The sequence below is a fragment of the Mesoplodon mirus genome, assembly GCF_964341445.2.
Source record: "Mesoplodon mirus genome assembly, chromosome: 4".
NCBI lineage: Eukaryota > Metazoa > Chordata > Mammalia > Artiodactyla > Ziphiidae > Mesoplodon > Mesoplodon mirus.
Window position 1 is genome coordinate 12686997 of NC_138979.1, and position 72089 is coordinate 12759085.

The 72089-nt window shown below is 42.8% G+C and overlaps 1 protein-coding gene across 1 annotated transcript; it reads right to left on the reverse strand.

Annotated features, from left to right (window-relative positions):
* Positions 1-19343: 19343 nt before the first annotated feature.
* On the reverse strand, positions 19344-41431 carry MSRB2 (methionine sulfoxide reductase B2). The gene is made up of 5 exons (XM_082619266.1): positions 41281-41431; positions 32340-32440; positions 26799-26875; positions 21220-21367; positions 19344-20099 (listed from the first exon to the last, which is right to left on the reverse strand). The coding sequence occupies exons 1-5, from the start codon at positions 41396-41398 to the stop codon at positions 19995-19997; spliced, it is 549 nt and encodes a 182-aa protein (XP_082475392.1). The 5' UTR covers positions 41399-41431; the 3' UTR covers positions 19344-19994.
* Positions 41432-72089: the final 30658 nt, after the last annotated feature.

Sequence of the window (72089 nt, forward strand, 5' to 3'; positions counted from 1 at the left end):
GGTAAGATCAATAGCAGGGCTGCCCTTGGAAAAGAGGTGTTTCTGCTGGAACCCTCGAAGCCATCTCTGGCTTCCAGCTTTAGTGCCTATAAAAATAATCTGTTTAAACTTCATATTCCTAGGCCCCTGAGATTCTGATTCAGTAGGTCTGGGTAGTCTCAGATATGCATAAGATCTGAGGCTACCCAGACCTACTAAATATGTGTGTGCATGTGTGTGTGTGTGTGTGTGTGTGTGTGTATGTGTATATATATATCTTTACAGTCACTCCAGGTATGCAGTGAGATCACCAAAATCATTTTCGTTTCCTCTGGGATGGAGTTAAACTACAGTTCCCACCCTCTCCCACAGCTGTGTGGGACTGGGTAATTGAGTCGTGACCAATAGAATGTCAGCAAAATGACGTAGATCACTTCTAGCACTGGTACTTAAAACCACTCTTTTTTTTTTTTTTTTTGGCTGTGCCACTTGGCTTGTGGGATCTTAGTTCCCTGACCAGGGATTGAACCCAGACCCACGGCAGTGAAAGAGTGGAGTCCTAACCACTGGACCGCCAAGGAATTCCCCTAAAACCACTCTTGAATCCTCTATGTTGGCTTTCCCCCATCTTGTTATCTGCCAGCTGGATACAGAGGGTCTGGCCGAGGACTCTGTGGCCCTGGATGACAGCAGAGACATTAGGTGGAAGGAAGCACAGCCGCTGGGTGGGAAGACCATCATTTACAACATGCTAACACACACTGAACTATGAAATGAGCAATATGTACATCTTCATGCTGTTAAGCCACTGAGTTTGGGGCACTGTTTATTACAGCTTCTAGCTTTACTTGCCCTAATATACCAGGTTGCTTCTACCACATTTGGAGAAACACTATCCTAAACAAAACTATGGAGAAGCAAATCATTCAGCCTTCTGGTGACAATTCATTAGCTTATAAGAATGACTCAAATGGTAAAGACTCCCAGGTATAGTCCAGGTGAATGCAAGACTTGGGATAAGTGCCTCTCTACTTACATTCTATAAATGTTGTTGCCTCATAATATGTACTTGGAAGTCATGATGATTATGTTTCCTGAATATTTGCTTCTTCTTTCTCTCTCATCCTTGATCCTGTCACCACTGGAGGAGAAAGATGAGTCTCAGGAAAAAGGGAAGAAAGAGCATTCACGTCTGTAGACAGTCTGTTACGGGGCACACACTGTACTTAATACTTTCCATGCATCATCTCGTTTATGCTCACACACATGCCTTCAAATTTGACATCCATATTCTCATTTTACATTGAAGACGCTAAAACTTTGTTGGAATTGTTGCTCTAAGCATTTAGAAACTTACAGGTGAGCTTATGGCTCTGCTCTGTTAAGGAATCTCGCTGGGTGACCAAAGTACCCCTGAGCTGTGCACCTCAGCGGGAAGAGAAAAGCGTGTGAACTCAAGGTTAGTGGCATCCGTGGACTTGGAGCAGCGATTTGGGGAAATCAACAGATCAGCTGACCCGGTTCTGGGAGGAGCTATTCTAAATGGACCTAAGATGAGTCTGTTTGGATTTGATAACTTCCTTGAACTCCGATCCTGGAAAAGGGACATGTTTTGTATAAAGAGCCTTAGGAAGGCATTATTTCTGGCTCTTGAAAATCCATTTCTAGAGATCAATTCTAAGGAAATAATTTGAAATAGGATGTACAGAAAAAGCTCTGCCATGATACTGCCTTTAGATAGAAAAAGAGGAAATTACCTAAATATTGTTCAGGTTGATATGTCCTTTAATGATGCACCATTAAGTGAAATACATGGTCATTAAAATAATTACATGAGGGTTTGTAAGAACTTTGAAAATGCTTACAGGATAATGTTAAGTGAAAGATATTAAAATATAGATTTGAATAAATCTGGCTATCTATCATGAAAACTAAAAACATCAAAAACTAGTCATGGAGAAAAGATTGGAAAGAAATATGCCAAAGTAGTAACAGTGTTTGCTTTGGGAGAAAGAATTTAGAGGTGATTTTTTTCCCACTTATCTGATGTTTTTCAAATGTTCTTTTATGCTCATGAATATGTTTTATAATGGAAATTCATAAAGTAAGAAAATTTCAAGTGCAAGTAATCTGTTTTTAGGGAAATCGTTCAGAATTTACATTTCAAACTTTTCTTCTTAAAAGTGTGAAACGTAGCACACAGACGGAAAAATGTGTAAAATACACAACTCAAGGATTTAGCACGACAAGCACCCATGTGATCACCACCAAGGTGAAGAAATAGAGCATGGCCAGTCCCCCAGAAGCCCCTCTCATGTCCCCTCCCAATCACCAACCCCTTCCTGACCCCCAGGAGTTTAATAATGAATATTAAACTTCTGTGGTAACTACTTCCTTTTCTTTAGAATTTTGTCTCCTAAGTCTGAATCCTTAAATGCTATGATTTCAGCTGCTTTTTTTTTTAAAAACAAGTTTCTTTTTTAAAAAATTTAATTAATTATTTTTGGCTGTGTTGGGTCTTAGTTTCTGTGCCAGGGCTTTCTCTAGTTGCGGCGAGCGGGGGCCACTCTTCATCGCGGTGCGCGGACCTCTCACTGTCGCGGCCTCTCTTGTTGTGGAGCACAGGCTCCAGACGCGCAGGCTCAGTAGTTGTGGCTCACGGGCCCAGTTGCTCCGCGGCATGTGGGATCCTCCCAGACCAGGGCTCGAACCCGTGTCCCCTGCATTGGCAGGCAGATTCTCAACCACTGCGCCACCAGGGAAGCCTTCAGCTGCTTTTTGAACATTATGTAAATGGAATCAGAGAACATTCCTTTGCACCTGCTGTCTTGTTTTCAATGCTATGAGTGTGCGCATCATCCACTGTGCTGCGTTCGTTGCTCCGTAGTATTGCATTGTATGAATACACTGCTCTTTATAGCATTCTCCTATAGACGGTTCCAGTTTGGACTGTTAGGAATAACGCTGCTATGAGCACTTTTGTACATGTCTCTTAGTGCACATGTGCGGACATTTCTTTGAGTATAAACCTAGAAATGGAACTTCTGGATCATGGGGTATGCGTATCTTTAACTTCAGGCGGTAACTCCAAACTATTTTTCACAGTGGTTCTAACAGTTTATACTCCCAGGAGCAGGAAGCACGTGCTTTAACTCTTTTTGAAGTGGGAGTGTATGGTCCATAAAAGGAGATTCCAGGGAATTTGTTTTCAGTCCCTTCCTTCCCAGGGACAGAATGGGGAAAGCCTCTGTATCAGATTTGGAATCTCCAAGGCCCACCATGGATGCCTCCTTTGCTATACACTCGGCAGACCAGAATCTAAGCTGACCTCGAAGTAAACCTACCAATACAATGAAAAAAATCTTCAACTCATAGAGCTGAAAGGCACTCAGAAATAACACTGGGGTGAAAGGAGTTAGATACTGAGGTGTAAAGTTCAGGATCTAAATGGATCACACAAATGAAATCTTTTTCAGTAGTTCTCAATCTGGGGCCTTTAGGAAGCCATAGAGGTGATAAATGGGGCTTCACTAAGTATTTTAAATATTAAATAAAAACTTAGAGAAACCAACCATTTACTGAGGATTGGACTGGGCAGGCTTTCTAAACCTTCCTGGCTTTGCTTTCACCTGGAATCCACTGAAATCATAGTGAGAGCTCTGGCTACTTCATGCTCATTACAAGCTTTGGTTGGAAGTCATATGTTTCTCTGATGAATAAAAATAGAGAAAAACGAATTCACGCATAATCTCTTAAACCCTGGGGCCATGAGGTCTGTGGTGATGAAGAGGTTGGGAAGCGTGGAAGTGTTGATCAGGCAGAACATGGGTGCCCTTGGCAACCCCTGAACACGCCACAACTGCTGGCTCCAGTAACTCCTTGGCCATCTTTACTTCCTGGAGCAGGCTCACATGGAGGTTCGCACGCGTGACGACAATTTTTATCTATACTTGCAGGGCATAGGGTCTTAGCATTTGGCTGGCATGTTCCATCAGAGTACAAGAAAAATCACGGAGATAGCACGCACCACCTCTCTCAGAAATACATCTTGGGAGGGAGAATGGATGTCGCCAGATGATGAGTGGGAAGACTCTGTATTCATTCTCTGTGGCTGTCATTCAAATCACCACAAACTTGGTGGCTCAAAACTATACAAATTTACTGTCTTACAATCTGTAGGTTGAAAGTCTGACACAGGTCTCACTGGACTAAATCAAGGTGTCAGCAGGGCTGCATTCCTTCTGGAGGCTCTACGGGGGAATCCGTTTCCTTACCTTTTCTGGCTTCTGGAGGGCCCCCACATTCCTTGGCTTGTTGCCCTCCTTCCTCCATCTTCAAAGCCAGTGACATGGCAGCTCTCTGGCCATTTTTTCTGTTGTCACACCTCCTTCTGCCTCCTTTTTCCATGTTTAAGAACCCTGTGGTTACGTGGGGCCCTTCAGTATCATCTCTTTAAAAAAATTTTTTTTTTGGAGTATAGTTGCTTTACAATGTTGTGTTAGTTTCTGCTGTACAGCAAAATGAATCAGCTATACGTATACATATATCCCCTCTTTTTTGGATTTCCTTCCCATTTAGGTCACCACAGAGCACTGAGTAGAGGTCCCTGTGCTATACAGTATGTTCTCATTAGTTATCTATTTTATACATAGTATCAATAGTATATATGTGTCAATCCCAATCTCCCAATTCATCCCACCACCACCGCTTTCCCCCTTGGTATCTATACGTTTGTTCTCTACATCTGTGTCTCTATTTCTGCTTTGCAAATAAGATCATTTATACCACTTTTCTAGATTCCACATATACGATATTTGTTTTTCTCTTTCTGATTTACTTCACTCTGTATGACAGTCTCTAGGTCCATCCACATCTCTGCAGATGACCCAATTTCATTCCTTTTTATGGCTGGGTAATATTCCATTGTATATATGTACCACATCTTCTTTTCCATTCCTCTGTTGATGGACATTTAGGTTGCTTCCATGTCCTGGCTATTGTAGATAGAGCTGCAATGAACATTGGGGTACATGTGTCCTTTTGAATTATGGTTTTCTCTGGGTATATGCCCAGTAGTGGGATTGCTGGGTCGTATGCTAGTTCTATTTTTAGATTTTTGAGGAAACTCCATACTGTTCTCCATAGTGGCTGTATCAATTTACATTCCCACCAGCAGTGTAAGAGGCTTCCCTTTTCTCCACACCCTCTCCAGCATTTGTTGTTTCATCTCTCTGTCTTAAGGTCAGCTGATTATCAGCCCTAATTCCATCTGCTACCTTAGCCGCCCTCCACTGTGGAACAGGGGGTGCCCTTCGCAGGGACTAGGGTGTGGGTGTTCTCAAAGGACTGCTGTTCTGCCTACTGCAGACCCTTCCTCACACATGCTTGACTGCCATGCCCTGGGACTCCAAGGGGGAGGAGGCCCTGGGTGGAGGTGGGAAAGTATAGGAGGCTGATTGGGAAAGTGTAAAAACAGCTGCCTCTCTGCTTCCCCCAGGTGAGGCAGAGGTGCAGGAAGGTGAGCAAGACCCGGAAATGACGTGACTGTGCATTGCGATCCTGGAAGGGACATCCCTGGGTTTACTGAAATGTCTATCAACTCCCCCGGTGTTTTCAGGCCACTCCCTGACTTGTTGCTGAGACACTGATGTGCTGGGGAGTCGTATGGTTGAGCCCTCTTCACCTGCATCTCCAGAGACATTTTGTCTGGATTGTTTCCGGGCAGTGGAGGGACCAGAAATACTAGAAATTAACGGGGTCATAACAGCTCCTGTGAAACTGCTAAGTGCCAGACATCAGGCATCAGCCCTTTATAGGCTCTGTCTTAATCTTTGCAAAAGTAGACATCATCTATTATTAACACCCATTTAGAGATGACAAAAAGAGGGTTGTAGGCCGTGTCCTTGGCCATCACGCCCCCGCAGGCAGGACCACGCGGGGCGGGAGGAAGAGCTGGACACATCCGGGTCTTTTCTGGAGAATGCTTGTCACTCTGAAGGAAGCTTTGGGCTTGCGCTTTCTGAGCTTTTGCTAAGCATCGTGGACCGCACTTGGCTGTCTGTACGTTCTCCCTGGCAGCTTGGCAAATGGAAGTGAGAAGTCGTTACATTTTTTTAAACTTTATTTTTATTTATTTATTTTTGGCTGCATTGGGTCTTCATTGCTGCATGCGGGCTCTCTCTAGTTGTGGTGAGCGGGGTTTACTATTCGTTGTGGTGCACGGGCTTCTCACTGCGGTGGCTTCTCTTGTTGCGGTGCACGGGCTCTAGAGGGCAGGCACAGTAGTTGTGGAGCACAGACCCAGTTGCCTCGTGGCATGTGGGATCTTCCCGGACCAGGGCTCGAACCCATGTCCCCAGCATTGGCAGGCGGACTCTCAACCACTGCGCCACCAGGGAAGCCCTCGTTACATTTCTAATTGAGCGGATTAAACATGCCAGTTCCCAGCAGCGGATGCCAGACTGGCCCTAGGTGCCACCTGGCCCATTGAGGCCACAGCGCGGCTGAGAGGGGCGGGGGTCGGGGGTGGCCAAGGGATTTAGGTCTCCTTTGTCCCCAAACTGCCTTGTTTGGGTGGGGCTGCATCTGTTCTGGGGGATGGCTGTCCTGTAATGAGGCTTGCGGTGTTGCTGTTTCTGTTCCCTGGCCTCGTTGGCATGGGACCAGCCTTTCCAGGATGGGTGTGAGCCTGGTGCCCTCTTTATGGAGGAGGCAGGTCAGAATCCTGGAGCCTGGCTTTCCAGACCTTCATTCTGACGCAGCTTTATTTACCACTGTAGTTCTCACTGATCTCTCCTGCTGGAACCCCCATACGTCCAAGGTAAGGTGCCTAACTGCCGCCCACCCCGGCATCTAAGTCTGTGCTGTTCCACGGTTCAAATTATTTCCTGTGTGTTACTGTTACGGCTCAAGGAATTTTCTAGAATGCAAATACTATTCTCACTCTCTGGCATCTCTTCATTCACCCCAGTGCTGAAACAGAAGAGGCAGATAAATAATTGCTCATTTGTTTGTTTATTTTAGGGTGAATTCTAGCAGAAACTAAGAAATTAAATGCATTTCTGACATGTGTGGGCTTCTGGTAGAAATAATAGATCAGCAACTCTGAGCAACACGCATAAATATATAAAATGCTTTTTCTGCCTTACTGAAAAATGATTTTCCATCACCTACATTTATCCACTAAAACAAAGAGTCATGTCAGAAAATTCTTTTAGCTGTTGTGTCAGTAACTCTTTTATAGTTTGGAAATGTGGTATGCTTTCTCATTCCTGAAAATGAGAACAATTCAGGCACTTCTGTTTTCTTTCTGCCAGTGAGCTCATAGGACACCCTAAAACTTAGAGCAATGATACTAAGTCCTTCCTGGGGCTCAAAGTTTCCATTCTGTCCTCAGATTATTTTTGGTGAGAAGTGGAGTGCAAATGAAGAAAAGGAAGGTGGACGTTTTAGGAAGTATAGGGAGAGAGAGACAGGCTTACTGTTAAAGAAGCATCACCGGGAGATATTTTTTAAATAGTATACCTGTTATGATTGTCTTCTTTTCAAACCCATTTGATTCCTGACCCCATCCCCAACTTCCTTTTTCACTGGTGTCCACGGGGTGCCTGGTAATAGGGCTGTCGCTCCGGACCCCCAGCCAACAGCCCTGAATGCAGGGGACTCCTCCACTCAGATCTTTGCAGCCTCTGCCCACCGAACCTGGTGATGCGAGTCACAGGCAGGCCTGACACCAGTGAGTCAGTCCACCTGAGGCCAGAACAGAAGACTCCTCTGACATCGAAGCCTTGGCAATAACCGCCATTAGTATTCCCATCTTCTCGCTTGTTTTCCCTAGTAGTGAGTTTAGAGCTGTGAGTGGGCTCTGTTTTCCGGAGCACCCCAGGCTTTAAAGCTCGAAACAGCCCCTGGAAGTTCTGCTGGGAGAGGATAGCCTTCACCTCAGCGTATTTAACTGTTCTGGCAGCTCCGTCATGCTGTTTACTCATAATGCAATCCTGACCCCCCTCCCCCTTTCCCTGGTGTCACTGTCAACACCTCTCTCCCCATCCCGTACTTGTGCAGAGGGTTTTCCGAGTCTGTGAGCTGGATGTTACATGGCGCGATGGTGCATTTCATTTGTCAGTGGAGCCCACTGTTCTTGCCGCTTATGATTTTTTTTTTTTTTTTGCCTCCCCACGAGGCAGGCGGGATCTTAGTTCCCCGACCAGGGATCGAACCTGTGTCCCCTTCAGTGGAAGCACAGAGTCCTAACCACTGGACCGCCAGGGAATTCCCATGATTTTTTAACAGCTTTTCTGAGGAATAATGAACATATCATACAAGCCCATTTAAAGTGTACAATTCAATGGCTGTTCGTATATTTAATACATTCACTCTATACTATATCCATCGCCACAATCAGTTTTTAACATTTTCATTATCTTCCAAAGCAACTCAACACCCCTTAACTGTCACACCTCTCCCAGCTCTAGGCAACCACTAATCTGCTTTCTGTCTCTAGAGATCTGCCTATTCTGGATATTCCGTACAATTGGAATCATGCAGTATGTGGTCTGTGTGACTGGTTTCCTCCTTTAGCTTAATGTTTGCGAGGTTCATCCATATTGTAGATGTATCAGTACTTTACTCCTTTTTTTAAAATTCAGAAGTACGTTATATAATTTATTTTTAACTTTTAAAAATTGAATTGTACTTGACTTACAATATTACATTAGTTTCATCTCTACAACGTAATGATTTGCTATTTTCATAGATTATACTCCATATAAAATTATTATAAAATATTATTATTCCTTTTTTTTCAAATACTCCATTATACAAATATATCACATCAGTTGATGGACATTTGGATTGTTTTCACATTTTGGCTATTACGCATGATACTGCTGTGAACATTTGTGTACACGTTTTTGTGTGGACGTATGTTTCTGTTTCTCTTGGGTGTACACCTAGGAGCAGAATAAAGTAACTTTAAACTTTTGAGGAACTGCCAGACTGTTTTCCAAAGCGCCTGCACCATTTTCCGTTCCCAGCAGCAGTGTGTGAGGGTTTCAGTTTCTCCACACCCTCGCCCACGCTTGTTATTATTTGTCTTTTTGATTACAGCCGCCCTAGTGGGGCCACCCTAGTGGGTGTGGAGCGCTGTCTCATGGGTTTGATTTGCATTTTCCTGCTGGCTAATGGTGTTCAGCACTTCTCATGTGCTTGTTGGACATTCCTATATCTTCTTTGGAGAAACTATTTAGATAGTTTGTCAATTTAAAAAATTGGGTTAATTGTCTTTTTATAACCAAGCTCTAATAGTTCTTTATATATTCTAGACACAAGTCCCTTATCAGATATATAATTTGCAAAATTTTTCTCCTGTGCATTTTCACTTTCTTGATGGTGTCCTTGGAAACACAAAAGTTTTAAATTTTGATGACGTCCAGTTTATCTATTCTTTCTTTTGTAGCTTGTGCTTCTGGTGTCATATCTAAGAAGTCATTCCCTAAGGTTATGAGTTAAAAAAAAAATCCTCATCTATCATCCAATATATTTTTTCTCTTTTCTGTACCGGTGTCATCCTCTAATTTCACGAGCAGATAACGTCTGTCCTTATGAAAGTGAGTAATAAAATGCTGGCTGGCACAGGCCTGAGTACTGAGTGTGGTGGGCACAGCTAATTTCCTATCAAGTTTGCTTTTTTCCATGGTAGTGAACTTGTCACTGTGTACATGGCTGCCCAGTGAGACCTCATTTCCCAGCAGTTACATGTGTCTCTGTGACCAAGTTCTCTCCAAAGACAGGGCCAGTCCCAACTGCACAGAGGACCACAAGGCCCTTGGGAATGGCTGGGCCCCGGGATGGAAGAGCCTGGGTCCCTGGATGACCACATGAAGAGAGCTGCCCGCTGGCCCAGAACACTCACTCCAGGCTATTATATGAGGTAGAAATAAGTATTTTGATCTTTAAGTCATTGAATTGCGGGGTCGGGGGGAGTCTTCTTGTTACAGCAACTTAGACCTACCTAAGACATGAAGTAAGTTGCATGTTACTCCATTCAAGTTTTCCTTAATTGTGAATTAATTGGCACCCGTAGGGTATAGTCAGTATGCAGGTACACATCTGCATAACCACCTCTAATTCCCGGGCATAGTTCTTTATGGTAATGTGGCTGAGAGTCCAGGTGGTGGCATCACCATCCTGGGGTTCAAACCCCAGTCTCGGCTTATACCACTCATGACCTTGGGCAAGTTACTTAATCCTCCTCGTCAATCTGAGGTCACTTTTCTCAACTTTAAAATGTAGTTAGTAGTAGTACCTGGTACCTGTTTCATGGGGGCATTTCTGAGGATGAAATGAGTTCACACATATCTAGTGCTTAGAGAGAGGCTGGCACAGGGAAAGTCATTGCCTGCTCCTAGCTTTTATTATTTTACACCGTGTTCATGAGGATATTATTTATTCCATAAAAATTGATGAACTCCTGTGTGCCTTGCACTCTGCTGGGTTCTGGGGCTAAAATTTTCTCGAGAAAATCCAGGCAAATTTCTTTCCTCAAAGCTTTGACCGTTTAATAAAGAATTCAGATTTAAAATAATTATATAATGGAATTGGAGCTATACTTTGTTACAAAGTGTGTGGGATCTCAGAAGGACCCACTAGCCCCTGGCTGTGCGTTAAAAAGGTTTAAGGGTGGGTACCAAGAAGGAGGGAGAGTATTTTTTTTTTTCCGGCTGCATTGGGTCTTCGTTGCATGCAGGCTTTCTCTAGTTTCGGCCAGCGGGGGCTGCTCTTTGTGGCGGTGCACTGGCTTCTCACTGCAGTGGCTTAGTTGCTCCGCAGCATGTGGGATCCTCCTGGACCAGGGCTCGAACCTGTGTCCCCTGCATTGGCAGACGAATTCTTAACCACTGCGCCACCAGCGAAGTGGAAGGGGGGAAGTATTTTAAGAAGCTGGTTGAAATTCAGAGGCACCATTTCCCCAGCAGTTCCTGGCTACAGAATGCCTAGTCACGGCCAATGCCAACGGGAGGATGCTGTGGACCTCGATAAACGGTCTTCTAGGTCTCAAGCAGAACAGAAGCAGGAAGGATGTATTTGTCTAGGTGATTCTTAATGCAAAGCCAACCCCTATCACAGCATAAGAAGAAAAAAAATCACTGTCAAATCCCCTTTAAAACAGATGCTTAAAATGTTAGTTGAAAATATATGAAAAGTGATCAGCTTAACCTGGTAATTGTTTATACTTATAAACCATTCTCCCATCCCCTAGCCCTCCAATATACTTGGGGATTTATTTCTCACTGTGCATCCAGTTAATGGTCTTTCTAAGGCAAGATTTCTCTAATTATTCTATTCCCTATTAAAAAGGCAGAGAATCTTCACATTGTTGAATATGTCACCACAGCGGCATTACTTGTTTGTTTAAAGTCTGTGGGTAGTTAAGTAAGAAAATACAGAATATACAGTTCTGCTGCTATGATTACTTCTGATTTTTAAAGGGGAAGGAGGACGGTGGCCATGAGGTATTAGGAAGCAGCTTCCCAAAGAGGAATCCCAACGGGCAGTGAATGGTTCTAAAGCAGTCATTTGGCTCCCTCTAGTGGACCTTTCCAGAATTACTCATTCCCCCACGTATAACCCGGTTACACACAACAGTCACACTCGTTTGGACAATGGAAAGATGCAGTGCAACAGTCTACCAGCCGAAACTCTCAGCTATATGCCAAGGGTGGGAGAACTGGCTAATGTCCTTAGGTCAATCTAGCAAGAGGAAGAGCTTAATGGAAGAGAGAAAATTGATTCAACTCTATTCCATGCAAAAGAGGGCGTTTTAGCAATATTCGTATGTCAGTTTTCTAGTTACCAATCCCACCCACATCCTACCGCCTTAGTCTACAGCAAAAAGCCCATTCAGATTCAGTACATCTCAGGGTCTTGCCACCCTCAACCCCCTCCCCCCAAAAAAAGTGTTCAAGGGATTTGTAAAGGTGAGAGACGCCCTCTATTGGCTCAGATAAGTCCTACATGTGAGATTTTTTTTTTTTTTTCATTTGGAAAAATCAGAATCTGCTTCTACACAGAGCTGTTTCTGAGCCTTTTAGAGTTCCAGGGGAACCCCCCCACCTCCATATTAGTTGTACCTTTATAAATTGGTTGATAAAAGATATTTAATGATAAAAATCAATGAAGTTCATGCACAATTTGCATTCTGTTCATCGTGTGTGTGTGCATGTGTGGTTTCTGAACTTCAGCCGGTCAGTGGAATATAGATCACAGGGGTCCAGAGAGCCTGACCCCTGGAGGACAAAAGCAGGTCAGGTAAGACACCGCTCACTACCTGGGTATTTCCTTCCACCTGTGGGTCCCCTGAACTCCCTCCTCAGCCCCCAGGACTGAATGAAAAAGAAACCCTTGAAGAAGTGCACAAGGAAATTTGTACGTGGAGTTTCCTGCAGCATTGGTTGTAATGGTAAAATGTTGGGAACAACCTAAATTTTAAAAATAGAGGAATAAATAACGTGCTATATTCATACAACACAGTACGACACAGCTGCTTAATCAGTGCTACAAATATCAACATGGGGAGATTTAAAAACTGGAGTGTGGAAGTTATAGGTTTCAGATCAATATGCACAGTAATTACCATTTGTGTAAGTAATACAGACACATACATTAGACACACCCGTACATACACATATACATACATACATATATCCTAAAAGAAGATATATCAATTCATACAAGTAATATAAGTATGTACACTAGACACACACATACACATATATATATGTACATACCTACATACATACGTATATCCTGGAAGAGATATATCAATTCATGTAAGTAATATAAACACATACACTAGACACACACGTACACACATATACATATGTACGTACATACATACATATATCCTGGAAGAAGTTATATCAATTCATGTTATTGAATAACAAGGGGATGCCAACTCTATCTGAAACGTTTCATTCACACACAGACACAGACACAGACACACACACACAGAGACACACACACTATTCCCAAATGCTCACAGTAACCCATGACGCTGTGAATGGAACGGGGGGTGTGCTGGCTGATTACTCTACACTCTATGCATTAGAATTTTGTCAACCCCTGCCCCCTACAAGTGTGCTGTCATTTTGATAAAAAGTATGTATTTTCATGGGAGAAGAATGATCTCAGAATATTAGGGTGGGTATCTCTGGGTGTTGGGATTACAGTAATTGAGATGTTCTCTTTTTTGCATATCTGTATTTCCTAAATTTTCCAAATTGAATATTTATTACTTTGATAATAAGGAAATAAAGGTGGTTTACGAATAAATTCTTGTTGAACCTAGGATCAAAGTGAGAAGGGAGTTTTGAGCCCCGAGTGAGGTGTTTTCACCCCTGCCCTCCGTTTTTATTTAATAGGAAGAGGTTGGCTTGACTCATACTTCCGCAGGGCGTCCAAATACATTGTCATCCAAACTAGGACATTCTTAGGAGAGAGAGACAACTGACAGATCAGGACGGCCCGGCACATGGGACATAAGGTCATCCTGATGATCACTGTTGGAAGTACTTTGTGCAGCCGTGACCCGGATGGCCAGCCACCCAGCGTTCACTGTCATCCGAGGGAGTACTTACTGGGCTCCTACAGTGAACCAGGCATCATGCAGGTCCCGGAAAAACAGCAGTGACCTTGACAGCCTTGGTGCCCCCTCTGAGCCATCACCTCCACGGAGAGGACCTGCCCTGCCTTTGGGGACATCTCCAGGGCCTGCTGCTCTGAGGCAGGGTGATGTCAGACTGGGGCTTTTCATGCTATACCTGAGACTTGCTGTCTAAACCTGCGTTTGATGCCTCCCTGGAGAGCAGGGTGCGGAGAGACTGAGGCTGAGTGGAATCTGGGAAACCACACGGGGACAGCCCATCGTCAAGAGGGGAAGAATGTTAAACAAGTAATTACATAATCTGTGAATGGCAAGTGTAATACGTGATTTCAGAGAGTCTGGGGTGTATGAACGGGAGGCTCCGACCTGACCCAGGTGCTTACAGGTTTTCCCAAGGAAGTGACAGGGAGCTGAGACCTAAGAGAGAGAGACAGGAGTGAGGCTGGTGAGAGGGAAGAGGCCCTTCTCACGGCACGTCTGTGCATCCAAACGGGAAGTTCGTGTGCTTGGTTTCTTTCTTTATTTTCCTATAGTATTAGAAAAAGTCCCATCCTGCTTTTGAACGCTGCATTTCCTTGTGAGCATTTGACTCAGCCATAAAAGGCAACAAGGGTAAACTGTCAGCACAGGGTATTATACCTGATGTCTTGTAATAACCCTGTAATGGAATACAACCTGCAAAAGTACTGAATCACTATGCTGTACAGCTGAAACTAACACAATATTGTAAGTCAAATATATATCAATAGAAAATAAAAGAAAAGGCTTTCTGGCGGTTTTGAGTAAAGCAGTCTGCAGACTCTGGTTTCCTGGGACTGGCCCGGGAGTTCGAAGGCAGCCAGGGAGCGGGGGAGAAGCCCTTCCTGACGCTGAGGCCGGGGGACAGAACGACCTCTGCTCCAGCCCCTGAGGCCGGGCGTCCTGTGACTTGTGCTGAAGTCCCCGCACCGGCCGTGGGCCAGCAGCTGTGTCCTGTCAGGGCCCCTCTGCGACTTTTTACGAGCTGACTGGTTTTGATGTCCCCAACTCCCTGTTGCTGCTTCCTGTGTTAGGGTCTTATCTTTCAAGTGGCCCAGGAATCCAGCATCTGGCTGGGATCACAGCGATGGGGCCCAGCCGGGATGATCACTGAGACGGGGGCAAACCTGGTGCTGATAAAAACAGCCTTCTTGCCTCTGCCGGGCTGGCTCTGCCGTTTCTGCTGCGGCAGTAGTTTCACTGCCAAGATCTTCACTGGAAGATCAACCTGGGATGTTTGATCCAGGATACATAACTGACCAGGGACGCTGGGGCCTTGCTTGCCTCCTATCATTGGAATGCTCCTTGTTTTTAGGCCTCTTCATGGACAGGGTTAGGAAATTATTATTTTTTTAAGATAAAATGAGTTTTATATGATTACATACTTGAATTTCTAACTCACATCGAAAACTATAGGCTTTTTATGTCACCTTATCTATCATCCATTGGTTTCTCCTTTCTTCCACACCGAAAATCCTGGTTCCCAATGACACCAACATAACTGCTCATCTGCCAACACTATGATATGAAAATAGCTTAATTTTTTCTTTGGCAGTTCTTTTTGTCCTAGGTAATAGCCCATTATGGAGAGACAGTCAGATTACCATGTTTTAAAATTACTTGCAATTGTTCCTCTCCCTATGGCAATGCCACTAACATGATAGAGAGTTAGGTTCATTGTTTCACTTTATTCTTATTTGGGGACTGATTTTTTAAATTTGATTTTGTTTCATAATTATGGAAAATATTTTCATGGTTTCTGACACAAATCTACAAAGGAAAGTTTATTTGGAGAAGTTGCCATCTTTGGTAGATGGAAGTAGCGTACTACACACAGTCCTCCCCACTGTTATATAGCCTGGAGGTCATTTCATGCTGGCAGTGGAGACAGTCTTCATTCCTGTTTTTATTTTATTTATTTATTTATTTATTTTCGGTACGCAGCATAGCCAAAACAATTTTGAAGAAGAACAAAGCTGGAAACCCATATTGATCTGATTTTACGACTTGCTATAAAGCAATTATTAATCAACATAATGCCATAAGGATAGACATATCAATGGAACAGAAGGTCCAGAAATAGACCCACACTTATATGGTAAATTAATTTTTGTAAAAATGTCAAGGATGTTCAAGAAAGTCTTCAACAAATGGTGCTGGGGCAACTGGCCATCTGTAGGGGAAAAAAAGAGGAAGTGTTGACAAGGATGTGGAGCAACTGGATGTTCACTTGTTGCTCTTGGGAATACAAAATAGAACAGCCACTTTGGAAAAACATACACAGTACCTTATGAAGTTAAATACGTATTTCACTCCCAGAGAAATGAAAACGTTAAGTCTACACACCAGTGTGTATGTAAATGTTCATAGCAGCACTATTTGTAACAGCCAAAAGTGGAGGCAACCTCAATGTCTGTTAATTGGTGAATAGATAAACTGTTTACCCATGGATAGACTATGGTATACTGCTCAGCAACAAAAAGGAACAAATCACAATATAACATGGATGAACCTTAAAACTGTTAGGCCAAGTGAAACGCTTCAAATACAAATGGCTGCATACTATATATTTCCATTTATATAGAATGCTAGACAAGGCAATGCTCTAGTGACAGAAATATCAGTAGTTGGCTGGGGTCAGGGTGGGGGAGGGATTAATGAATTTTAGGGTAAGGGAATTGTTCTGTATCTTGATTGTGGTAGAGGTTACATGATTGATTGAAATTATTAACATTCAGCAAATTTTTCACTTAAAGTAACTGTGTAAATAATTTAAAATACAGGAGTGATTGATTCTGATTGTGGGTCACAGACATTATAATAATGGAAAGAGGACTGGCCGTGTTGTCTAGAGACCTGTGTTGTAGGCTTGACTTGGCTTCTTAAGCATTATCTAATTTGGAATAATTCACTTAACCTTCCTGAGCTTCCACTCCAAATACAAAATAGCAAAAAAACATACTGTCTTTGTCTTCCTCACAGGGACATTTGTGAGGGCAAAGTTAAAAGGCTTTGGATACTAAAACTGTGAGCTATTATCCAGGAGCAATGAGTAGCTAGCAGCATACCAGCACTCCCATCCGGGACAACTAGAGCTAGGCAAAATACAGAAATTATTTATTAATTTATAAATATGTATTACATTTATTAATTTATAAATTACTAAGTAATTACAAATTATTATCTCTGTAGACAACAGAAAGATTCTGAGGTAAGAAGAAATAAAGGGGCTAAGATTCCTGTACTAGTTTTCTATTGCTGCTGTTAACAACCAACCACAAACTGGGTGGCTTAAGACAACACATTTATTAGCTTGCGGTTACATGGAAGTCTGAAAAGAGTCTCACTGGGATAAAGAAGATGTCGGCAGGGCTATGTTCCTTTCTGAGGCTCTAGGGGAGAATCCATTTTCTTGCCTTTTCCAGCTCCTAGAAGCTCTTCACATTCTTGGGCTCATGGTCCTCTTCTTCCATCTTCAAAGCCAGCAATGCAGCATCTCTCCAACCCTTCTTCCATCATCACATCTCTCTCTGACCCGAGCCAGGAAAGGTTTACTTCTAAAGACTCATGTGTTAGAATGGACCCATCCAGAGAATCCAGGATAATCTATCTCCCTGTATCAAGGTCTTTAATTCATTCACATCTGCAAAGACCCTTTTACCATGAAAGTAATGTATTTACAGGTCTGGGGATTAGGATATGGACATCTCTGGGGAGCCATTATTCTGTCTGCCACAACTCCAGAGAGGGAAGAACCCCACAGAGCCCCTTTTATCCTGGGATCATTTGCCAATTCTAAACTCTGCCAAGAGCCTGAGAATTTAGGCTTTGTACCCACAAAGGGCATCTACTAGGGGACACAGAAATGAGCAGAGCATTTATAACAGAGACTTGGGGACCCTAAGTAAATGGCTAGTTTTCATCTTAGCACATTTGATGAATATGGGACCTGTGTAGGTCATGGTGCTAAAACCCTAAGTGGAGAGCCTCTGAAATGCAGGGCACTGTTTTTCATCAGTTTTGTGAGCAGAGATTAAAAGTTCAAACTGTTTCAGGAGGAAAGGCCTCATAGAATTTTCTTTTTGCCTGTTGAAGATGGAGAACTGTAACAGAGAACTGGAATCCATAAAAAAGAATCAAATGGTTATTTTAGGACTACAAAAGTACAACACTTAAAATTAAGAATGCATAAGATGTGTTTAACAGCAGACTAGACAAGCAAAAGGATAAGAAGACTAGTAAATTAGAGAAGAGGTTGACAGAAAGTATCCACAGAGAAATACAGAGATTTAAAAGAACGGGAAGATACAGAAAAGAGCCTTCGAGATATGCGGGATGCAATTAATGGTCTAAAATTTGTGTAATTCAAAAGGAGATAGTCTAGGGAGAAAGAGATAATATCAAAACTGATGAAAGTATCAACCTAAGATTCAAAGAGCTCTGTGAACCCCAAGCACAATAAATACAAAGACAACCACACCAGGGCGCAATACAAACTGCTGAAAATCAAATAAAGAGCGAAAATCATAAAAACAGTTGTGGGGGGAGGGGAGCACATTACCTTCAGAGGAGCACCAATTGCACTGACAGCCGATTCCTCAGGAGAAGCTATAGAAGCCGTACGACAATTGAATGACACTGTAAACTGTCCAAATAAAATCCCTTCAAATTGGAAGTCTCTGTCCAGGGGAAAGGATTCTTCAAAAATAAAAGGGGACCCAAAGGTATACATTAAATACGTGCAGTTTTTAAATATGTCAATTGTACCTCAATAAAGCTTTCAAAAAATGAAAGGCGAATAAATGCATTTTCTTACCAATAAAAACTGAGGAGATTCACCATGAGAAATCATGAACTAAAAGAAACAGAGTTCTTCAAGCAGAAGAAAAAAAAATCCCACAGGGAAACATGGGATTTCAGGAAGAAATAAAGAGCAACAGAAACAGCAAATATGTAGGTAAACATAAATGAATATCAACATATACACTCACAATGATTTGTGGGGTTTATATGTGTATAAAATCAAATACATGACAGTAGTAACACAAAATATGGGAGAATGTTAATGAAGTTAAAGTGTTCTAAGGTTAACATTCTTGGAAAAGTAGAAAAAATTAATAATTTTAGTATGACTGTAATAAGTTAAGGATGGATATTGTGATTTCCAGGGTAAGCACTAGAAGAAGAGTTCATAATGCGTAACAGAGTAATAAAGAGAAAAACAGAATACTTAAGTCTCCTTTCTGTCCATAAAATCTCAAAGAAAATGACTTAAACACTTTCAGTAACAAGTTATTCAAGACTCTCAATTTGTAAAAAACACTTGAGTTGCTATCAGCATTGGTGTAACCAAACACCTACTACCACGTGACCTAATTATTTTTTGGCATTTGATTGAGTCATTTTTATAAAAGAACAAATTCACAGACTTAGACAAAAAGCAAACAGATTTTAGTAAATATTTTATTTGAACTAAATTAAAGTTTGACCTAATTATTTTTTGGCATTTGATTGAGTCATTTTTATAAAAGAACAAATTCACAGACTTAGACAAAAAGCAAACAGATTTTAGTAAATATTTTATTTGAACTAAATTAAAGTTTGACCTAATTATTTTTTGGCATTTGATTGAGTCATTTTTATAAAAGAACAAATTCACAGACTTAGACAAAAAGCAAACAGATTTTAGTAAATATTTTATTTGAACTAAATTAAAGTTTAACTTTGTAGCCACTTGTATTCATTATCACTGAAATCTAGCAAACTTCCATTGAAACTTAAGTTGCCCGTAGAGAAGCTGGAACTGGAATGTTCAAGACAGTCTAAAGTTTTGAAAAAAATATCATGCATCCTGTGGATCCCCCAAGGCACAGCTCATCCACAACCCTCCTCCTCGTTGCTTCCTTCCATGCTGGGACTGTGAATTAGTCTAACTCCATATATTCTTTCCTCTTTTCACTTGATCTCTCACCTATATATGTCCATGAAGAACTGAACTGCAGTGGAACGTTCAGGGTGGTTTTGTAGGAATTCTTTGGTTTGTCCATCAGCCTCCAAATGTCCCCAAAGAGTCATGCCCTCTGGTCCAAGCAAAGCCCACTGAAGTCAATTTAATGGAAATGGTTGCCCCTCTGTCATTTTGTGAAATTCCAATCAAAGCCAGAGCCAGGGATGAGATGACTACAGGTAGTAAGTTAGAGAAGGTGTGACTTGCTTGGTGATAGCAGCAAACTTAGCCTGGTTTAGTAGGTAATAAAACTAGCCATTCACATAAATTATGAAAATTGAGTTTGGAAATGAGGGAGTGGCGAGGGAAGCGGACTCTTGGAGGTAGTCAGTGTTTGCTTGGTTTGAACTTGAGTGCCAGACTGTTGATGCAAAACCTCTGACCAGTAGGCCCAGGTCCATCAGGAAACACATGGCCAAGGTGAGCTTCGCACTGCAAGGAGAGAAGCCTCTGTCATTCCTCAACTGGGACAAGCCTCTTTATGTAAAACCAGACACATGAATCCCACATGGCCACCCCACTCGAGTTTTAGACACTGGTGTGGGGAAAAAGTCTACTGTACCAGAATTTTTTTTTTTTTTTTTTTTTTTTTTTGCGGTACACGGGCCTTTCACTGTTGTGGCCTCTCCCGTTGCGGAGCACGGACTCCGGACGCGCAGGCTCAGTGGCCATGGCTCACAGGCCCAGCCACTCCACGGCATGTGGGATCCTCCCAGACCGGGGCACGAACCCGCGTCCCCTGCATCGGCAGGCGGACTCTCAACCACTGCACCACCAGGGAAGCCCTACTGTACCAGAATTTGATTAAGAAATGAAAGGATGCAGAGCACAGTAGTGGCCAATAGCTCTCTCCTTTATCAGTGAGAATGTGAGCAAGTGATTTAACTTAGGCCTTGATTTACTCATCTATAAAATGGGGACGATAATTATACCTATGTAATAGAGATGTTGTGATGATTCATTGATACGACACATCTAAAGCACTAACACAGTTCCTGGGTGAGTACTCGGTAATCTCGTAGTCAGTGTATGATTATTGTTTTTATTGAAGACAAGACTAAGCTATATTTATCTGCTTACAAAACCAGAACATTTGAGCACCCAAGGATATCACAGTGAATATGCTGTCTGGATTTAAGCCACTCTCTCCTACCAAGCTCACAGGAGGAATAACGCGCTGATGTCACCTACAGCGCTGCTCCGCCGGTCGCTGACACGCTGCAGCGTGAGAAGGGGGCATCGGGACGCCAGCTATGCTTGGCCTTCCTGCTGACTGTCCCTGTGCAGCAGAATGTGAAGGGCCAGCTCTCTCTCTTTCAGATCCTTGCCCTGCTCCCATCTCAGCAAGGCTTGAACCAGGAAAGGCTCCTTCTCGGGTCTGCAGTGCCCGGAGTGATGGGAGATAGGTACCAGCAGCATGGGAGAAACCCAAGGTGCTTCCGTGACAAAAGTGCTCCCGGCCATAACACCAGATAGGCAAGGACAAGCGAGCTCTCTGTGGCATTTGGGGCGGCATTGGGGAAAACACATCAGAGAAAACAAAGACACCCACCTGCTTGCAGATGACCTCTGTGCGAGCTAGTCCCAACGAGGTGTCCACACGTCGCAAGATCCCTGTGTTACTCTCATCAGAGCCAGACGTCCCGTGAGCCTCAGAAAACGAAGGCCATCCAGTGCCCGAGCAGTACTTTTTCTCAGAGCTGTGTTAGACATCATGATACTACAGCTGTGAAGGCTGCTATTACCATACAAAGAGCATTTTATGCCCCGAATCATTTTTCTACCAAGCACGATTCGATTCCCTTCTCCTCTGCCAGATCCCAAGGCCAGTTCCGTGAACGACTAGTTCCACAGGAATCTGCCCACTGCATCTCCACTATTAAAGACGCCGTCTCATCAGGTCAAAGATTTCTTGTTCCTTTGATGTCGAAGCCATCCCACTCAAGGACTAAAAACATGAGGAGCTTTGTGAACTGCTGCACCTTAGGAAACAGATCAAATCCCTGTGTTCTAAACGTAGCAAAGGGGGAAATGGAAATGAAACAGTAGTGGTCGAAGGAGGGCATTGTGAGTCTAGCGTATCAGAGAAGCGTGAGAACTGATGAAACAGCCGTCTTCAGCTACCGGAACTTTGGGTTATCTAAATTCAAAGCCTGACTGCCTTCAGGGGTTCAAGAGCTGCCTCTGTCACTTCTTAGCTGTGTGAAATTGGACAGGCTGCTTATTCTCTCCAAGCCTCAGTTTTCTCATCTGTAACATGCAAATAATCATATCTACGTTATAGAGATGCTCTGAGGGGTTAAGGAACTATGCTGTGGGGCAAGTGGTGATAGATAAGCCTGGGCACCCAGAGTCATCACTGCAGTGCAGTGACCTTCCCGGGGAAGCGCCACAGGGACAAATGATGCTGGGGGAGGGTGATGGTGGTGGCAGAGGAGCCGGCAAGAGGAGCAGGAGGGCAACAAGCAAATCTGCTCATCAGAGACTCGCTCTCTAAGTGCTTTGAAAGATGATTCCCTTAAATCACACTAGGAAACAAATTTTAGATGGCAGGGAAATGGCTCTCTCTATCTGAGGAGGAGAGACAAGAAATGAATTGTAAATTCTTCAAAAAACCTCCCAAAACACCAAAAACTGAGTAAAGAGGGGGGAAAAGTAGCAAATAATCAAACCCCTAGACTATGAGCACAGAAGGAAGGTCAGTTTAGAGCACGAACCCCAGCAGAAAGAGTCTAGTGCAAGACAGAGACTCAAACGTTCTGGTCTTGGGACCCCTCTGTACTACAAAATTACTGAGGATCTCTGAGAACTTTTGTTTACATGAGTTTTGTCTATCAATTCTTAACAAATTAGAAATTATAAGTGAGAATTACAAAAATATATATGCATTAAATTATTTTTAAAAATAATAAATTCATTATGTGCTAACATAACCTGTTTTTACAACAATAATTCTATTTTCGAAACTGAAACAAACATTTAGTGCGAAGAGTTGCACTGTTTTATAACTTTGTAAATCTCTTTAATGTCTAGCTTAAAAAAAACGACAATTGCCTCTTTATATGTGCTCGTGCATTCAATCTGCTGCAATGCTGTTTCGACTGAAGTGTAGGAAGAGGATGTGGTCTCGCGGATACGCAGTTGCAAAAGGGAGCACCTCGAAGAGCCCTGAAAAGATCCCAGGAAGTCAGGTATAGCTCTGAGGTTGACTTCTGAGAGAGTCAGGTGTGAAGCCAGGCTCTGTCTGTTATGTCTATGCAACCTTGGCAAGTTACTTAATCTTTTAAAGCCTCTGTGTCCTGATCTTCAGAATCGTAATGGCATTGTTATTTCATGGGGTTACTGAGAGGATTAACTGAGATGCTTTCTACATTTACTGTTTTTAGGATAGTGTTAGACACGTGGTACTTAAGTCAGTAGCTATTATTTTTTGAATATCATTATTATTATTAGTAACAGGTATCCATGAAATTTGAGCAGCTGTGGGTCCAATTAGAAGTGTCTGCACATTCAGATTGGGTTCTCTGCAACCCTTTTTGTTTTCCAAGGGTTCAAAAATATTCATCCGAGCTACTTTGGTCCAGGGAAAAACATTTTAAGTATCTTTTAATCATAGCTTTTCCACACTGAACATTATACATAGACTAGTGATCATTAAAGGAATTTTGATGGAGAATTATGAATATAATAATTTTTTTAATGAATGAATCTAAGACTAATAAAAAGTCATTTAAAACATTTTATGGGAAACAAAAGTTTTATTGATGCAATTAACAGAATCTAGAGATTTTACCAGGTAATATGAGAGGCCCATCATGTATCATTTAAGAGTGAAAACTTAAATATTAAGGTGAATTAGAAATTCCAAAATAACATATTTAAATGATTAGCAGATTGTAAGGCCCTCCCTTGAGAAACTAAAACCATTCTGTACCACCTTTAGTCATGTACTCTTAGAGGTGCTTCTTTTGTTTGGTTTTGTTATATGTTTATTTGCTTTGTTTTTATCTTAGTTTCTGGAAATTCCACAGCCCCCCAAAACAGCAGCAGAGGCACTTGGTGATAACTGACAACCCTCATGGTAGAAGAATTTCCATTCCTTTGAAGGAATGGGAGCTCACAAAAGGTTAACAATGTTACTAAGTTCCTATTAACACCTAGGATGTCAGCATATTCTGTAAAAAGGTAACTAACATCAGGCTCTCAGTTTCCTTCTATTCTAAGATTTATGACCATGAAACATGTGATCTCACAGTAGATTTTAATAAACACTTTCAGAATCAGTGTGGGGGGGGCGGGGGGAGGAGAAGGGAGGGGAATAGAGGAAGCAGGGGAGGGGCAAAGTCACAAAATTCCAAGGTTAAGAAGCAACAGCCTGGAGTCCCCAGGGGAGTGATAAAATCCCGAGAGGCTCTTGACTTGGAAACCCTGGATTAAATGTCTCTGAGTTGTCTCCCCCAGAATGTGCACCATACTGGTTTGGCCCGAAGGGAAGTGTGCAGGCAGCAAGGAGCCCAGCAGCCAAGAGACAGTGATCCCTCATCCACTTGATTCCTTAACTGTTTAGTTTTGGTTGACTTTTCACCTGGTTTTGACTCTGTACAAGCATTTGAAGGAATGTTTATTTCTTTTCTACTCCTGCTCTCTATTACTGAGGCTGGAGACAGGGGACAGAGAGAGAGGGAAAATGAGAGGTCAAACAAGAAAGCTATCCACCCTCCTGAATGGGAAGCACCGTCAGGAATATAGTCTTCATTTATAGATTCTCATTAATTAGAAGAAATTCTCAAGAGTTCCTCATTATCAAAGACACATTCATGTATATGGCCCTAAGAAGGATCTGTCTCTAAGAATGTCTCATTGCTAACATGTATCCAGTGCTTGGCATGTGTGAGGCATTGCTCTGGTGCTTTCACATGTATTAACTCATAACTCAGTTAATCCTCCCAACAAGTTTATGAATTCAGTACTACCAGCATGCTCATGATACAGGTGGGGAAACTGAGGCCCAGAGAGGTTAAGAAACTTGCCTGAGGTCACACAGCAATGAAGCCAGGATGTACATCTACAGACTTAACCACTGTACTACACTGTCTCTCCTATAAATAAATGCATCTTTAAGAAGAGTACATTCTGGAACATAAAAGATTCTTATGAATATATTCTTATTTTTCTCAGTCTCAGCTGCAGCAGCAGCAGCAGTGGGAGGAAAAAAAATGGAACAAACTCAAAAGTCCTTAAGAAATGAAAATGGAAACTGCAACTAAAACTACATGATTAAAAAGAAACACACAGGTTGGTAGGTCATTAAACCGGCCACTTGATGAAAGGGCTTTTGGGGAACTGGCTGGTATTCTCACGAGTCTTGGCTGCTCTGGGGATGGTCACTCAGCTTCCTTAATTTGGACGAGCACTGTGCTAATACAGTGGCTACTGGTCACATGTGGCCTTTCACGTTTAAATTATTTAAAATGAAATAAAATTAAAAATTCAGTTTTTCAGCCGCATCAGCCACATTTCAAGTGCTCAACAGCCATGTGTGATTGGTGGCCACCGAAGTGGATGGAACAGATATAGAACATTTCCATCATCATAGAAAGTTCTACTAGACAGAGTTTTTTGCTCTGGTCTCTCCGGTCCTTACCTGCCCCCAACATTCTGTGATTTCCTGACAGAACCTGGCTGGGCATTGGGTAGGAAGAGAGTGTCATCTTTACAGGTACAGAAACTGGAACTCCAATGAAGTTAAAAAACAAAGACTCAAATGTAGGAAGGAACATGCTCTTGCAAAGATGACCTCACATCTTTTGCCTTCACAGTCGAAAGATGGAAACAGAACATCTGGCTGTTTACTGCATAGTCACAAGGCCGTGCTTTACACTTTTACAACACGGTTCTTTGGCTAAAAGCAGAGTGGCCATCTCAAAGTCCCACTTCTCCCTTTTAATAGAACCAAGAGTCAAAGAATAACTAATGGTTCAGAAATATGCATCCATTTTACTGTTCCTAGCGTCCCCCAGGCCATCTCAGCCTGACTGCCATCTTTTTTTTTAAGATTTATTATATTATTTATTTATTTATTTATTGGCCGTGCCGCAAGGCTTGTGGGATCTTAGCTCCCCAACCAGGGACTGAACCTGGGCCCTTGGCAGTGAGAGCAAGGAGTCCTAACCACTGGACTGCCAGGGAATTCCCCTGACTGCCATCTCTGCTATCTCCTCACCAGCCACCGACAGAGTGAATGAATCCGGACAAAGTCCTGCCCTTCCGTGAGTGTGAAGGAAAATCAATCCTAATCGTTCCTCGTCCTTGCAGGCGGGGTCTGGCTTTCCAAATTCAGCCCACATTAGCAGCCTAGGAAAGCCCAGTCTGCTCAAAGCCCAAAGCACATAATGAGGCACTGCCTAATGGAAGATTCACAGAGCTGGCTTGATTTATATTTTATTCTAAACCAATTTAGGGTTGATGCAAAAGAAAGGAAAACATCTTTGAAGTTCTGAAAAACAGGACTTCAAAGATGTTTTCCTTTCTTCTTCATCGAATCTACTTTTTTTAGACTGTTTCCTGCATGTCTAAACAAAAAAGCCTTTGTTGAGAGATTTCAGATCCTGATTGACTTAAAAGAGGCTTTGAAATCAAGGGACAATTAAATTTACTTTTAGCTACACAGAAGAGGACATGGTATTCACTACCTTCAAGCACTGTGGGGAATCTATCCTCATAAAATTCGACATTTCCTAAATTAAATTATAAACCCATTTCTCCCTGGGAGAGATACAGTTTTAATCACATGGCCAAGCAAATACCATTATGGTTTAGATTTATTTAAATACTTTCCCAGGGAAAAAACTCTAGTAGCTTTATCTTAAGGTGCCCACCAAGTTTGTTTTGTTTTTAGCTGTTTCTTGGGGATACAGAAAGAAAGGATATAGGCTAAGAAGTTAATGCTCTAAACACTAGAAATAATCAAGATAGGCAAGAATCTTAAACGAACAGCCCTCCTCATAGCAACCAGGCCAAATGAGAAGGGCAATTAAAAACATCGTGGGTATTTATCCAAGGCCCCAGGAGAAAGAGCTGTATGAGTTGAGGGGCTTACTCTCCTTCGGTACCTTTTGATGTTTATCTCACCTGAAGAGCGGGCTGTCACAGCATACACAGTGATACATTCCTGATCCCTTGTTGTTCAGGTAGATCCCACTGAAAGGCTGAAAGTAAATGAGATACATCACGTTCAGGTTTCTCATAACTCCAGCAGGACACAATACAGCAGATCCAAATCCAACATCAAGTCTCCCAGTAAAGGAATTTTTGTACTAATTTGACAAAGTGCAAATATCACTGGAGAGAAAATTACAATGCGCCCAGCAAAGAAGCCTACAGGCTTGTTTACGACCGGCCTTTATTGTGCCAAATATTCAAATTATGACATTAATAATGCTTTGTATTTATATAGCACCTTTCACCCAAGAACATCAAAGCCTGTGAAAAAGCAAGAGAACCGAGCCTCTGGATTGTGTAAGATCTCAGTCACCATTTCAAAAGAGTTAATACAACAGGAATCTAGTCCACTGTCTAAAACACTTTGAAATCTCCAATTAAAGACAGGATATAGATACATATAAAGCAAAGCTCAGTGAGATTAGCTTGTGCCTTTAATATGCTTCACGTGGTGTTTAGAACACTGCATACTTAATACATGCTAAATAATGAGCTAGATTCTTGCAGGGCCTAAGTTACTACTTAGACGAAATTACCATGTTAATTGTGGCTTAAGGAGTTTGCAGGTTCCGAGAGGAAAACAAGGAGACTTGAGGCAATGAATGAGCCAAGACTAATTTTTTTAATGTTATTTTGTAAACTGATCTCATGGTTTGAAAAAAAAAAAAAAAGACTATTTTTGCCCAGTTCCTTCGTCATCTCCTCTGTCAAAGGAATGTCAAAAAAAAGAAACTCTTGGGCTTCCCTGGTGGCGCCGTGGTTGACAGTCCGCCTGCCGATGCAGGGGACACGGGTTTGTGCCCCGGTCCGGGAAGATCCCACATGCTGTGGACCGGCTGGGCCCGTGAGCCATGGCCGCTGAGCCTGCGCGTCTGGAGCCTGTGCTCCGCAAGGGGAGAGGCCACAACAGTGAGAGGCCCGCGTACTGCAAAAAAAAAAAAAAAAAAACTTGAACGAGCCTAGTGTGAAAATCTACAAGCAGTGGCTAGTGGCAGGCGCCGTCCCATTTTATGGAGAGAGGCTGAGGCACAGGGTGGGTCACTGAGTCCCAGAGCTGACTCAGGAAACAAGCAGCCCCCTTGGTCCTCTCTAGACGTCCCACCTCAACAAGTCCACAGGTCAAACATTCACATTCCTCCTGGTAGGATTAACAGCACATTTTCAGGAAGCTGCATAATGGACAATTTCAAATTAGCCTACTGAGCCAACCATCTCAGCACACTTGGATGTTTTCCCTCTTTAAAAACCCTGAACAAGGGCTTCCCTGGTGGTGCAGTGGTTGAGAGTCCGCCTGCCGATGCAGGGGGCACGGGTTCGTGCCCCGGTCCGGGAGGATCCCGCGTGCCGCGGAGCGGCTGGGCCCGTGAGCCATGGCCGCTGAGCCTGCGCGTCCGGAGCCTGTGCTCCGCAGCAGAAGAGGCCACAGCTGTGAGAGGCCCGCGTACCGCAAAAAAAAAAAAAAAAAACAAAAAAACACAAAACCCTGAACTTGGCTGCAGACATCCAAACAGTGGTGAGCTGGTCTTTCTCTGGCCCGTCCCCTCAAAGGCCTGTACCCAACGCTGGCACGAATGGGCATCTGGAATGGAAAGGAAGTTTCGCATCCTCCCCTCCCCCACCTGGGCTGATGAGACACACATGCCAAAGGGCTACCCAGACCTGAAGGTGATCTAGAAAAGCCTACTCATGCGATCTGGACAGCCTGATAATATTCAAAATATAATTCTGTCATTGCAGGGACAGTTGGGCAGAGGAGGTGCCAGGGAACTGGTAGCAGAGTAAGTTAAAAAACAATCAAACATAAAAGAACCCGTAGCCGACGTATTTTATGAAATGACGTTTCTCCTCCGCCTCCTCGCCTGATTTCCCCTGTCTGCCCTCTCACCCTTCCTCCCCAGTTTTATACAACTCCTATCACTTATTTAGGGCTTCTCGCTTGTTCATTCCAGTACTTACTTGAAAACCTAGTGTGTATCCAATGCTGGACTGGGTACTAAGGCTGCAGAGATGGAAAAACAAAGTGAAACCAAACCAACCCACAGTTCCTGCACTTGGAATCTGCTACCAAGTTGGGAAGAGACACGTGAGCTGGCAGCTGTCACACCACATGACAGGAGCTCTGATGGAGAGGTCAGTAGGGAGTGAGGATAGCACTAGGCCCTTTACTACTAGGGGAGTTTTCACCAAGGCTTTCTGGACCAGGTAACGTCTGAGGTGTCTGAGATCAGGGTTTTCTTTTTCTTTAATCTTCTATCATTATTTTTCATTGCACGGCTGATTGGTGTTTATTACAGGAAATGCCAAGACACTACACTGAGTTCTGAAGGATGAGTACGAGTTAATCAGATGAAGGAATGGAAGAGTATTTCAGACAGGCCAGCAGCCTGGGCTGGGCCCACATGACAGAGCAGGGCAAGGTGGAGAAGAGGTTGCTGCAAAGGTGGGGAGGGCCACGTCATAGTGGCTTTGATGAGACCATGCTGAAGAGTTTTCATGCCATCCCACTGAACATGGAAAGCCGTTGGAAACTTTGAAAGTGGGTGTGCACACGATCAGAGCCGGTGTTTATTAACAGAAGGAGCACTTGACATGCACATGAAGAATGGATTGGAGTCGGGGCAGGAAGACACTGGAGGCAAAGGACAGTCAAACGGCCACCAGTTCAAGCCTAGATTTAACTGTGGCAGGAGCAGTGGAAATAAAAAGACTAGAATAGATTCAAGAATTATTTAGAAGAGAGAACTGAAATGCGTGACTGTCAGAGTCAGAGACATAATGACTTTCAAGATACGCCTTCCCCTGGGTTTTCAAAGTCTGTCCTAAGGACTGAGTATTCGTGTACTGCCCCCACCAAATTCAAGTTTAAGCCCTGACCCGCAATGGGATGGTGTTAGGGGGTGGGGCCTTTGGGAGGTGATGAGGACATGAGGGTGGAGCCCTCAAGAATGGGATTAATGCCCTTATAAGAAGAGACACGAGAGAGATGACCTCTTTCTCCACCACGTGAGGACACGGCAAGAAGGTGGCCATCTGCAAACCAGGAAGAGAGTCCTTATCAGGAACTGAATTGGCTGGCACCTTGATCTGGGATTTCTCAGCCTCCAGAACCCTGAGAAATGAATGTTTGTTGCTAAGGAGCCCAGTCTGTGGCATCCTGCTACGGCAGCCCGTACTAACACAGTCTGTCTGCACCAATGCGAGTTCTCTCTTCTTTTATCTTTTCCATACTATGAATACATACCTGTTGGAAACAGATGATACACTCAAAAGGAATGATTTGCAGATAATTTCACACAGAACTATTTACAAGGGTGGGGACAGGGCCGATGGAGACCAACGGGGAAGGTGAAGCACCCCCGGGCCAGTGACTGAGAACACGCTACTGGCCTGTGGGACACAGTGTGGGCAGGACCCGTGAGGCTGCAGCTGGAGGGGAGGTCTGCCAGCAGAAGCTGCAACCTGCATGGGAGGAACACAGTCCTAGGGGGACCCTGGACGCCTGTTTCTCCACTGTGCCCTCTGATCTTGCTGGCATCTCCCAGGGGCCAAACCCAATAGAGGGCAAGGGAGCTGGTTAGTCTTCCCAGAACTCAGAGCAGAGTGAGGCATGTGGGTAACGGATCTGGAAGGCAAAGAATGACCTGCATAAAACCTACCTTCTACTGATATTTGACTTTTAGTTATCGCTTGACCAGGCTGTAAACCCCTTTGTTGTACTTAGCAGAGTGCTAGCAAGTTACTGCTGTCCAATAAAAAGCATGTGCAACTGAATTTGAATTTTGAGTCACCAAACAGAAAGCTGAGGTGTTTTACTTCTCTTTCCTTACCCTCATGGAGCTAACTAAGGCTTATAGTTCTGCAACGTTCTAAAAAGTTAACTGTGGAAATGGATCAACTGAAAGGGATTTATAACATTACTTAAAATAATGGATGATGCTCATTTTGTCAAACGGCCAAATGCACAGAGTATATTATACCATTTGTTTGAAAATCCCCCATATTAATTCTCCTAAACATCTGGCAGCTCATCTCCAGGCTGCCGTCTCCAGCTCCACACCTGTCCCTAGAATAGGGCCGGCTTACAATGCTATGGGAATGCACACAACTGCACAGGGAACCACGTGTGGCTCCCCTGTGCTATCTGCACTATGGCTAATGTAGTCTCTTTCCCACTGAAGCCTTTGTTAAAATCCCACCCACAGGAAGTTTTCAAAAATACCAGTATTTCACCAGAATCTATTGGGATCTGCTGGCCTAACGGCTTTAGCGTCGGTGGTGAAGTTGAGGGTGAGACCACGGTTATACGGTCATAGCACATGGACAGTTTACCTGAATTTTGCAGGGACTGCTAAATTCAAAGCTATAAATATTTTACAGCTTTTAAAACCACTGCGCTGTGGTCCACTCCGTGGGGTCTGCTTCACCAATGAAAATATCTAATAACCTGGTTCAATAACTATATTCCAGTGGTCATATTTGGGACTAAGACAGACTACCTGTTGGGAAATGCAGCACAGTAAACATGGTACATACTATAAGGGCTGTTCTCTCAGGAAATGAAAGAAAGCTGAGATTATTGAAGGCAGCTTCAATAATGTGTCCTCCTCGTGGCCTGCAGTCATGCGACAGTCACCACGGTTTATTTTTTGAGCGCCTGTTATCTGCAGGCACCATGTTATGTGCTGGGGTATACCAAGGATGGCAAGTGCTAAGAAGAGAAAGTACTGGTAAAAGCAAACCCATCGGGGCTGAGGAAAGGCTTCCCTGTGGGAGTGAGAGTGGGACTGAGAGCTGAAAGGTAGGTTTGAATGGGTCGGGGTGTTGGTGGTGGGGGAGGACACAGGGTGAAAGGGCCTGAAGGGAGGGGAAGCCCAAGGTCTGAGAGCTGAAAGAGGACAGTGTGGCCGGAGTGCAGTGACCAGGGGGAAAAGTGGCCAGATCTGAGGACAGGGGATGGAGGTAGGGGCCAGAGCCTTTAGGGCCTTATTAGCCACTTCTCAACTTTTCTCTTTACTTTGAAAGCAGTGGGAAGCCACTGAAGAATTTCGAGCAGGGGGTGATGTGGTCAGATCTGTTTCCAAAAGATCTCTTTGGCAGCCATACGGAGAACGGCAAGGTGAGGAGCAAGAGCAGCTGGAGGCAAACGCACGCGAGCCAGGGCTGGTGGGAGCCTGGACCAGCCTGCAGGTGAGAGCAGCGGAGACGCCGAGTATGGGAAGGTCCTTTCGGAGGCAGAATGGGTGGGCGAAGCGACGGAGGGCAGTGTGTCCAGGGAAGGATTCTGGTTTGCACAACTGGATGGATATTCGTGGCCGAAGAAGGAGAGCAACGAAAGGCACCAGATTCGCAGAGCAGATGTGATGAGTTAGGTTTCGTAGCGAGATAGATTCCAACCTGTCCTGCCCTGCCCCCAACACATCTACTCAGAAACTGTCGGTCGGTGTAGCTTACCGGTTCCGTCCCTTTTTCTCTTGTGACATGGAACTGCTCTGGAGTCAGCTTCTTCTGCAACTCACTCTCGGAGAGAACCGGCTTCCGCTTTGTAAGGGACCCTGTGTTGTTCAATAGGAATTAAAAAAAAATTAAAACAGCAAGGCCCGGAGTGCTGAGGTTGACTTCCTTGGATTTGTCTAAGAAAATTTAGTTATTTACCCAAAGAATTAGAGTCATGCCTTTACTACAAATATTTATATGTTTAATTGTTCTTCGTATTTCATTACATTGTTAGGGATCTCAAAATAACTACTGTATAAGAATTTATTTACTTTAATAGCAATGGTCGACAAATTGCAAATTATAAGATGGGTGCTACTGACTTTCAAATGATGTCTGTGATCAAGTTAAGGACTTTTATATTTTCTATATTATTAAAATATATTTTGCTTGGAAAAAAAACCAGTAAGGCACAATGACCTTTTCTTCTCTAGCCTCTCTCCTAAAGTGCACCATCTCCCAGCAAAACACGCCATCTCTTCCCCTCCCCCTTCCACCCCTTTCTTCTTCACAGAGACCAGAAAGCTCAGGTACAAAATACTGTAATTGACTCATTAGTTTAATAAGAAATGAGTAATAAGTAGAGAGCCAGTTTTCCAGTCCTGCTGGGGCACAGAAGATAAGAGGCAGCTGAAATACGAAATAAGGTAGAATAAATTCTCCTTGGGTTACTAAGGGTAGAAGTTCATCTTTCTTCTATTACTACGTTCAAAGGAGTGTTTCCTGTCAGGATTCAGCTGGGAGTAGCTGAGTGATTGGAGAGAAAAGATCATGGAGCCAGTGGGTTATTAAACCCCTCTTCCTTGCTGGTTTATAAAGATATCTCCGATTTTGTTTGTCAAGGGAGGTCTTTTATTAAAAATTCTTTTTGGGGCTTCCCTGGCGGCGCAGTGGTTGGGAGTCCGCCTGCCGATGCAGGGGATACGGGTTCGTGCCCCAGTCCGGGAGGATCCCACATGCCGCGGAGCGGCTGGGCCCGTGAGCCATGGCCGCTGAGCCTGTGCATCCGGAGCCTGTGCTCCGCAGCGGGAGAGGCCACAACAGTGAGAGGCCCGCGTACCGTAAAAATAAAAAAAATAAATAAATAAAAATAAATAAAAATTATTTTTGTGTGGAAAAAATAAGAGACTCCTAGAGCACATACTCCTGAACAGGAAACTGAGACCTACCATAATCTATTATCATGCTTCATGTTTTTTTTTCCACTTTTGTCTTCCTTTCTTCTGCTCCCTTCAGCTTCTATTTTACAACTTTTTTTCCAGTGAGTGTAAACATAATAACTTTAGCCAAAGAGAAGTAGGAAGCCTAATGTATATTATAATAAATAAACGTTTTAATCATCCAAACGTTTTAATCATCCAACGTTAAGAATATGAAAGGACCTTATCATCTGCTTACACCTCAACTTACAAAGGAGAAAATGAGGCCCAAAGGGTTAGCAACTTGACCACAGCACTGAAGATGAAATGTTAAATACCTGTGATGTCACCACCCACATAACAAACATGTCAGAAAATCGTAGCTGAATTTAATTTTTGGTTACAAAAAAGAAAGTCCTAAATAATCTCTCAGCAAGAGAAGACTTATATCTTCATCACGAGTTTATAATACTGCACAATATGGTATTTTCAGTATTATATATTATTGACTGCTTATGGTTGTCTACATTTTATTTAAATATATGAGGTGTCCTTTCTTAAATACTTTTTATAAGGCCACGGGGATTTCTTTTTTCCAATGGAAATATACCTCTGAAATACTCCTGTGGAAATATTGCTCAGTTACACACAAATTTTTCAGGAACTCAGCTCCTGGGGAGCAAAGCAAAATGTATTCATGTGATAAATTATTACTGCTTAGTGACTTTCAGAGTTATTATGCAGAATGCCAAGTAATAAAGGGAGAAGGAATGATGAAATTTTTAAAATCACCATTTTTGCAATCACTAAAATAATAGACGGATTCAAGCAAGAATCATCAGGGAATTCTAAAACCCTTGGGTGAAAAGACTGTTGAAGAATGGAAAGTCACACATTTTCAAAATATGATCCCTCAAATTATTAATTTTACAAGTAAGAAAATGTACCTTTACAACAGAAAAGTCTAGAAATCACCACCTCAACCAAGTAAGCAACGTTAGCATCAGTGACAGTGGGGCCGGCTGACATCATGTGCCTCTGGGTGGGACGCGCTGCACTGAGTCTGCTCTCAGAGAGCTCACCAGGACTTCTTAGGGACACCCAGGAACACTTCATCCTCATCCCATCTACTTCTCCATAGAAGTGACACTAGACACTCTCTCTTTCTGGTATAGTCGACTCCCTCAGCTTCCATGACACCAAATCCTCCTGTCTCTCCAGTTCCTCCCTCTCAGCATCCTTTCTCAGCTCCCCTTCCTCAAGCCATCCTTGAATACTGGTGTTCTTTAGAGGAGTCTGTCTGTCTTAGGCTTTCTTCTCTCATCCCTCCACACCCCCTCCCCCGCCCTGGGAGAGTTTATCCTTAAAGTACCATCTACATGATGAGACTCCCAACCTGTTTTTTCCCTCCATCCTAGATCTCTCTGCTGAGTACTGGATCCATACACAATCCACACCTGGATATCTCCACTAAGCCCGTCCCAAACAAAAGAATTTAATGTACCTCCTCCACCCCAACCCAAATCTGGTCCTCCTCTCATGTGCTCCAGCTCATCAATTTCATGTTTCAACCCAGAAAGCCAGGCCATCATCCATGACTCTTCCCTTGCCCTTGCACCAAGCCTGTTGGTTCTACTTCCTAAATAACTCTAGGATCTGCTCATTCTCACCCCTCTGCAACTACCTTGGATCACGCCACCATTACCTCCAGCACAGATGATTACAGATTTTTTTCTAATTTGTATGCTCTCCCCTATTCCAACCGCTTCTTTTTCCTCACTGCCCAAAACTGTTCAATGTGACATAATACCCTCAAGATAAATTCCCAACTCCTTGATGTGACTTCCAAGGCTCTTCATGGTTGGCCCTGCTTACCACTTCCAACTTCTCCCTTTTACTATGCTCCAGTCCCTCTCAACTGTGGTCCTCTGAGTTCCCTGAGAAGACATCATAGTTTGTTTAGCTTTTTACTTGTTGTTAAGATGGAGTGAAGGCTTCTAAGATCCTTATGTGCCAGGACAGAAACCAAAGTCTCCAATCTCTGGTCTCAGTTTACATGTTATCTTCTCCAAGAAATATTCCCTGACCCCCTAAGTCTGGGTTGCAAGCTCCTCCTCTGGGTTCTCACGGCCCTCAGTGCTTCCATGATAGACATGACAATCGCAGGTTAATTTGTCTGGATGTCTCATTCAACTAGAAGCTGAAAGTCTGAAAAAACTGTGTCTTTGTTCAGTGTACCCCTATTTATCGGTGCCTTGGCGTTTGATAAATATTCATTTCTTCATTCATTTGGTCATATTTACAGAGCACGTACTATATGCCAGACACTATTCTAGACGCTGGGGATACAAACGTAAAGAAAACAGACAAGAGTCGCCGCCCTTATGGAGTTGCAGTAGAGTAACGACGAATGTAAAACTTCAGATGATATTTTCAAAAATCACAAAGGAGATTAGAGAGCGTGAGGATGTGTGTGTATGTACTGATGTGTGCGTATACACACACAATTTAAAATAATGAGGGAAGGCCTTATTAAGAAGGCGACATTTCAGCAAAGAGTTGAAGGAAATGAACAAACACACAACGTGAATACCTAGGAGACCACTGCAGGCAAGAGAAGCACCAGGCTGGGTGTGGCTGGCGCATCTGATGGACAGCAAGGAGGCCAGAGCAACGGCGGTGGAGTCAGCAGGGAAGGTTAGTAGAAGTGAGAGCAGACGGATGATGGGGGCCAGATCATTTAGGGCCCTGAAGGCTATTGTAAGGACACTGGCTTATGTTCTGAGTGAGTCTGGAAGTCACTGGAAGGTTAGCAGAGGCACGACATGATCTAACATATCTTAAGAGGATCAGTGGTTGATATACTAAAAAAATATTTGAAGCAGGGTAAAGTCTGAAGCAGGGGAACCATTACAGAGGCTACTTTAATCTGGCTGAGAGGTGGAAACCTGGATCCGGGTGGCAACAGGAGAGTGGCTAAGGAGGAGCGAGACGCTGGACACAGTCTGATGGAGGAAACGGGGGATCTGCTGATGGGTCAGATGTGGAGGTAAGAGAAAGCAAAGGGCCAAGGGTCATACTCCACAGCTTCTGGGCTCTGAGAGATGGGGGAAGACTACAGGAGGAGTAGGTTTGGGAACTTGGTTTTGAATTTGTTAACTTTAAAAAAGCCAATCAGATATGCAAGTGGAGATGTCAAATAGGCAGTTGGATATATGGATTTAGAGTTCCAAGAGAGGTCTAGGATGAAAATATAACTTTGTGACTCCTCAGCCTTTAGATGTTATTTATCTTGGGGACTGGAAGATCCCCAAGTCAGTGAGTGTAGACAGAACAGAGAGGCCTGAGGGCTGGACTCTGAGGCTCTGCAATATACAGGTTGAAGAAATGGGGACAAGCAGAGAGGTGGGAAGGAAACCACAAGAATGCAGTGTCCTAGTGAAATGGAGCAGGACCCTATGGTGCTTGCCCCCATGTCCTCAGGCTGCCTTTTGTCTGTGGAAAAACTTTAGCCAAAGAATAAGTTTAATCAGAGAAGTGAGATAATGCAGAAACAAAGGAAAAGAGTCCAACAAGACCAAATAATAATAGGTTAGTCATTAAGCAAAGTCAAGGACCTTTAGTGCCTCCTCAAGGGCTATAGGTAATATTCCGAGCCATACCCTGTGAGCTGTCTTACAGATACTGAAACGCCGCAAGGTGGAAGAAGTTACATGATGACCAGGCTGTAGCCATGACATAAGCAGTCACAATTCTGAGAGCTGGCCTTAAAGAAATGGGAACAAACTGACCCTGGAACTGAAGATTAACTGCACTTAAAACAATCAGGATGACACTGATCAGACCACCGATGACCAACGTCAAGATGACTGTCAGAGCTGACTGCGCTGTTGCTGCGTGTAGCCCCCTCCCCGCATCTATAAAAGCTCTTGCGGGGCTTCCCTGGTGGCGCAGTGGTTGAGAGTCCGCCTGCCGATGCAGGGGACACGGGTTCGTGCCCCGGTTCCTGGAAGATCCCACATGCCGCGGATCGGCTGGGCCCGTGAGCCATGGCCGCTGAGCCTGCGCGTCCGGAGCCTGCGCTGCGCAACGGGAGAGGCCACAACAGTGAGAGGCCCGTGTAACGCAAAAACAAACAAACAAACAAAAAAACACCTCTTGTCCACTGATTGTCAGTCGGGGGAGTCGGCCTTTGGACAGGCCTCTGCCCCCTCCCCCGCCAGGCTGCCGGCCCCTGAAATAAAGCAAACTTTCCTTCCCACCAACCTGGCCTCTTTATTGGCTTTAGAGCGGCGAGCAGCCCGACCCCACTTCCGGTTACAGTTTCTGGCTCCCAACCTGGGGCTGCTGCACTCTCGCGACATCTGCTCCCGGGATTTTCCCGAGCTGAGCCGCCATGACGACGCGCCCGCGTGGCTGTGAGGAGCCGCTGCTCGAGGCTCGCTGGCCCCGGGAGGGGGGTTTGGGGGGACGCTCCTAGCAGCTGCCGAAACCATGTGTTTGGGGGATCCTCCCTGTTTCTCCCCTACTCGGCACTGGCTGTCAACGTACGCTTTTCCTTGGTGGAACGGAAACATGCATCTGGACATGCTGACGAGCTCCATGACTGAGTAAGTCCACCGGTGTGCAGCCGGACAAACTTCTCTTTTGAGCACGAAGTGCCATCTGCGTATTTTGCCAATTGGTTCTGACGTGTCTGACATTGAGGGCTGTTTGTGAGCACTGAGTGTGTCATTTGGACATTTTGCCAATTGGTTCTGACGTGTGTCTACTGTCGAGGACCCTTTGTGTTGGAGAAGTGTTTGGGACTCCACGTGGATCACTGTCTTGGAGGATTGTGACAGTTCTGTCTTCTGGTATGTGAGTGTGTATTTCATTTGTGTGATTGGTATCTTTGCTGTCCTTTGTAAAATGGGAAGGTCAGGTTCAATTCATTAGAAAAATTTTAGCTATGAGATTACGACTAAAGAAAAAGGAAGATAATTTTTTTAAACAATATATGACGACAGTATTCTTTATACTCCGGAAAATAATGGATAAGATTAAACTATTTTGAAATTCCAAAACCGGTTCTTTTTGCATATGCAGTTAGAGAAAGCTGGCTTGATAAAATACTGTTTTCAGAATTCTGACCCTGAGAGAACAAAAATATGCATAGGAGAAAGCTTGACGTTAACTCTTATCATGTCCTTGAAATACAAACACAGCCCACTTTGCCTGAGACTTAAGCCTTGGGTTAGATAGTAAAACTTCAAAAGATGTTTAGGTTTATTAAACACACATCTTGTACCACATTAAAGAGAAATTATGCTATGAGAAAAATGTAAGTTTTTAGAGGTTATGGAATATGTTCTTAAGTTTGCCAATCAGTAAATGCTGGTATAACAGTTCAATTACTTGTTTCTTGGTTTTGTTAAGGCTTTTTTTTTTTTTTTTTTTTTGCGTTACGCGGGCCTCTCACTGCTGTGGCCTCTCCCGTTGCGGAGTACAGGCTCCGGACGTGCAGGCTCAGGGGCCATGGCTCACGGGCCCAGCCGCTCCGCGGCATGTGGGATCCTCCCAGACCGGGGCACGAACCCGTGTCCCCTGCATCGGCAGGCGGACGGACTCTCAACCACTGCGCCACCAGGGAAGCCCTGTTAAGGCTATTAAGGGTTAAAAATTGTAATATGTAATTAAAACTACTAAAAATCATAAGGGAAGCATTTCAGTGTGGAAAGCAAGTAGGATATGTGTTGTCGGCGAGAGAAAGTATAAAGAATGGAGATATATTTGTTGAGGAAAAAATGAGGATAATAATTTGTCCTACAGTTGGTTGTTTTTGGATGGGCAAAAAAAAAGGGACAAATCATATGGATACAAAGAGTGATTAAAGGTTTGTGAAAAAAGGGAATTTTGAGAAAAGAATTTTGTACATTGAAGGAGTGATTAAGGTTAGATTGCGGGCTTCCCTGGTGGCGCAGTGGTACTTGTTTATGTCTCACTAGTCCTCCCCACAACGTGGATAACTAGGCCAATGTATAAACAAGGCCCCAAGTCCACAACACAGGGTTAAATGCAGCTGCACTTTTAACCTTTCCATTTCTTATTTAATTATAACTAATGCTTATTGTATGCCTACTAAGCACCAATATTGTGATAAAACATTTTTAGTTTTTTTTTTCATTTATTCTGTAAAACAACCCTACCATTATCACTATCCTTATTTTATAGAAGAAAAAAACAGGCTTCAGCGTACCAAGTTCAAGACGTGCCCAAAGACACAGGGTCAGTGATTGACACTGTCGACTCTGAAACCCCCTTAACCACAAAATTACTACCTGCCCATCATTCTCAGCGGTTGCCTACTAGTTTGTTGAATTGAACTTTCATGGTTTACTTAAGCATTCCTTAACTGATGGATGTTTGGGTTAGAGCCAGTTTCTAGTTCTTAAGAGTAGTTCTGTTAAAGACATCTCTGCACATATAACTTTGTTCTTCTTTAGAATTATTTCCTTAGAAGGAATTCCCAGGAGGGGGTGCCTGATAAGTTAGCAGTTCCTGTATTGGTATCTGGCCAAATTTTAACTTTGCTGAAGAACCTCAAATTCCAGGGCGAGTCATTAGGCTGTTTCCGACAGCACCAAGTACAAACATGAAGGACAAATTTCTGCTGAAACCACCACCCTATAAATGGGAATGAGAAGAGCTCCAGCCCACAGCTGTGATGTTTCCATCACCTATGGTTCTCAGGAAACCAATGCTTGGCACACAGTAGGCACAGAACAAATAATCAGATTGGCTGACTAGAGACACCAAGAGGTTTCGAAGGCCATGGCCCCAAGTCATGTTAGATCAGCTCCCACCGCACACTGCCAGGGCTTTTATTTATTTAACACAGCATTTTGAAAACTTCAAGGGATAAAAAGAATTCCAAGTGACTGGGTACATTTTCAGCACAGATATATAGCTTTAAATGTCTTCAATGGACACATAACAAATGGATTCAGAGATTGGATGGCTAGGCATCTGCCCAGAAAGCCAGTGGACACGAGGCACTAGATTCCCCTGAAATAGGCCTGAAATACAGTGCCAGCTAACGCACATCTCCACAAGTGACTCCGTACTAAAGGATGAAATGTAAACGTGCCCCAGTCCCACAGAGCAGCCAAAGGCATTTTGTAGAAAATACACAGTAGGAAATACACACACTTTTCCCTAGTCTGTATCACAGCCATTGACTAACTAACCTCAGGTTAGAGGAGGTATGGATTATTAGTCCACACGTTTCCCTGGGTCCTGGAAACACAGAAATAGAGCAGGTCAGGGAGCAGATCCACAGGCATGCAAAGTCTGAACCGCCTGCTTCTCGGACGCGAAAAGCAGCAGACATAACTGGAGAAGGGGGACAATGTAACAGAGCAGGGGCCACTGCAGCAGAGAGCGCGCGGGGTGGTCTGCTGACCCAACACCTTGAGGCCCGGCTCTAGAGCATAACATTTTATGCAAAAAAAAAAAAGAAGTGTGTGCACGTTTGGAGAGAGGACGTATACCTTTACACAAATCCTCACAGGGGGCAGTGACCCCCCCCGCCCCCCGCCCATAACAATTTACAACCAGCTGTCGCAGAAGGCAGGAGGTGGGCGGGCAGGGGCGTCCCGAAGGAGCTTCCCGAGAAAGTACCGGCAGGTCCAGAACCAGGCGGGCTCCCAAGTCCTGGCAAGTGAAGGGAAACCGAAAGCCGGGAAGTGGCGGCGGGGCCTGCGAGGCCCGCGTCCTACCTGCGTCCTCAGGTCCGGTACTCGCACCGAGGCCGCCCCGGTCCGCTCGGCCCCGCGCCGCCCACCCGGGCACTTCTCGGAAGGGAAGGCTCCTAAGCGCACGGAGGAAGCGCGCCATGACGCTGTACGCGACCCGGAGGGGCCCACGCCGCATGACCCGCCCACGCCCGCAGGAGCCGCCCACGTCTTCCATGCTCCGCTCCGCCTCCTCCCACCTCCCCTCCTGTCCAGTCTCCAAGCACCACACCGCGCTGTGCTCCTTACCCCACTCCTGCCCTTCCCGCTTTCCTTCTAACCGCTTCTTGCTCCTGCCCCTACCGTCTCCCCTTGGCCGCCTTTGGCCCCCTCGGCCCCTGTACCGCCTACCTCCCTGCGCTGCTCCCCCAAACCTGCTTCTCCCCTTGCTGTCTCTTCCCCTGGTCCCACCTCACAGCACCCATTCCCACTCTACTCCCGACGCCCTCTCCCCCCACCCCACTGATCTGTTTTAGTTTGTTTGCATTTTCTAGAATTGTTTATAAATGGAACTATAGATTAGTTTGCTTTTTCTTGAGTTGCACGTAAGTGGAACCATTTTTTATTTTGTCTTGCTTCTTTCACTCAGAATAACTATTTTGACAGCCCTTCCTGTTCTTGCATGTAACAACTGTTCATTCCTTGTTGGTGCTGAGTACTATTCCATTTATAGATATACAACAGTGTGTTTACCTAGTCACCTGTTGATAGACATTATCATTCCCAATTTTTCCTTATTAGAAGTAAACCTGCTGGGAACATTTCTGTGCAGATCTGTGTGTCACTGACCAGAGTTCTTGGACTCCTTAATCAATAGAAATTGATAAGAGGCCAGACAAGAAATTCAGGCAAGGCTTTATTGGCACTCATACTGCAACATGAGGGAGCGAAAACAAGTAACAGGTTCCCTTGCTCGCTTCCTGAGGGAGGGCAAGTTGTTTCCTTACGTGGGGTGAGGGTCGGCGGCGGGTCCAGGGGCTGTGCTGGAGGGGTGGCTTGGGTGGTTTGGCCACCCCTTTGGTGGTGCTGTGTGCAGGGTGCCTGTGCAGGACCCTGCTTTTGCTTCCAGCTCCTCAGAAGTGGCAGTTGTGTTTTTGGTCTTTTTGTATGTGTTGTTCATAATTTGCCCCGACTCACAGTTAATTTTACTCCCTTATAGTTTCTTTGTATTTTGTTTCTGGAAGAGAAAGTTTGTCCAGGTGCAAGCACTACAGTAAAGGGTCCCAGGTCCCAGCCTTCCTCATTTACATGGACATGTGCTTTGCTTTCTCTTGGGTAAATAACTGGAAATGGAATGGCTAGGTCATAAGGTAAGTGTAACTTTTTAAAACTACCAAAATGTTTTCCAAAGTGGTTGTTTCCCCTTCCATTCTGGGGAGGACCACCAGCTTTACAGAATCCACCAATGCTCCTCTCTTCCAGAAACACCCTCACAGATACATCCAAATAATGTTTAACCAGTTATCTGAGTATTTGGTGGCCCAGTCAAGTTGACCCGTAAAATTAACCATCACAGTTCCAAATTGGATAAATAAATAGGAAAACAACAGGGGGAACACTGTAATAACCTACAAACATTTACTATTATGAATTTAAGGAAAATTAATATTATCTATTTGGACAACACTCAAGTCTGACTGGACAGATGGTTAAAGGATATGAGGAGATGGTTTGCACAAGGGAAACTACAAATAGTGTACAATCACTTGGGAAAATGTTTAGCTTCCCTAATAATTAAAGAATTGCAAATTAAAAGAGTCCAGTATACTACCTCCTACATATTAAATTAATAATAGTTTTTAAAATCCAAAGTTAACAGTGCTTTGGAGACTCAAGTATACTCATGCATTGCTTGCAGAAATAGTGGAATAATTTTTCTGGAAAGAAATCTGACAACATGTACCAAGCTTCACAGAATTCATTATATCCTTCCACGTGGCAAATCCGCTCCCAGGAGCAAATCCCAGGGAAATAATTCAATAAAGAGAAACACTGGATTTTTGCAAAGATGTTTATGCTTTTCATAATAATAGAAGGATCCAAAATCATTAGCAGCTAGGAAATGGCTAAGTAACTCTTGACAGAGTAATACAATGAAACATCATATAGCCATTAAAAATTCAAATATAAAGATTATCTGGACTTATGGAATGATCTATGTGAAATAATGCCAATGGGAAAAAGTAGAACACAAAATAGTTAATACTTAAGAAAAATAACGTAAAAATATGCGCTATGAAACTGAGCTGAAGCATAAAATTTTGGAAGAAAACTTTTTTGCTGAAAGATTTTCTTTGTATCTTTCTCTTCAAATGATTTTTAATTTCACCAATGCTTCGTATTCCTTTTAGATAAATTAGAAAATAGAAGTGTACACAACACAATTCTTTTTTTTTCACACAACACAATTCTTGAACACTATCTCAGAAATCATTACTGAGAATATTTTGATGTGTATTCTTTCAATCTTTTTCACACATACTGTAGTTGATATGTTTTAATTACTTCCCTTTTCCCTGAACTATACTCTTTCTTTCTTTCTTTCTTTTTTTTTTTTTTTTGAAGAATACACTCCTGCCTCAATCCCCCATTCTCATTTATATAATTTGGATAGGATGGCTCTAGAGCAAGATTTCTCAAACTCAGCCCTTTAGACATTTGGAGTCAAATAATTCTTTATATGTATTGAGGGTGGGGGGATGGTTAGGCAATGCCTTGCAGGATGTTTAGCAGCATTTCTGGCTTCTACCCACTAGATGCCAGTAGCATCCTCCTCCAGTTGTGACATTGCCAAATGTCCCCTGGGGGGAATCACTGATAGGATACAGATGACTGTATCCTAAAACAGTTTAGGTGTTGTTTAGTGTGTTTTAAAATCTGTCGGTATGTTTTTACAACTTGATTTTATTATTCAGTATTTTGGTTTTTAAAGATTTATTGCTGTAGATAGATAGACAGGTTTAGATCTACTTCATTCATTTTAACTGCTGTGTAGAGTGCATTGTATTGACACACCTGAGGATATCCATTATTCTACTTAGAGACAGTAGGATGTTTTCATTCTTCAGCTGTTACAAACCATGTTACCATGCTACAAATGAACGACTTTGTACAAACCTCCTTGTTCACCCAAGTTTACTTTAGAATAGACCTGTAGAAGTGGAACTACTGGATCAAAGAATAGTGCATCTTCAGCTTTCCTCGGACTTCATCAATGGCTCTTCAAAGTGGTGGTACCTACAATGTGCATGAGTCCATTTCCCCACACCTTCACCAATATTTGCTGTTATGAGATTTACTAATTCTTGCCAATATGATGGATGCAAAATAGGGTTTCATTGATTTCTGATTTTCATTTCCGTGATTGTTAATGGGGTTGAGAATCTTTTCAGATGCTTAATAGCCACCAATTCACAATTTTTGTGAATTGTATGCATTCTTGTCTCTTTTTCTTTTAGATTGTTTCTCTTTTTGTTACAGCTGTGTTGGAATTCTTTATTATTATGCATACCAATTATTTGATGATTGTATGGGTTTTAATTATTTTCTCCCATTATGTGAATTTGATTTTTACTTTGCTCATGATATCTTTTGTACAGAAGTTTTAATTTTTAAGTAGTCAGATTTATCTAACTTTACAGTTTGCTTATGTTCTTTTACTGTGTTTGTTCCCATATGTGTGTGTTTATAATTTTGTACAAACAGTACATACTATTGTCATCAAAATGTATGCATTCTTTCCAACTTGCTTTTCTTACTCAATATTTTGTTTTAACATTTTATTTTATTTCATTTAATTTTATAAAGATAGATTTTATTCATTTAAAAATTTTTTTGTTTTTATTTATTTTTGGCTGTGTTCTGTCTTCGTCGCTGTGTGCAGGCTTTTTCTAGTTGCAGCGAGCGGGGGCTACTCTTCGTTGTGGTGCACGGGCTTCTCATTGCGGTGGCTTCTCTTGTTGCGGAGCATGGGCTCTAGGTGCACGAACTTCAGTGGTTGTGGCTCCTGAGCTCTAGAGCACAGGCTCAGTAGTTGTGGTGCACGGGCTTAGTTGCTCCACGGCATGTGGGATCTTCCTGGACCAGGGCTCGAACCTGTGTCCCCTGCACTGGCAGGTGGATTCTTAACCACTGTTCCACCAGGGAAGCCCTGTTTTAACATTTTACCTGTATGGATTTTTAAAATCTATTTTATTTCTTTTAATGGATTTTACATAATAATGATATTCTCTTGTGTTATCTTCTAAAGCTTACAGTTTTTATTTTCACTTCTAAGTTTTTAGTCCACCTGAAATTAATTTTTGTGTATAGTTTGAGGTGAGGGTCTAATTTTGTCTTTTTCTACATGGAGAGACAGTTGTCAGAACCATTTATTAAATGTCCATATATTAAACTATTTATTTAAAAGTCTGCTCTGTTCCATTAGCCTCTTTGTCTATCCCTGTACCAAAACCACACTGTTTTAATACTATAATTTTATATTAAACCTTACTATCTGGCAAATATAATTCTCCCTTCTTCAAAAATGTATTGGCTTTTCTTGGCTCTTCATTCATCTAAATGAAATAAATTTCACCTTACGTGTGAAATTTAGTTGCATAAAAACAACTCTGTTGATGGGACTTCCCTGGCAGTCCAGTGGTTGAGACTCCGTGCTTCCACTGCAGGGGGCATGGGTTCAATCCCTGGTCAGGGAACTAAGATTCCCCCATGCCACGCAGCGCGGCCAAAAAAGGAGAAGAAAAAAGCAAGCCTCTGTTGCAGTGTTGGTTGAAGTTGTGTTGAATTATTGAATTTACAAGTTAAAGAGCAATTTCTATTTTTGATAATATTTATTAAAATAATGTAGCTTTTCATTTATTTAGGTTTTATTTTATATTTTTCTTCAGTTTTATGTTATTATTGAGAAAGGAGTTGCCCATCTTTTGTTAGATTTATTCGTAGAAAATTTGTAACTTTTGTTGCTATTGTGTGTGTTTCATTTCATGTTCTAATTTCTAATTATTTGTTGCTTGTGTATTTGAGTGTTATTTTAGTACATTGATATTTTATCCAGTAATCTTGACAAATTCTCCTCTTACATTCCACAGTTTTTCTTGAAGAGTTTCTTGAATTTTTTATGAAAACAATCTTATCATTAGATCATCTTTCTTTCTTTCCAGTCCTTATATCTTTTATTTCTTATTGTGCTGGCTTGGACTTCCAATAAACTTAGAATAGATGTAGTGAAAGCAGGCATCCTTTTTTTGTTCCTGACCCTAAAGGAAATGCTTCTAACATTTCTCCAGTATGCATGATATTTATTGTAGATTTTTGGTAATCTTTACTAGGATGTAGATGTTCCCTTCTATTCCTAGTTTTAGTTACTAAGAGTTTTTGTCATGAATGAGTGTTGAAATTTATTTGTTGGCTTTCCAGTATCTAGTGAGATGACGGTATGTCCTTTCTCTTTTACTATGTTAATGTAGAGCATTACATTAATAGACTTTCTACTAATGTTAAACCATCACTGAAATCTTGAGATCAACCCAACTTAGTCATTATGTATTTTGTTTTACACATTTTTAGACAGTTTGCCAATATTTAATTTATGATTTTCACATTTATATTCAAAACTGAGTTGACTTTATTATTTTCCTTTCTCATGGTGCCATTGCCTGGTTTAAATATCAGACTTACGCTAGCCTCACCAAATGAGTCTAGAGGCTTATGGGTATTGTTCAAAATCAATCAATGTATCATAATTTTAATGGCTTCACTATTGTTTGTATCATAATAGACTTACAAATTGAAGAAGATACTATGTATCTAGTTTGTCAGTAATTTTAATAATGAAGATAGTAAATATTTAATAAAACCAATTTTTAAATAATCTGTTATTTTCCTGATCTGATTTCGCCCCCATATCACAGAGGTTTTGAGGTCAGATTGGTATGGCTGGCACTTACTTTTTTCACTGAGGTTCAGCTCCTCTTCCAGAGGACTGACATTCTCACGGCTCTGAAGACTGGCATCATTTCAGATGACCTGGGTTGGCCCAGGGAACTTGATGTCGGCCTTTGACCTCCTGGGCCATCTTCCCTCTATCCTCAGACTATGGTAATTCATTTTGTCCCATTAAAATATGAAGGCTGGGCTTCCCTGGTGGCACAGTGGTTGAGAGTCTGCCTGCCGATGCAGGGGACACGGGTTCGTGCCCTGGTCCAGGAAGATCCCACGTGCCACGGAGCAGCTGGGCCCGTGAGCCATGGCCGCTGAGCCTGCACATCCGGAGCCTGTGCTCCGCAACGGGAAAAAGAAGGCTTTCTCTGCCTTCTGTGCTTCTCTGGGTCCTCTACTTTCTAAGACTAATCTATATTTGTTTCTGGGTTCTTCAAGGGAGCAGCCCTTATCTCTAGAATGATCCAGAGAGCTGAATTCTGACTCATAGTAATTTCCCTGTTAGTCCCTCCCTCTGTTCACTTTCCTTTTCACGAGCCTTTCTCTTTATCTAGGCAATACAGTTTCAGCACAGTTTCCACTGGCTTTTCGTGGTATCTTTGCAAGACCTCAAGCCAGTCCTTGAAATCCTGGTATCACCCTCCTGTGGCAGAGGAATAAAGCACAAAGGAAGGACTAGATTTTCCTTCAGTTGCGTTTTAATTTCACTGGGTCAACTGAACAAGGCTTTCAGAGGAAACATCATTTGTAGCTTTGAGCACCTTCAGCAACTTTTTCAAAACCATGGTGGTAAATCTCTGAACATAATTCCAGGGGAAGGTGAATTCTCTCCCTCCAGATGGCTCTCCACCACAAGTTAATCCCACTTAGTGTCACTGGTGATTGAATTCTCCTGCGAGAAGGAAATTGTATGAGATCCATGAACATTTGATGTATGGATATTTCTAAACAGCCTGACTTGGAAAAGATTAAAACAGCCTTGTATTCCCAATCCCTCAAAGCTCCTCACTGGCAGGACCCAGATTTTAATCTACTCCAGGTGGCTAAACTCAGGAAGGCTTATAGCTCTCAGCATCTTCAATTAATGCCAAGTGTAATCACAGTTGGCAGAGTGCAGGGTGTTCTGGCACGTTTCAGGGATAGGCATAGAACTTCTCTGCCAAGTCCTCAGAGTACTATCTTTTGGATTGCACTTTTCGTAATCAAAAGGTACCATGAGGGGCTTACCTGGTGGCGCAGTGGTTAAGAATTTGCCTGCCAATGCAGAGGACACGGGTTCAAGCCCTGGTCCGGGGAGATCCCACATGCCACGGAGCAACTAAGCCCGTGCACCACAACTACTGAGCCTGCACTCTAGAGCCCACGAGCCACAACTACTGAGCCTGCATGCCACAACTACTGAAGCCTGCGAGCCTAGAGTCCGTGCTCTGCAACAAGAGAAGCTACCGCAATGAGAAGCCCGCAACGAAGAGTAGCCCCCGCTCACCACAACTAGAGAAAGCCCATGCACAGCAACAAAGACCCAACACAGCCAAAAAAAAAAAAAAAAAAAAGCTACCATGATTAATGAGCTACAGGCAATGAATAATCCCCTACACTTAAAAATCAGAACCATGGAAAAAAAAGTAAGAGCAAATTATTCCACGTAGCTCTGGATTTCTTAACCTCAAAAGCTTTGTGCAGAGCCCTTTGAGGACCTTTGCCATGAAGACATCTGAGTCTGATTGAGTTGTGTTATATCTGAGTGTGAGAGAGGTTGCCCACTGTTCTACGTCAGTGTGTGTATTTATTTTGATTTTGCTCATGAGTCCAGAGGCATTTGGAATTGGCCACACTTAAAGCAAAATGAAAGCATCTAAACATTGGATATGGGAAGTAATCACATAACTGGACTCGCCTTTTCCTGCTTGATTGGCTTCTGGTCTGAGGCAACCTGAAACAAGATGTTTCCAGAGCTTGTTATAGGGACAACTCTGCAATGGAAACTGAGAGCACCTTTAGCAAGTCATAAAAGTCAAATTTATACTCCAGTACCAAAAAGAAAGTTCTACTAAAAAAAAATTAGGTGTTGAATATATGCTTTTCTTTAACCTGATGGCTATTGCAAGGTTAAAAAAGTGAAGCTTCCTAAATTTCACCAGAAGAACAAGGAATTCAGAGTTACAAAGCAGATGAAGGAGAGAATAATCCTTGTATTTAATGCCTCTTTAGATACACTACCAAGATGATGGAGTAAAAAATCACCTCCGGACACTATAAGAATTGTACAACATTTTTGATGTAGGTAATAGCTTGGCTTTTATGACTATCAACAGGTCATGAGAGAACAAGAAAACAGTGTTCGTGTGTTTGGACTAAAGTAAAAAAAAGCTTAGTAAGTCCTTGGCATTTCTCTCAATTTTATAAATTACTAAAGTTTGTATTTAAATTAGATTTTATTAGTCTTTGTAAAATGGTGCATTGACTTCATTACATTGTTTTTAAAAGCTGGAGGAATGGATTTCTAATTCTGTTTTATCACATGTGACACAAAAGTGTTTGTAAAGACTTTGTGTCATGAGACTCCCCACCAGTTGGGAACATTGTCATTCTCCTATTCCACGGTTTATAAAAGCTTGTGGACGTTAAGTAGTTCGTGTTCATATTACGATAGCAGTGACGGGATTAAATCTGAGACATTATCTGTAACGGAAGAATTTGCCTCGTTATATGAAACCAGAAGCCCTCTAAGTGTTTTGACAGAGAAGAGCTGTAGAAATGATATGTCCCAACCTGGAGCGAGCCCACACATGGGTCTCAGTTTTGTCCCGTTGGATGTGGCCTGCCCCCTTTGTCTTGCTCTGCTGTAAACAACAACAACAAAAGAACGTGTTGGGCTCCCCTTAGCACAGCTCAGGCAGAAGGGCAGTTTCTAAAGAATGTGAGAAATGCAGAAGGAAAATCAGAAGGAACAGTCATTGGAACAGAATGCCTCCTCCATTCACCCATCATCTCCCACAATCTGATTTTACTGTACCCAGACCCTCCCTCCCTCCCCTGGCTCCCCTTCCACATAAGCTCTTCCAGTGTGCCCTCTGGAACTCTTTCTACCATAAACAAGCCCCTGCTGTGAGGCTCACGTTACTTATGTCTACAACACCCGTGACCTGGTCCTCAGTCCTGCCATCTGTCAACCTTCAGGTCACTCTCCCACATTCACTGAGGACATTTGCACCTGGCCCATTGTCTGTCTTTCCAGCCCCACTGCTGGGTGACCTGAGTTCATGCAGGGGACTGTTCGACACCCTAGCTGCAGGTCTGTTTGGCTCCCAAGTTTAATACCTTCCTCTGCTCCCTTCAGGAAGCTGGAACATCAGAATCACTAAGCCTGGCAGCTTAAATAAAAGGTGATACCCAAAGCTTTTTGTCTTAAGCAACCACTGGAACTCCCAGTCATGGAATCAGAAATACCTCGATGATTGGGGAAATTGTTCTTAGTTCTAAGATGTATTATCTGACACAAGGCAGATAACCAAGCTTCTTGTTGAAACTGCTAGGAAACAAGGTCCTAAAAATTTCTCTTGACTGCAGTATAGTCAGTGGGAATTATTAAGGACCCACTCATACTAATTTAATATGTATAAGTTATCATAGATATCATTGATTTTGTGTGCAGCTATGCTTATGTGATTTAGTGAATATAACAGATTTGTAAGGTCTTTTCCCACAGGAACTGAGCTACCCCCAAGAACCATTACCCTTGGCCTGGGGCATTATTTGCTTTTGTTTTCTAATTGCTCCATCTGTTTTTGTTTCTTTTTTAATCTCAGTCCTTGAATTTTTTTTGGATTGAGTTTTTTTGTATTCCATTTTCCGCTTTCTGTTGGCTTTTTAAGTTATACCTCTTTGTTTTATTTATTTTTTTAATGGTTGCCCTAGGGATTACCATATACATCCTTAACTTATCACATACCAATTCCCAGATAAAATCTTTTTTAAAAAAAATAAATTTATTTAATTTTTGGCTGCGTTGGGTCTTCCTTGCTGTGGCCTGTGGGCTCTAGAGTGCAGGCTCAGTAGTTGTGGCACACGGGCTCAGTTGCTCCGCGGCATGTGGGATCTTCCCAGACCAGGGCTTGAACCTGTGTCCCCGGCATTGGCAGGCAGATTCTTAACCACTGCACCACCAGGGAAGTCCCTCCCAGATAAAATCTCAAGCCATATGCATCCACTTGCTACCCTCTCACTTTGTGCTATTGTCGTTCTACATCTTCAGCATACACTATAAACTCCACAGCACATTGGTTTATGTTTGCTCTAAATAGTCAATTAACCTGTAAGTAAACATTTTAAAAACAACCAAAAAAAGTTTCTAAATGTATCATTTCTGGTGTTCTTCATTCCTTTGTGTAGATTTGAGTTTCCAACTGATATTAGTTCCCTCAGCCTGAAGAACATTCTTTAATATTTATTGTAGTACAGAGCTGCTGGCAGCAAAATCACTTTTTAAAAAAAATCTCTTTTTTCACCTTCATTTTTTTTGAAGAATTAGATTTCTTTTTTAAGAATTTAAAAAAATTGAAGTATAATTTACAATGTTGTGTTAGCTTCTAGTGTAAAGCAAAGTGATCTGGTTATACATATATATTTTTTCATATTCTTTTCCATTATAGTTTATTACAAGATATTGAATATAGTTCCCTGTGCTATACAGGAGGACCTTGTTGTTTATCTAAATATTTTATATATAGTAGTTGTATCTGCTAATCCCAGACTCCTAATTTATCCCTCCCCCCTTCATTTTTGAAGGATATTTCTGCTAGTTATAGAATTTTAGGTTGACAGTCTCTCCAGCCCCCCTCACTAAACACCAGCACAGTAAAAATGTCATCCCATTTACTTCTGGCTTCATTGGGTCTTATGAGAAGTCAGTGGTAATTTTTATTCTCCTACCTCTAATGTAATCCTCCTGCCATCCCCACCAGCTGATGTTAAGGTTTGGCGTTCAGCATTTTGACAGTGATGTGCTTAGATGTAGTTATCGCTATGTTTATTCTACTTGACGTTTGTTGAGATTCTTGAACCATTGGGTTGAAAATTTTCCACATTTTTCAGCCATTATGTCTTCTAATGTTTTTTTCTGCTTCAGTCTCCTTCTTTCCTCTTCTTCTGTGGGATCAAAAGCAGATTGACAGCTTGTGTTTTCTGACTTATAGTGTAGACTCTTTATGTTTCACTATGCAAATGAAAGATTCACCTATTCTGGTTCCCTTGTCTTCTCAGAGGTAGATCTGATTTTCAGTAAGTTCTATTCACTGGAGAACTCTGTAGACAGCCATGATGAAATAGAAATGACTCAGATGATCATATCTATTTTGTCTTGACTATCTTGATGCTTTTTAACCTTCTTAATTCTTGGTGTAGTGCTTTAAAGGCCCATGTTTTAATTGAACATACTCATTTTTGTTATAATGAATGCATACATTTTATTTAAAGTAGCCATTTTACTGCATATCTTCACAGCTGAATAAGCAGGCCATTGCAGGCTATTTTCACTACATTTTACCTTGCTTCTCTCTGCTTACCCAGATCTGTCTGGGCTTTCGGATAACTGAATTGCAAATTAAAAAGCAGAACATCACACGCCATTTCTCTGAAAGCCAAGTTCACACCAATCTCATAATCATCCACACAGGGAGTCATCTGTTTTTATGCCTTTGTAAATAAATAATCTTCCCTTGAATAAAAATCGTTTGCTTCTTGATTCCTTAGTATTTATAATTTTCTAGAACTTTATGTGTTCACGTTATGATCGAAGAGGCATCATGTGTAGACGCTCAACACTATAACTGCTACCGCGTTTAAGGACTTAAGTCAACAAGTCTTTAGTAAGTGTTTGTGAAAAGTCATAAAATAAAGGACTTGATAGTAGTTCTGTCTTCATGATGCCTCTAACCAAATTGGGCAGTCAAGAAGCACACCCCCATGAATGGAAACATCCTTGTGGAGAAGCTGGGAAAGTCAGGGATAGTTTTATAGCAGTGAGATTGAAGTAGGTACGGAGAGAGAATTTGGAAGCTGGAAGGAGAACATTCAAAGCAAGAGTAGCACAGCACACAGACACAGAGCCAAGCACTCTACCCATCCCTGTACATGCTATCTCGTTTAACTTCCCCAAGGATGAGGCATTAGTCGTTAACTGACTTCTGTAGGAGGTGGATATCATTCCTGCCCCTCTTTCACAGAGGAAGAAATTGAAGTTCACAGAAGTGACGTGCTGCAGGTTCCACAGCCAGTGGTGGTGGGGGAGGGGTGTGGGAATTGGATGGTCCGAATGCCTGGCTCTACTTCCTGTGCTCTTCTTAACCATTGTGCTCTCATACTGCTTCCACAAGGGGGACTGGATATAATAGCAGTCAAGTATCTATTCTTATTAACTGTGTGAGACTATGGGACTGATTCCGATTTAGGGTTTTGCAAATAACACTAACCCTGTATGCTTTCACCTGCCTTGCAAACCAGAAGGTTGCGAAGATTTACACCCATTTAATAGTATATTTCAGTTTCCACTCAATGGGAAGTGCCTTAAATTCAGCCTCATTCCAGTTTCCAGCCTTAGCTCTGCCCTCTGCCCTGCATTATTTTAAGATTACTATTTAGTTGTGGATAAAGCTTTATCATAACCATGATTATTACAGCTTCCAAGTTTGAATTTCTAATTTCCATTTCGTAGAAGAGGTGAGACTTGAAACAGGTCTTGAAGGAGTCAAGTTGAAGGAGGAATGAGCATTACAGGCATGAAGGAAAACCCTCATCAAACCCCACTGGTTGTAAAAATATTGAATTACTATGTTGTATACCTGAAACTATTATAATATTGTAAATCACCTGTACTTCGATAAAAAAGAAAAACCATTGGTTGGACCCGCTGCACGAAAAATCCTTTTGCTGGCATTAAATTTCTAGTTTATTGTACAAATTTACATCTAGGTTTATATGTGTTGGAAATCATATCTTCTGATTAGGTGGTCAGAAGTCCTTTGCAGCCAAAGTTTGGCTTCAGCAGAATTCTACTTCCCTGATTTACTCTGTTATGATAAAGAATAAAACCCGAGATGTGATCACATCTGAATTTCTACCTGTATTCTGCAGTTGTGTCACATTACATATAAACAAAGAACATTAAGCTTTCAGATGGGATATCTGAGGTTAATGAGATTGCCAGCAAATAATATCAACATACTAACCAGTATTTAATTAATCTCCAAAAGGCAATACATTGGTTAATACTTTAATCCACCAAAATTGTGGATATTTACTCATGGAAGTAAAATTTTCCTAGTACATACATACAAGAGTAAAAAGCCTTTTTCTTTAAGAAAGTATAAGATAAGAGTATCCATGTGGACTAATAATGTCAGCAACATTTTTGGGGTGCCATCCTATACTGAGAGAGGTATATATATTTAGTAGTTGATATAAAATGCTTGCATTAACTTTGGTTTGTTAGGCCATCTCTTCAATGGAAAGTTCTGTTATTTAGCTTTCTAACTAGACTTGAGTCATTGACCAAACTGTATAAGTCAGAGTTTTTAAACCACGACCATACACACACACACACACACACACACACACACAGAGAGAGAGACAGAGAGAGAGAGACAGAGAGAGAGAGACAGAGAGAGAGAGACAGAGAGAGAGCGCACTAATGAAAAGCTTTAGTCACAAATGCATATTCATTAATTTCCCCCTGAGGAACACTCCATCAATCCTGACATACTAATGCCTGACAAGTCAAGGCAGTTGAAGGTTCTCTTTGGGCCATGAGGCAGTATTTTCCTGTGTCATACGACATGATGCATAAATAACTTTTTTCTCTAGGGCTAAGAGACAATGAAAGAGAAAACCACAGCACGTACCTTATGATAAATAGTGGAAGTCTTAAGATCACAAGTGTCTCTTTTTCTTCTGTATAGTGAACTTTTTAGGAGTTACTCTTTCTAAGAGAAGTGAAACAACATTCTAGTTCTTTCCCTGAGGACTGTGGTTCTATTCCACTTCTTGATCCAGTCAGATATATTCCAGAAGAGGACTTAAGCAAACTCTGACTCCTTTATCTTTTCTGTAACTTAATTCTCTCCTTTTCCCCAGGATAATTACTTATAGAAATTGCAGTACTTGCAAGAGACTTGCTTCTGATCCCCTGGCTGGAGGCTTAACAAGTTAGAGCAGAGGGTGGTGAGAGAATTCTTAAGAGTACTTGATGTGAATTCTCTGGAATTGGGGGCATACAAGCACAAGGGAGCTGTCGTCAGTTTTTGGTCAGGAGTGCCCAGTGGAGTACTCTGTACCAGCAAGTCTTGAACCGTGGTAGTGGCCTGGAAGAAGTAGGGTACAGCTCCACCCCAACCAAACTCTCTCTGTCCCCTGAGAAAAGGGAAGAGTATACTAGTCATACCCATGGCTCCACATGAAGAAGTATGGAACCCAGAGAAAGGGTAAGAGCTGTGGGGCTTCCCAGGAGACCCCCAAGTCAAATGATGGGGTGGTCCATCCTGAGAAAGGGTTGGACATGAGGACTACTAGAGAGGCAGAGAGGGAGCTTAGACTATTTCTCTGAGTGGTCTTCAGTGACAGAGGGGGCTGAGATGGAGCTGAACACCACCCAACTAAAGGGGAGAAGCCACCTACGAGGAGTCTAAGTCACCCATCAGTCTAAGTCACCAACTATTAGACCAAACCAAAGGCAAGCCAGAGGGCTGCCATTCTGAGTTCTATAAAACAGCATGTCAAACCCATCTGTTCACTTGCACTTGGATAAATATCCAGCTATATACTTTCAAACATCAGTTCCTGAAAAACATTTTATTATCATAACCACTGCTGCTTATTAAGTGCTGTGAGCGCAGTGTTTCAATGGTACTCCTCTTGTCCTTCCTCTGCCTTCCCACCGGAGAGCAGCTGGACCCAGCAGTGGGGCCAGCATCCCCCTCCATCATCTACCAAGTCAACATGCTAGGGTGGGAGAAAGAATGAATAAGCAAACCATGGCCCAGACCCCACTCCTGGCTCTTGGCCCCCAAGCCTAGCCTGTGTCAGGTACAGAGGGAGCTTTGAATTTAGCTAGGTTCTAATAACTGAAAGTAACCAGAAATTATAGATTCTGCCTAAGACATCATGAGGAGAATGGAAAAACTCATTTTACATAGCACCACTGAAAGTCATGACTGAGGGGAAAATGCTGCCTTTACATTCTCAAAGAATTGAAATTCCTTGGTAAATCATGTACATATATAATTCATTTTAGAAAGATAGCCATCCAAGGTGGCGGATTATTTTCTAAGTTTGGGATTTTAAAGAAGCAAGGTTACTCTATCTAGAAAATTAATTTATGAGTTATCAACATTTTTTTCGGATAAAGTATTAATATACTTCTTATTTCATCCCTTGTCTTAAAAAATAAAATACAGGGAAATTACTGGACTCTGGGATGGATATTGTCATAAATGAAATAAATTCCTTAATTAGAAGACATCCTATCTCTTTAAGTATGAAGAAAGTACCACTTTCATTCATTCACCTGTGATTAGTGCCTTGAAACAGCAGTTTTCCACATGGTGACCTCATAGATAAAATGCACTCATGCATCTTACAAACTTGAGCCATTGAATCTCTCTCACCTGGAGGACCTGTCCCCATATGTCATGAGAAAGAGGAAGCAGAACTGTTAAAAAATTACATAACAAGAAATGCATAACCATTCTCCTTTTGTATAAGTTCCTTTGCTTTGAGTAAAGAGATTTTATCATCTTAAGAGGTCCAGTCACCACCACCAATACCAAAGTAAAAATAGACAAATTCCCATAATGTTAGCATACTAGTTACAAGTCTGAGCCTCTGTTTTAATGGTCATTTGGTAAAATTTTCATCTTGGCTTTGTAACACTTTTTCTATAGTTTGTATTTTATCTTTGGTATTTGAGAATTTGGGATTCAAAACAATCTTTCATTATATTGAACCTTTCAAATTAAGCAATCGATGTCATCTCTTATGTGACTTTAGGAACAAAGGGTAATGACTTTTAAGGAAATGAATGTACAAAATAAAATGGTAGTCATTGCCAGTGTTCTGCCTTAGATTTTATGTAAGTGCAGAGGCTTCCTGGGATGTGTGTTAGTTCTTCACCGTGAAGAAAGGATGGTGAGAAAGGATGGTGAGAAAGGATGAAGGAGTGAGCTGGACAAAAAGTAGAAATTGTGACAAATGAACACAGAACGGTTTTTTCAGATTAATCTCTGACTTGCTGGTCAAGAGATTGAATTTGAGAAGGGCTGTAATAAATCAGGGACTGTTCACAGTTACTGATTATGGAGAGCAAGCCCCCGAAGTAAATCAGCTCTCCAGGATGTAGGCTGGTTTTGAATCCACCTGTGGACCTCAGAGACCCAAGAGGATGTGTGTGGGGCATGCTTGACTGTATGGCAAGGGGAACTAAAAGAGTAATAAAGAAAACATGATTTCAAAATGTTTTCTCCTTGAATAGCACTTCGTGATTTTCGTTTATCTCAAGATCTTAATTCTCATGCCAGCTGTGGAGTATGTTTTGCTGCTTTATAAGAGGCAAGTGACTAACCCAAGATCAACTGGAACAGCCACTCAGACGCAGGTTTTCTGACATCAATTCCAGTGTCCTTTCCCTGATGGGCTTGACTGGAAGGGTGAGGTTAATGCACCGTGGCCAGGCCATCTCCCATAGGAATGTACTTTCAACCCAAGAATTGGGAAAAAGCCTTTCTTCGGATGAATTGTTATGTTTCCTTTTGATAGACAATATTAATTTTTCATTTCTATTATTATTATAATTATAATTATTTTGGCTGCTGAAAAGCTCAGAGCCCAATTTCTGGCCTAGTCTTCAATTTTGGAGATTGCATGAGGCCTTCTGATCATGTCTTTCCATTCTATCTATATTATTCCTCACCTTTTTTATTCACACTTTCGTATTTTAAGGTGGCATGCATATTATAAGCCTCTTCAGATTATTTGTGGAACAAGGTTGGATAGAAATATATCACCACCAACAGAAAGCAAATTTGTGGCGTTTGACGGCTTTAGGTTTCTGGAGGCAGAGCCGTCGTTCTTTTCTTTTTTTAAAAAATTTATTTGATTAATTTATTTATTTTTGGCTGCATTGGGTCTTCGTTGCTGTGCACGGCCTTTCTCTAATTGTGGTGAGTGGGGGCTGCTTTTCGTTGCGGTGCGTGGGCTTCTCATTGTGGTGGCTTCTCTTGTTGTGGAGCATGGGTTCTAGAGTACGGGCTCAGTAGTTGTGGCACATGGGCTCAGTAGTTGTGGCTCACAGGCTTAGTTGCTCCGTGGCATGTGGGATCTTCCCGGACCAGGGCTCGAACCCGTGTCCCCTGCATTGGCAGGTGGATTCTTAACCACTGTGCCACCAGGGAAGCCCCAGAGCCATCATTCTGAGTCCTGGAAAACAACATCTACCCCATCTATTGTTTCACCTGCACTTGGATGAATATCCAGCTATATTTAGCTATGTTGCAAAGCACTGGAACATCAGTTCCTGTCAAAAGTTTCATTATAACAACTGCTTTTTATTGAGTGCTGTATAAACTGCTGGGGGTGCCTAGAGATGGGCTCATGTTCTTTGGGTTCAGACAGGAAGCCTCGTTCCCTTCAATACTGAGAAAATTCCTGCTGGGAAGAGGTGTAAGTCTGGCCTTTCCAAATAACCACCTTACGTGGGGAAGGAACACCCAGAGTTGTTTCATCTGTGGATTTCCATGCCCTTCCATCTTCTGCTCCCAGTTCCTGCCTACACCCATGAAAACGCCCAGCTCGGAGCGCCATGCTCTTCCTGCAATCTTACGATTTCTTCTTTCCTCTTCCTCCTCTCAGTTCTGAAGAGCAGGACCCCAGACTTCATAATCTCACTAGCCCATGACATACACAGTCTTGAAACTCAAGGAAAACATGGCCATTCCTCCCTAAAAACCCAGTCTCACCATGTGAATATAGCAACGATGTAATTAAATATGTGGAACAATATAACGTGTCACTGTGAAGTATTGAATAGTTTGACAGAGTTTTTAACAGACACTGGAACTTACGCCTCCAGCTGAATTTGGATGTGTTCATTCTGTCATTTTTTTTTAAACAATCCAATCACCGAGTCCCATCTAGGCAGTTATAGAAGTGGTCTTTGGTATATTGTCACCGTCATTAACTATGCCAATGGAAATTATCAATGAATGAACATGGATTGGGGCTAAGCTCTTTGCTGAGATTGTCAAACCTTCAGAACCCTGACTGCAGAGTTCATGGTTGAGGGCATCTTCCTGACACAAAGGACTCGGCTAAAGCTGCACCCTGAGCATACAGTTACTCATTAGTTATGCATATAATTAAACAATAGCCCATTTGTGTTATCAGTCTACAAATCTGCAAAGCTGAGGGCCAAGGAGTGAATGAAGAGTCATTGTGATGCAGTTATAGGTAGAATTTGCTATCTCTTTTCCAATTTAAAAATCCTGTGCTAAAATGGGCAGTTTAAAAAATGATAAAGCTATTGGGTGCTTCTGAATCTCTTTCCTTGCTTTTGAATTGTTGTATTTAGATCTTACTCTACTCTTCATTCTTAGTCCTAGACATCTTAGAGATTCTGCTGACTTCGAATATATTTGGTGTAAAGAATAGGGGAAAAAATAGTTGTGTACCTTGATTTGGCTCAAATGCCCTCAGTGTGGTGGCAGCTGTGACCCATTTCTGAATGTAGTGTTTTCCTTGTTTCTAATGACAGTCTTTCCAGGGCATGAAGAATATTAAAATTGAAATCCCCATGGGTTATTAACGAAAAGACTTTAATTTAGAAATTCTCAAAACTGCCTGTCTCCTTCATTTATAAGTCAAAATGGTAGTTAACTTTTCAGAGTGAGTAGCATCTGCTGTGTTTCCATATATTGGGAGAGAGTCAGCCTAGCCTAAGTGGGAGATTTCTTCCAGTTCTAGGTCAGTGGTTTCCAAAGGGTGGCCCCAGACCAGCAGAATCAGTACAACCTGGAGCCTGTTGCAAATGCAGATGCTCAGGTTTTACCCAAAAACTACTGAATGAGGAACTTTGAGAGTGAGGCCCAGTAATTGCCAGAACACAGGTGATTCTGATGCCACTGAAGTTTGAGACCACTGCTCTGAGTCTAGAGTGAGAACGAGTGCTTGTGATCGAATCCTGCTATGAGAGCAGTGAACTCACTTTCCCTTCTTGTACTGGAGTATGTCCAGGTTTCGCCAATGCAAAGTAGTAGTTAATGAATGGAACATAAAGGATTACCTTTCTTTTAAAGTGGTTTGTGGTTTGGGTGGGGGGCACAACTCCTTGGCCTAAGTTAATGGTGTCAGTAATCACTTAACTGTTTACAGTTAGACAATGATGTCAACAAATTGACTGGTTAGTAGCCAGTATTCTGGAGAGATGCCTAAATGTGGGCACATCCCACAGCTAATTCCCCAACCATGACCAAGGGCACCTCAGCGATAAAGAACAAAATCTTTTTTTTTAAATTGAAGTATGGTTGCTGTACAATATTTTGTAAGTTACAGGTGTACTATGTAGTGATTTGCAATTTTTAAAGGTTATACTCCATTTATAGTTATTATAAAATATTGGCTATATTCCCTGTGTTGTACAATATAGCCTTGTAGCTTATTTTATACATAATAGTTTGTGCCTCCTAACCCCCTACCCCTATATTGCCCCTCCCCTCTCCCCTCTCCCCACTGGTAACCACTAGTTTGTTCTTTATATCTGTGAGTCTGCTTCTTTTTTGTTATATTCACTACTTTGTTGTATTTTTTAGATTCCACGTATAAGTGATACCATACAGTATTTGTCTTTCTCTGTCCGACTTACTCCACTTAGCATAATGCTCTCCAAGTCCATCCATGTTGCTGCAAATGGCAACATTTCATTTTTTTCTGACTGAGTAGTATTCTATTGTGTGTATCTATCTATCTATCTATCTATCTCACATCTATTTTTATCCATTCATGTGTTCTGTTGGTGTACACTTAGGTTGCTTCCATACCTTGGCTACTGTAATAATGCTGCTACAACACTGGGGTGCATGTATCTTTTTGAAATAGTGTTTTTGTTTTTTTCAGAAGTGTAATTGCTGAGTCATATCGTAGTTCTAGTCTTAGGTTTTTGAGAAACCTCCATACTGTTTTCCACAATAGTTGCACCAATTTACATTCCCACTAACAGGGGAACAAGGGTTCCCTTTTCTCCACCTCCTCACCAACACTTGTTATTTCTGTTCTTTTTGATGATAGCCATTCTGACAGGTGACAAACAACCAGATCTTGTCGGGCAAATTATTTCTTTCTTTCTTTTTTTTTTTTTTAGCGGTACGCAGGCCTCTCACTGCTGTGGCCTCTTCCGTTGCGGAGCACAGGCTCCGGACAGGCAGGCTCAGCGGCCATGGCTCACGGGTCCAGCCGCTCCACAGTATGTGGGATCTTCCCGGAAGGGGGCACGAACCCGTGTCCCCTGCATCGGCAGGCGGACTCTCAACCACTGTGCCACCAGGGAAGCCCTATTTCTTTCTTTAAAAAAAAAAAATTATTTATTTATTTATTTATTTGGTTGCTTCAGGTCTTAGTTGTGGCTTGCCAGCTCCTTAGTTGCAGCACATGGGCTCCTTAGTTGCAGCTTGCCAGCTCCTTAGTTATGGCATGCGAACTCTTAGTTGCAGCATGCATGTGGGGTCTAGTTCCCGGACCAGGGATTGAACCCAGGCCCCCTGCATTGGGAACGCAGAGTCTTAACCACTGCGCCACCAGGGAAGTCTCTCATTCTTTTTTTTTAAAGTTTAATAATATATATTTTTTCTTGCAATTTATTTATTTATTTATTTATTTATTTATTTATTTATTTATTTATGGCTGCGTTCAGTCTTCGTTGCTGCGCACAGGCTTTCTCTAGTTGCAGCAAGCAGGGGCTACTGTTCGTTGCTGAGCGCAGGCTTCTCATCGCTGTGTGTTCTCCTGTTGCAGAGCACGGGCTCTAGGCGTGTGGGCTTCAGTAGTTGTGGCACATGAGCTCAGAAGTTGTGGCTCACGGGCTCTAGAGTGCAGCCTCAGTAGTTGTGGCACACAGGCTTAGTTGCTCCGCAGCATGTGGGATCTCCCTGGACCAGGGCTCGAACCCGTGTCCCTTGTATTGGTAGGCGGATTCTTAACTGCTCTGCCACCAGGGAAGTCCCGCAAATTATTTCTTGAACTGCAGTAAACTCGATACTGCAGATAGAAGTAGTTTAGCTCTTGAATCACCCAATCTCTGTCCCTTCTATATTTTTCTGACACAGCCTCCCTGGCTCTGGCTTTAAACATATGTCCATGCTGGCATTTTACAGTGGTTCCTATAACATTATGACAAGAACTTTGCATCAAAAAGATAAGTGCTGGCATCAGCTACTTAACAGATCTTCCTGGGCCTTCATTTTAGGAAGAGTCAGAAGAGTGTTTATACCCAGCCTGGCCAGAAAATAGTCTTTCCCCCTCCATGAGCTTTCTTCTATTAGTGAGATGGGCAATTGCCAAGGAAAAGGTTGGCTCCAGGATATTCAGCCCCTGCCCACCTGCCCTTGGTTTCTCCCTGTGCTGGGGGCACAGCTGCCACCACCCGGCCCCAATGGCAGCCTCTTCATGTGGGAATTGCTGTTCTTTCTCAGGAAATGTCACCTTTCCTCTTAATTTCCCTATTGTCACTAAGAGACCAGGGACCTCAAATCAAATCAATTTGAAAAAGGTAGCAATTAGCATGCATCAAATAAGACCAAGGAGTAAATTACTCCCTGCATGAACGGGCTAAAAAACAGTCACACTGGTCACATATTTATGTCCTGCCATTTGTCAGGGACTTTCAAGCCTCTACTAATGTTACTTTAAAAATGTCTAAATGGAGATACTATTCCCAGCCTACCCCGAACTTGAGCCTGTAGCTGAGAAGAGGTCTCCCCAGTCTCCCAGAACAAGCAGACAGTTATTAATGGAGATGCTCTCCCAGCTCATGTACGTACTAACATCTGTTAAAATTGCATTTGTACAGGGTTGCGTGAATGATTGATATAAGAACATACCACTTTGGCTAAACACAGCTCTTATGATTTCATGACGCTGCTTCCCAGAGTTCTAGGTTATAACAACCTGACCCTAGGTAACAACAACCTGAAGTTACAAGTGAAGGCAATCTGCTCTCATCCTGAGCTGAATGTACAGAAGAGGTTTTCCATTGGAACAATCTGCCATTTAAAGAGGGTGGGGTCTCTGACAGTGGAGGGGGTCAGACTCTCTGGCTGGGACTCCTTCGGGGCCTCCTGAGGCAGCTGTAGCCTGGAAAAGTGTGGCTTTTCAGAGACAGGGTGTTATACTCAGAGAAATTTTCTCTCCTAATCTGGGGTTCATAGCTTTACTGCCTGGGTAGGGCAACTGCAGAAAAGCAGACACTGACTGTCCTGCTTGTGAGTCTCCCCAAAGGGCATTCTTAATGCTCTTGAACTTCCATTCATTGGTCTTGAACTTACAGACACTTGAACTTACATTCAAATATAAATCAGCAGCTCAAAGTATCAGAGCTGGGTCAAGCCTCAGCTGTTGCTGAATCCACATCTCTCCTGCCTTTGTTTTTTCCGTTCCCATCTCTGCATCCCTGTTTACTCCGTAGTCTGTTTTACTCTGTTTTTGTGTTAGGGAATCTTACTAGGACCTCTAGACAAATTGAACATTGTTGTAGAATGAGGTGTCTCTTGGCTTAACAACTTTCTTTCTCCTCTGTCTCCCTTCTTAGAAGAATAATTTGGAGAGTGAGGGAGCAGAGAAGGTTTCTAGGGTTTTGTTGTATTATTAGAATAGAATCATTATTTTGTAACCTTCTTGCTCCTAACGAAAGGCATCCTCCCCTGTGGATAAAGAGGTTGCTGTGTCTGTGGGCTTTAGTAAAAGGAAGGGCCCGCTAGGGGGCGCTGAGAGCCTCAGAATAGTTCACCTCTGTGCAAAGAGAAGGCGGGCTGCCAGCCCTGGTGCTGGGAGGCTTCTAACTCCAGAGGCTCTGGAACTGTTCTGGGAAGGCCTTCATCTGTCTATTAATGGATTTGACAGAGAAGAGGGCTGCCAGCTCCCAGGTGGGAGGGTGTGGAGGGGGGTCAGGGAGAAGGGAAGGGAGGAGGGGTGGGAAGGACGCTGTTTGTAGGACTGGGGAACTCCAGAGACATTGGGATATGGTGTTTTTGTGGACCATATGGTGTGGTGGGGGAACAGGGAAAGAACCAGCTTTGGGCTGAATTAGCGGACCAGGATGTCTCCCAGGTACAGGAGGTCTCAGACATCCTGGGGGCCTGGCTGTCTGGGTCTCCCCAGGGTCCTTCCAAGCCCCTGTGTCAACCTGCAACCTCCATCATTTTTCTGTTACTTTAGAGTCACAACTTGCCTTGCTTATGTCCTCCTTCTGGAAAATAACAACGACCCATTTTGGCTTCCGTACCTGCCCGACGGAGGTGAAGATGGAGAAGGTCACTCTTTTTATAGCTTCCAGCCCTTGAGAATCACATGTAGTTATGATGGACAATTTTGAGCCACAAGATGAAGAAAAAAGAAGGAAATATTTTCTATTTGAAAATGTTTGAGACTCATAATAATTGCTCTTACTCTGTGGTAAGAACAGTTGTTAGCATTTAAGAAGGATAATGCCATTTAATCCTCGCAGCAACCAGATGAAGGAGTATTATAGTCATTCCTATTTACAAAGGTAAAATGACTCACTCACAGTCACACTACCAGCAGGCAGTGGAGCCAAAATTATGACCCCAGACAGTCTGACTTTGGAGCCTACCCTTAAATAACTTATTGAAAATCAAAGTCAGTTCAGTGATGGAACTGGAATTTGAATTTAGAACCTTCATCTTCAAATCTTGTTGTACTGTATCCATCACCGTTCCTCAAATGTTTTGGCTTCAGAACCCCTTTACACTCTAATTACTGAAGATTTTAAAGAGTAATTGTTTCTGTAGGTTATATTAATCACCATTTACTGTACTAGAAATTACAAATGAGAAATTCAATTATTTATTGGTTCATTAAAAATAACAGTAATAAACCCATTCATGTGTATAATAACACATTTTTACCAAAAATAACTAGTTTCCAAAGTAACTTAAAAATTAGAAATAATTTTAAATAATAATAAAAAATTTGTAACTATGTGAGGTGATGGATGTTAACTAAACTTATTGTGGTGAGCATTTTGATATATATAGATATAGATATATAGATATCTCAAGTCATTGTGTTGTACACCTAAAACTAATATAAAGTTCCATGCCAGTTATATTTATATTAAAAAATTCGTGAGAAGAAAATTTCAATTTTCTACTCAGTGTAAATGTAATATTATTTGATACAGAAAACTTAATACAGAAAAGCACAGAGAAAAGAAAAAAACAAAAATCCCTTGAAATCCCACCACCTAAAAGAGAACCACTGTGAATATTTTTTGTTTGTTGTTCTAACCTCCTGGAAAGACTATGAATTCCAGACATTGTGTCTTCCAGACACTAAAAATAGTAAACTTAAATCGCAACAGTTAAAGAATTTATACAAAATCAGAGTAGGATATCTCAAGGCTGAGCTAAGACCTAGAGGGGAAAGTGAGTGACTTTTTTTTTTTTTTTTTTTGCGGTACGCGGGCCTCTCACTGTTGTGGCCTCTCCCGTTGCGGAGCACAGGCTCCGGACGCGCAGGCTCAGCGGCCATGGCTCACGGGCCCAGCCGCTCCGTGGCATGTGGGATCTTCCCGGACCGGGGCACGAACCCGTGTCCCCTGCATCGGCAGGCGGACTCTCAACCACTGCGCCACCAGGGAAGCCCAGTGAGTGACTTTTGACCTCATATTTCTATATATACAGGTTGGAATCATAGCCCCACCATTGACTATCCAAGTGACCCTGGAATTGGGCAGGTTACCTAAATTTCCAGCCTCAGGTTTCATTTCTACAGGGGAGATAATAATAGTACCTTCAGGGCCTCCCTGGTGGCGCAGTGGTTGAGAGTCCGCCTGCCGATGCAGGGGATACGGGTTCGTGCCCCGGTCTGGGAGGATCCCATATGCCGCGGAGCGGCTGGGCCCGTGAGCCATGGCCGCTGGGCCTGCGCATCCGGAGCCTGTGCTCCGCAGCGGGAGAGGCCACAACAGTGAGAGGTCCGCATACCGCAAAAAGAAAAAAAAAAATAATAATAATAGTACCTTCAAAGAATTATAGTGATGATTAAATGAGGAATGTATACAAATGCCTAGAATAGTATTTGGAATGTAAGTATTCAAAATGTTAGTATTATCACCATGTTAAATGATTCCTGGCACCCTATATATTCCCTATTAAATCATATGCTCATTTTGGCTTTAATATTTGTTGTATGTTGGTATGTTTAATCTTAAATAATAAGGCAATTCTGGAGACAGAGATAACACCCATCCTGGTATAATATGTAATTCCAGAAGATCATGATGTCTATTCTAAGTATTATCATTTGCAGTTTTCTTTCTGTACCAGAGTCTCTGATAAAGACATAGATGTTGTGGATCCTCAGGTTAGGCAGAAAAAGATCTGTATTTCTCCTGTAAGTAATCTATTATATAGAGGTGAGGTTAGAATACATGATCTCTGTGTGAGGAAGGAGTGGGCACTTATTACTGCATGTCCGTTAAATGGACAAGTTAATGGTGCACAGTCTAGCTTTATGAGCAGCCTCCTTCACAGTCTGGAGGCTGGAAATCCTCTAAGGGTGGGCAACAAGAGGCAGAGGCCAGGAGGACACCACTGTGGAGAAGCGGTCTTCTCTTTGTAATGGACAATGCTGGGGGAGTGGACCACTTTTCATAAACAATTGTACGCCTTGGCAGGCTGGTGAAGATTCCCACTTGTAACCTGCCAGCAAGATGGGAAGAAGCAAAAATGTTTCCCAAGGATAAATTAATCTACCTAGTAGGTCAAGTAACCATGTATTTTTGGTACCAGTGTACAGATGAATGTAATGGATCTAAAATTTTTGAAAGAATTCACAAATTATATTCCATTGTTAGCAAGCCAGTTTCTCCCCCTTACTGAACCGTGGTAGAGTCTATCATTGACCCCAGACCTTTTCTCCTCTCTCTATTCACTCCTTTTGCCCTGTGGCTTTGCAGTTTCTCCCACCACAGGGGCAGAGTGTATTTCCCAAACCTATGACCTTGTGTTTAGCCACATGACTTGCCTTGGGCAAAAGAATAAGGTGCAAGTAAAAGGGTGCAAGTTCTGTACCTAGGTCTTAAGAAGACTTGTGTGTTTTCACTTGCTCTCTTGTGATTCGACCATTTCCATGAGAACATGGCTCAGGCAGGCCCCCTGCTTTGAGAAGGAGAGTGAGAGACACATAGATCAGCCGACATCCAGCATGCCCACAAACATGTGAGCTAAATAAATGCTCACAAGTTAGATGCCCCTAAGATACACAGTTGTTTGTTGCACAGCAATAGCTAACTGATACACTCACCCGTCAGGAGGCTGGAGTAGGGAAGCAGGCAGGTATGACAATAAGAGAAAAGCCTGTTCCCTCCATTGGTTGAATGTGGGGAGTCAGAGAAGTAAGATGGGGAGGTCAATGTCAAGCTTCTTATTTTCTCCTTGTTCTTGAGTATCAGGGTTTAGAAAGGCAAGGAACATCCTGTGGATTTTGGAAAACCTGAGAACATCAGGACTTAGTGGCCAATTTTCCTGGGTATAGCATGAAGGAGTTTGTCATACAGGACACCAGGGAGCCATCATCCAGCTTTGGCAGAGGGAGGTGTCTGGGCCAGTGGCCATGGCATGTGGTGCTTCTAGCTCTCCCAGTCTTCATAAGTGTTTGACAGGAATTTGGAACTTAACTGCATGCCCCAGCAAGGGGCTGAAGAGGTCAGTGGGCTGATGGAAGACAGGTTAGAACAGAGAAACCAGAGAACATGTGGAATTTGTGACCAGAGTCAAATAGCTAGGACCATGGTGCTAATATTATCTCCCTCCTTAACATAAAGCTAGATGCCAGCAGCTCCCCAACAGTGGTCCCCTCAGAGGGTCCAGTGGCTCTGCAGACCTGTGACCACCCAGATGCCATCTTGGGGAGAAATGGGGTGGGAGGCAATGCAGGGGAGAAATTTGCCACCTTGAGCCTGAAAGATGCCAAAAGATGATCCTAAAGATGTTGGATCACCCTCAAAGAAATATCAAACCACAGTGGCAAATCTTAAGTTTTCTTCTTGCTACTCTGGGTATTGTGGAGAGTGCTCTTAAGAACTTTAAGTCAGGGAATTCCCTGGCAGTCCAGTGGTTAGGGTCCATGCTTTCACTGCTGAGGGCTTAGGTTTCGATCCCTGGTCAGGGAACTGAGATTCCACAAGGCGCGAGGGCGGCCAAAAAAAAAAGTTTAAGCTATACGTCAACTATATTTCAATTTAAAAACTAAAAGAAAAAAAAAGTTTAAACCAATTCCTGAGCATAGTTTATTCTTCCTTAGAACTCCCTCTCTCCAAATGGTAACACATGGAGGGTTTTAGTTTGCAAAGCAAGCCTAAAATGCCATAACCCATCCAAGACTTCAGCATGCAAACATTTGCTCACCGCTACCAGTTAAAACGTCTTGCTTCAGCTGTTGGCTGTCAGCAACTCTTTGCAGGCTGGTTTAAGTTGGACAGGACCGATTGTAATGGAGGGCTGAGTGGTATCACCCATATGCTGTGTAACCAAAATTGCATTTTCACGGCAGAGAGAACAGGAAAGGGATTCCAAGTGGATTTCGGATCAGTTCCTGATTCTCAAGCCAATGTCCTATATCCAGTTTCCCCTCCCTCGTTTTACATTTCAACAAAAGGCAGCAGCGCCTTATGATCCCAGAGTTTATTTGGCCAGTGTCATCTGAGAATGCGGCCGGGTGATTTGTGGTGGGAGAGATGTGTTAACTGGGCCCAAACTGCTATCCAATATCCCAGACGTAAACCGCTTCCTGCGGGGTTGAAAAAGGGGCTGAGGCTTTTGGAAAGTTTACCTTTCATTTTCTGAGGCTTTCCAATTTCTTGGTCGCAGCTGGACGAGCTCTCAGGGCAGAGGAGCTAGCCTGGGAAAGAAAAGGGGTGGCCAGTCCAGCTGGGGACAGTGGGAGTGGGAGCCTTCCCGGGATAGTGTACCCCTGCCTGGCTCCCAGCTCTGGGGTAGGTCATGGGGCCCAGGTCTCAGCCCAAGATGGGGGAGGAATCCCTGGGCTGATCGGATTCTCCAGGAAGAGCCTTGCACAACAAAAGGACCTTTCAGCTCCTATATATTTTATCTCCCCAGCCAAGCATCCTTTCACAAGTATTTATTAAGGACACCCCTGTGTGGCAGACACCAAGCCACACAAGACACTCAGGAGATGTTTGCATTATTTCCTTGGAATTCATTTTCCAGGCAAAACCAGACGTTGGGAGACAAGAGCAGTTATTCCTTCCCCAGTGCTTCTTGACTTATGATCAGCTCTTGTTCGAAAATGCTTAGTTTTGGGTTTATGTGTGATGGATAGAGTTCTTCGGACTTGCTCCAAATCAGGTTGAGAGGGGAAGGGCTTTGTGAGAAATGCAGCTTCTGCTTTGGAGGCTCCCCCTGGGCAGCTGGGAAGGTGCTCTCATTGGCAGGCAGGACTCTCCCTGACTGGGAGGGGTGGGGCTGCAAGGGATTCGCTGGAGGCAGCACTGGGTGAATTGCAGGGAGGAGGTCCTGCACAGCCATTGCACGCCTGCAGATTTTTCTCCCTGAACTGCGGCCTCCCCATCTGTTCTAGCCTCTAATTACAGACGCAAGGAATAGCTAATTTGCAGTGGCATCATAAAAAGGGGAAATATAAGTGATTTAAGAGCTGCTGTATGCTATGTTGTTCATGTTTTACACACTCCAGGCAGAGAGAAATTGTGTTCTCCCTGGCTTAAGAGAGTTCCCTCACACCAGCCAGTTTCTGATTTGGCTGGACTGTGGGAGAATTTCTATGAAGGTACCAAGGAAGAGGAGCTGGGCCCCAGGACACGCCCCATGATATTCTGCTCAGTAGAGGAGGCCAGCCACTGTGGTTACTGCTCAAGGCCAGTCGTCTGCCATGATTTCTGGATTATTTGAACTCCTTGGGGAAATATATTACGTAGACATAGTGCTGTGAGTCTAACTAGGATCACTATAAATTATTTTCTTTCAACTATGCCAGTGATGAAATAAGGAGGGTTTCTCATAAATCATCTTAGTAAGGAGATGTGGAAAGTTACGTGCGCACACAAAGCCATAGATTCGATCCCCTTTTCTTTCCTCCTCTTCCCCCTACCCCTCGTCCTCCTGTATCTTCTGTCTCTAGCACTAGAAGACCTTGGAAATCACCTGGAGTGGTATCCACATGGGAGAAAGGAAAGAACAAATGGTTTGGAGTCAAGGGCTGTTGTGCTCCTGGTACCCAGTGGTTATGGAAAACAGGGCGGGTGACAAACTCGCTGAGCCTCGCTTCTCTTAGGTGTGGATGGGGATGAGTGGCATCTGCCCTGCCCCCCAGGTCTCTGTAAGCATCCCGTGAATCCCAAGGTGACAGGGCTTGGTAAACCAGAAAGCACCTGCAGGCGTGTGTGCCACCCCTTTTATCACATCGGTAAGGCAGTCAGTCCCCTGCAGTGCTCAGATGAGAGCCTCACTCTTGCACTTGGTCCCAGGTCTCACCACCTCACTCAGGATGTAGCAAACACCCTCACAGCACCCAGAATGGTGCTGACTCCTGGGGGAGGGGGCTTGGTGTGTAGGGGAACAGTCTCTGGTGGAGTCCACCAAAAAGAAGACGCTGTTTCTGATTACAGCGTTACTGAGACCTGTATTCAAAATCAACATTGCCCGGAACTTATTAAAAACTTAGGGCAAATCACTTTGCTTCCCTGGTCCTCAGTTATTCTCTGCTGTCAAATGAGAAGTTTGAACAAGGTGGTCTCTAGGAATTCTTCAAACTTTAAAACTCTATTGTTATAATCTTACTGAACTTAATTAGGGCAACAGTCTTTGATTTATTAGCTGTAGATCTGAAACACACATTTGCTCTGGGACCCTTTGATTACTCTAAGCATATTATGGATGTCATTTCCATCTTTAATGGTGGTTTATGTGCAGTGAGGAAGATAATACGTAAAAGTTCTTTCTGAAAATTTAAAAACACTGAAATAGCAATGGATAATTCATAAAGGTGTGCTCTAAGAGTATTTGGGAGGTGCTAGGAAAAAATAATCTTGACAGTTGTTAAGGGGGTAAGGAAGACTTTATTCAGGACTATTGCAATAGAGGAGAAAGATTGGGCTTAACTCCCAATACAGTAAAGACTGCTGGGGAGTTACAGTTAATAGCAGATTGAGTGGGTCAATGGATCACTTAAGAGGAGATGAACCAAGGGTGGGGGGTTCTTGCTAAACTTACTTAGGACTTTTGCTACAACTAGACTAGGCTCAAGTTTCGACAAGGAAAGAATCTTTGTCAGTGGGAAGAAATAATCTAATTTCTAGGACAGCATAATCTTTTTTTTAGGTGAATTTTTCATATAATTATCCAATAATAAGTTCTCCATAGTTGTTTTACAAATAAATTAAATGAGGGAGGAGGGGACAAGGGTTTAGTGGAAGGATAGGTTCCTCTTTGGTTAATGAGACACAATCCTTAGATCACCAGTTTGATGAGCACTCATATTTGCAGGTGGAATCTTGGATTACGTGACTTGGGGTGAAACTACATCTGAATCAACCCCCTAGA

What these genes read in the sequence shown, in the direction of transcription:
- MSRB2 (XM_082619266.1), bottom strand. Translation starts at nt 41,398, where the DNA reads ATGGCGCGCTTCCTCCGTGCGCTTAGGAGCCTTCCCTTCCGAGAAGTG. An exon ending in TACCGGACCTGAGGACGCAG is followed by an intron (nt 32,441 to 41,280) that starts GTAGGACGCGGG and finishes TGAACAACACAG; the next exon opens with GGTCCCTTACAAAGCGGAAG. An exon ending in TGTGACAGCCCGCTCTTCAG is followed by an intron (nt 21,368 to 26,798) that starts GTGAGATAAACA and finishes TGTCTAACACAG; the next exon opens with CTCTGAGAAAAAGTACTGCT.